The 72,089-nt window shown below is 46.3% G+C and overlaps 2 long non-coding RNA genes across 2 annotated transcripts; one reads left to right on the forward strand and one right to left on the reverse strand.

Moving 5' to 3' along the window:
• Positions 1-7,900: 7,900 nt before the first annotated feature.
• On the forward strand, positions 7,901-20,605 carry LOC146042924 (uncharacterized). Its single transcript, XR_014464062.1, has 3 exons — positions 7,901-8,466; positions 14,580-14,763; positions 18,512-20,605. It is a non-coding gene; the product is annotated as an uncharacterized LOC146042924 (long non-coding RNA).
• Positions 20,606-21,607: 1,002 nt separating this feature from the next.
• Positions 21,608-36,039, reverse strand: LOC146042923 (uncharacterized). The gene is made up of 3 exons (XR_014464061.1): positions 35,905-36,039; positions 34,051-34,258; positions 21,608-22,378 (listed from the first exon to the last, which is right to left on the reverse strand). It is a non-coding gene; the product is annotated as an uncharacterized LOC146042923 (long non-coding RNA).
• Positions 36,040-72,089: the final 36,050 nt, after the last annotated feature.

A 72,089-nucleotide genomic window follows, 5' to 3' on the forward strand; every position in this document is an offset into this window, starting at 1 on the left:
CCGATTTTACATAGGAACCAATGTTAAATTGCCCCCCATACCCGAATTTTGATTGTATACCCACCCTGATGGGTAATTTGTATGTCAAATGCCCCCCCCCCCATTGTTAACACCACCCCACGATGAACGCCAACCCGAATCCTCCGACCTTTTCATACCCCCACTATCCACGTCGGCGTGGAGTTGATTTTATAAAGTGTGGCGAGCCCGAAGCGTGGTGAGCGGACGCGTAATACCTGTGAATTACACTATATAAAATCAACTCCACGCCGACGTGGATAGTGGGGGTATGAAAAGGTCGGAGGACGCGTACCGCTGCCCCTCGCAGGGTTGGCTGCGCTCGCCACGCTTTGGGTTGGCTTTCATCGTGGGGTGGCGTTAACAATGGGGGGCATTTCACATATAATTAACCATTAGGGTGGGTATACAATTAAAATCTGGGTCTGGGGGGCATTTAACATTGGGTCCAATGTAAAATTGGGTCTCAGGGACCATTTAACATTGGATCCAATGTAAAAATCGAGTCGGTCGCGTCGCAACGCATGCGATTTGGTCGCATGTGATGCGATCGACCCGATTTTTCCGTCCCGATGGCATACAATTAAGGTCGGTGGCGCCATGCTAGGAAACAAGTACCGCTGATATTATCCTTAGACGCAGAAAAGGCCTTTGACAGGATCCACTGGCACTATATACATGAGGTTCTTGTCAAGTTCTGATTTTCAGGCATCTTTTTACAAAACATACTTCGACTATACTCTAACCCCACAGCCGGTGTTTTCAGTAATGGATTTTTGTCCAACCCTTTATCCATAACTAACGGTACCCGCCAGGGATGTCCCCTGTCTCCCCTTATCTTCGCGTTAGCAATAAAACCACTAGCAGAAAAGATTACACTATCTCCCTCCATGGAGGGCATTCATACTGGTGCCTTACAGCATAAAATCTGTCTCTTTGCTGACTACGTTCTTCTATTTGTAACAAATCCTAATTCCTTACTTCCAGCTGTCCACTCTATTCTTTTAGAATACTCTAATGCATGGGTCTTCAACCTGTGGCCCTCCAGATGTTGTGAAACTACATGTTCCAACATGCATTGCCACATTTTGTCCTGTAAGAGCATGCCAAAACAGTCAGGGCATTATGGGACATGTAGTTCCACAACATCTGGAGGGCCACAGGTTGAAGACCTGTGCTCTAATGTTTCATTTTATAAATTGAACACTACAAAAACAGAGGCACTCCCTTTTGACATAGAAGACTCCCTCCTTCTGTCCCTAAAGTTAAAATATAAATACGCCTGGCAAACCTCATCTCTCCAATACTTTCGGATGCGATCACAATTAATTACCTACCCCTACTAGCCCAATTTCATAGCCTCACTAAACAATGGATGACACATACTATATCCTGGATGGGCCACTTAGCTTCAACTAAAATGATTGATGCTTCTTCCAAAAATTCTACACCTATTCCGGGCAATTACACTCCTAGTCCCCCTCAATGTATTTAACAAGTTTTATTCTGCTATATCTCGCTTTATCTGGAAAGGGAAAAAAACACGAATGGCCAGGGCTAAGTTATATAGATCCAAAAACATGCCTTGAATTATACCAGTCTGCTTCCATACTGGATCAATTGAGGGACTGGCTATCACCAGCACCTATTAAACCATGGGTAGACATAGAGCAATCATTATGTTTGGATTTCCCCCTATCGGACCTCATTTGGACTAACCCCTCCAACAGGCCCCACTCAGCTATATCCACAAATACTATAGTGCATTCCCTCTGTGTCTGGGATAATCTGATTACTACATTGGGCGGTTTCTCTCTTCCCTCCTCTAGACTGTCCCTACTGGCGGTCTCGAAGATAATACCTGACCTGACCATACAGGTCTGACTCAGATCCATACTCCACAATCTATACCACCGCCCCCTCCTCCATATGTCCTTTCTAAATTAAATACTAAAGACCACAAGCATGGTATCACTTATTGGTACTCTACACTCCTCTCCCTACTCTACACTCTCCTCTCCCCTCATGTTGACAATAAGCTCCTAATCTAAACTAGGTGGGAAACTGATTTAGGTATCTCTATGTCAGATGAGGAATACCTTTCTTAACATATTCAAAATGTCTAAATGCATAAACCATTCTGAAATGATGTTTACACTCCTACATGGCCTTTACCTCACCCCGAAAGACTCCACAAGATTTGGCCCGAATCCTCTAAATTTTGTTGGAGGCAGTGTGGATCAGTGGGAACACTAATACACATATTCTGGTCTTGCCCAGTCCTTCAACAACTGTGGACGGAGATCTTTGACTTAATCAAACACATCACTATCACATCACATCAAGTATCTTTACCGAGGTCACCAGAAGTTATATTTTTACATAGATTCCCTCTAGAGCTCCCAAGACATTATACTTATGTTGTGAGACATATTCTCATTGCTGCCCGAGCAGCTATTGCACAATATTGGAAAAGACCTGACAACCCCCCCCAGACTAGTCAAGATCATAACAGCCATACAACATAGCTATGAAATGGAAACCATAGGTTTTAAATATTCCATGTCTCCGAACTCCCCTTTGACCAACTGGCTCCCATGGTCTGATTACTACGATCCTCTGATGAGACAACAATCTCCTTAACTTGACTAGACTATTGAAGGTATCTCTGTTTTTCATATCCCATATGGAACCAGTTACTGGAATGTTATTCTACTAACATGGTATCATGTTTGCCCTGTGACCTTTACTTTATGTTTTGTTCTGCCTTGTCTTTTTTTTTTTCTCCCACCTTTTGTCTGTTCTACATTATTCAAATTGTTGCTACCACTCAAGCTAGTCTCTCATGTATTGTAAGCAGATATATTACATCTGTACAAATATTTCTGCATATACTCAGTACTGTCTGTATGTTCTGTAACCAAAAAAAATTCTCAATAAAAAAAAAGAAATGAAACCAACACTTTGTTGAAAGTTTGCGAAAGGCAGCATCTTCTGGGAAACAAACTTGACGTTCTTCTGTCATCTGGTAAGTACTTACAAACTTATCTGTAAGTGCTTGAATCGACAGAATGAATCGAATTGAAGAATTTGAATACATTTTAAAATCTTTTATGTAGAGACTTCCGCTTCTGGTCTCATGCGGGCAGCAGCTTGATACCTCTGCTCTGCACACGGACCAACTTACCCGCTGTTCGGGCTGCTCCCTAGCCCTCAATCCAGCCGCAAGTCCACGCTGAAGCGCTGCTGACACAAATGGAGAAGTTCTACTCCCACCCGGGAACTCAGAAGCAGCCACAGCAGCACCCTGAGAAGCAGCCGGCAGAATCCAAGATGGCACCAGAAGCTGCCTTGGCTCCTCACAACCCCACACAGAAGCTTGCAGAATCCCAGGTACAGCTGCACCTGCCAAACCCAGATCTTCCTATAATGACATAGTGGCTGCTATAAATGCCACAATGACCCCCTTGCTCTCCAAAGCAGTGACAAATATAACACAACAACTGCAGAACCTCACAGCTAGAGTCACAGATAATGAGAATAAAATAGGAGCTGTATGCCATGACATGCATCTAGCACAGCGTGACATAATCAGACTGCAGAGAGACAACATGCAACTATGGAACAAACTTGACGACATGGAGAACCGCTTGTTACGTAACAATGTCCGGGTGATGGGCCTCCCAGAATCCCTGAAAGGCCCAGAGTTAGCCACTTTTGTCTCTGACACCCTGCCATCCCTGCTAGGCATCTCCACTGAATGTAAAGGTCTTATAATTGAGCGTGTGCCCTGTTTTTGGCCCCCACCCAGACCCAACCACACACGCCCCAGAGCGGTACTCTTCCGCTGTATAAACTATCTACACAAAGTGGCTTTCTGGAAATCTTTCCGAAAAATTCCTAACCTGGTCTGGGAAGGTCACAAACTCAGATTATTCCAAGATTACTCTGTGGAACTTTCCAGACAGAGATAATCCTTCTCCCCAGTCTGTACAGCTCTGGTTGCCGACAAGATGAAGTTCGCCCTTATTTACCTGGCTCGCCCACGCATATTCACAGAGGACACGCATTATGATGTCAGCACTCCAGAAGATGCCCAAGCATTTCTCAGAGATAAACAGAATATGGCACCCTCAGATATCTCTGACCCTCTTACCTGACTTTTCTCTAACACAGTATCCTTACTCTACTAAATGGCCGTATATGTGAAAGAAGACTGTTAAAACTCTGTTTTATTTTCCTGAATGTCTTCCAGTTCTTCATGATGAAGCTTGTGATCTGATTCTAATTCTGTGAAATATATTATAAGTTAAATTTGCATTTCTCTGCTACTACTTATAGTCTAGTACAGTGGTTCTCAAACCGTGGGTCCTGACCCCAAAGTGGGTCCCAACCTTCTCAGCATGGGGTCACGAATCCATGTTGCTGACCATAAGGCTGATGACTTTTCTAAACTCAGTCAATGATTTAAGGAGTCTGAAAATATGTTGAGTTGTCTGTTATTGAGCAGGAAGATTAATCCGCAAAGTCTTTAGTGTGGTTGTCAGAAAAACCCTGTTGATTATATTGCCTTTAAATCAGGTTTTAATATATAGGGAGTTTCTTCCCAGGAATCATTATAATTATGTACACGAAAAAGAGAAAAAGAATTCCTACAAGGGACACTGGGGCAGATGTATTAAGCCTTAACAAGAGATAAATGCAAGGGTGATAAGGAGAGATAAACGTCCAGCCAATCAGCTCCTTACTGACTTTTTTCAAACACAGCCTGTAACATGGCAGTTAGCAAGTGATTGGCTGGATGTTTATCTCTCCTTATCACCCTTGCATTTATCTCTTGTTAAAGCTTAATACATCTGTCCCACTCTGAGCTAACTGGTTGTGGCTTATTCAGCATTCATATCATTTGTAATATTTAATACAGTGTCCCAATAAAATGAATTAAAATGTAACTTTTATTTGATGTATTATTAAGAACTGCAAAATATAAAAAAATATATACTGTATTTGTGAAAAATTGCATTAAAGTGAAAATAAAATGAAAATAGAGCTGTCCATTTTTATGTGTATTTTTTTCTAGTCTAATGACTGATAAACTGTGTGGTAGCACGGCTTGAGGATTGTGTATCTGTGTTTGATGTATCACTTCACTGATATGGGACTTCTCTGAAAAGTGTTACTGTGTCTATGAGACTTCTAAGAAAATTGTTGCTATATTTATTATGTTGCAGTTATTATCTGCAACTGTCTCATTTAGATGTATCGAGATAGTACCCAGTTATTCAGCAATGTCCTATTAAATGGGTTTTGTCCAACAACTGTAATAAAATAATTAGAGTGATTAAGTTGAAGTCACTCAGATGGAATAGAGGGGGTTATCAAATTAATTATGCCCTTTCATATAAAGTGGTTGCTTCATATCTGCTTAATTGCCCAAACATAATAGAGTTTGATAAGTGCTATCTACTATGAATAGCAGTGTAATACCCCTTTCACACCGCACTTGTAAAACGGTATATTGCCGTTTTTTTCACATTTCAAAACTTTTAAGGCTGCAGTGGGAAAGCGCCAGAGTTGATTTATCGGTTAAAGATAACCGGTATTTCAAAACGTTTAAAAAGCAGAGTCCTACACGTTTCAGAGCCGTTTTTTTATGCAGTGAGAATGGCTCTGAAACGGTATTTAGCAAAAAACAACAGATTACAGACCTGTGATAGGCTGGCCCCTGCATTCTGTCTTGAAACGTGTTGAGGGGATTAAAACGGGTTGACTGATGTGAATGGTATTTAAAACTGTAATCTACTTCAATGTGAAGGCTCAGACCCGCTTTAAATACCGTTTTAAAATACCATTTTTTAAAACGTTTAGGCAGTGTGAAAGTGGTATTAGTGCCGTCAGTGTAGCACTAAGAACTAGTCTTTATGACACCATTGATCATGTGTGCAGCTTATTAAGGACAAATGCTGCAGTAGAAAGATAATCAGCATACTAAGTTTCCAACTTGTCAAAAAAGGCTGGCTATGACTTCATGTATCATTAGATGCTATCTATGTGACGTGGTGATCCACTTTGTTTAATAATTAGACACATCAATGTTTTATTAGCGTGTGATCACACATTCAGAGCTGTGCGGGCTGCAATTTTCTGAGTAGTTGTCTGTGCTGTCCTGACGGGCTATGGGGCGCATTTATCAATATAGAGCGATGTCGGCGTGATTACATCGCCGGACATCGCATTGCAGTGTTGAGCTATACCGCTGGGATATATCATTATAAGGGTGCAGGGACAGGGCTCCGAAAGGAGCCTGTCCCTGCGAAGCCCTGACCCGGAAGCCGGGGGGTCTGCACATACGTGGCAATGCACTGACCCCCCCGCGACCCCGCTGACCGCACTGCCGCTCGGGCAGTGCGATGTGTAGCCATAGGCTACAATGGGCTATCGCCATCCCAGAATGGCAATAGCTCAGGGGTGCGAAGCCAGGCTGCCCGATGTTGATACCTATGGGGGATGTGGCCGGCCGTGCTGCAGGGGAGATCGCAGCGTGGATCGGAGATTCCTGCTGCGGTCCCCCTTTAATACATTTGGGGGGTACTTAATATTTGCGGTTAACCCCCAAAAACTGGTGTTTTCGGGGATTTAGCCGCAAATATTACTTGATAAATGTGCCCCTATGTGTTTTACCCGAGGATTTCACACAGTAAGCTTATCTGTTATCAGCGCACCTGACACAGACAGTGTCACATCACATAGTTAGTAGGTTTAAGCTAAATGCTATAACATATTCTCAGCATTCTTTATGACTTCATTAATTGTGTTTATAATTTATCAAAAACAAATGCTACAATAAAGTTATATGAAGATTCTAGCTAATCTCAGGGCTTGTGTGGTTCTATGTCTGTATAATATATAGCATGATAGCCCACTGTGTTAGACAATTAAACACCTTTATGTTTTATCGGCATATGGTGACACAAACCAAAGCTGTACGGGCTGCCGTTTGCTGAATGGCTGATTGTGCTATCCTGACGGGCTGTGTATTTTAACCCTTGGATTTTGCACAGTACAATTCTGTATTATCGTTGCAACCGACAGAATAAGTGCCATATCGCACAGTTAATTAATTTAAGCTAATGCTGTAACACATTCTTAAGACGGACAGTCTCTAACGGGTCGGGCCGGTCACATGAACCATGTGTACCGCGTCCCCCCCATAATGTCCTGACGTATGTTTCGCATTGAGCTTACTCATAGGTCCAACCCGACTGCCGGCTTGGAGGTTTTTTTTTATTATCATGAAGAGCCAATCAACTTGCTTCATGTGGAGTGACATGCTTTCGGTCCAATCAATGGCTAGGCTGATATCCGGGTCTTCTATCTAATGGATTCTCTGTCTAAATGTGATTAATTGACAGGTCACGATCAATAGGAATTTTGTAAATACGTTTATTTTGTCTAATAAGTGGCTATTTTTATTGGTGAATCCTACCATCTACTTAACTGTATCTGAGTTTAATGTGTTGTCTGTTATTTTAGATTCCTCCCATCAGTTTGTGCCTCCACAATGCTGCCATACATGTGCTCTCTGCTGACTAGACATGTGGGGTGAGATTTAATAGGATGAGAGATTCAGAAAGTGAGAGATTTGGTGAGAAATCTCCAGTTTTTTTAAAGCGGCAATCATTTATACCGCAAAACCAGTTTGATTTTGCAGTGTAAATGATTGCCGCTTTAAAAAACCTGGAGATTTCTTACCAAATCTCTCACTTTCTGAATCTCTCATCCTATTAAATCTCACCCGTGATGTGATGACCTTCTGCAGTCACTTGCTGGGGACCTGTAATTATTTTTATTGTCTGATGGGGTCCCAGAGCAAAATAGTTTGAGGACCCCTGGTCTAGTGTATATTGACATATACCAAATCTCGATATATGCTCCCCCTCCCCATCCTCTATTTCTACCATAGCCTCTAGCTCTCTCTTCCCAATCCCTTCATTGAAGGATTACCTATGTGGCTGGATATGACATCTTTAATCCAGGTCCCAGGTGCACCCCGTAATGCACTGTTTTTGTTATGTCTCCTCTTTGCGGCTCTTTTTGAGCCAGCAGAGATTGTTACACCATTTTTTTTCTTGTTATGCGGTTGTTTAATATTGTTCTAAGGACTCAGGTGCGTTGATCGCACTACCAACAATAGTTATTGTATTTTTCATGTCATGTCATGTTTTTGTATGTCACACCCCTCCCCAGTCTTCCCTCTGCCTTTCCTCCCCTAGATGTTACTACAAGACTTTACACCTGAAATCGGTATTTCTTTTGAAGACGACGCCCCCCCCATCCAGACACGCATGACTGAACTCAGATTCGGGCTCGTTCAATGTGGATGGTTTTCACTCTCCAGTCAAGTGATGCAAAGTCATGCTGTATCTCCGTAAAGCTGGTCTGAATGTGGTATGTATCCAGGAAACACACTTACTTCCCCCCGAACTCCAGAAACTGCAATTTTCAAATTGGAATTGCAATTCTAGCCTTAAAAAATATTCCAATAGAAATTATAACATCCCAAATTGATCCAGAGGGAAGATGCTTACTGGTATCCCTGACTACATACAACAAACCATTTGTAATATGTTCCATATACGCCTCAAATAAGTACTCCAAACCTTTCTTTAAACATATTAACACTATGTTAATGCCATACAGAACCACCCCTATGATACTATGTGGCAATTTTAATCTAACAGCCCATCACATATTAGTCAGATCTTCAATTCCCTCACTCAACAGACACAACCCTAAATTCGGTATCCACTTTCTACTCAAATCCTTAGACCTGGTAGACGTGTGGAGAGCTCTCTTCCCAACCCATAGGGAATACACTTGCATATCAGCAGCCCATGGAACATTCTCGAGGATTGATTATCTTTGTGTGTCTGAAGGCCTTTTCCCTCAAGTCATTAATGCTGAAATCCACCCCATCCTCTTATCCGACCATGCTCTCATACATGTTTCCATACAAATATCTAAAGAAATCTCGTCATATAAGACATTGAGATTCCCGGCTCACCTTGCCCACTCCCCTCACTTTACTCGATTATTAGAAGTTGAATGGTCAGAGTTCTACTCACATAACAAGGAAATCCTTTATATACTGGATGGCAGCAAAAGCAGTCCTCAGAGAAACCATTATCAGAAATGAATCCCAACTCAAAAGACAACAGTCTCATAAATATCTCCAACTCCAAGAATCCCTCACTAAGGCCTACTCTACATATATAGCCCTTCCGTCCTCCTCCAATACACTAGCTTACTTACAAGCAAAATCTTTAGTAGAAGACTCGTTACAGTCCGTGACTGTAAAAATACAATTCACTTCAAATTATCGCTTCCACAAGTTTGGGAACAATACCAGTAAATTACTTACCAACATTTTAAATTCTACTAGACCCCCCCCCCATGTTGGTACACCCTCTTAAATTCCCAGATGGCTCCCTGACCACATCTAATGCCCAAATCTCTGAACAAATGTCCACTTTTTATAAGGCAATATACAGTATTCCTCACAGGAATCTTCCACAGCCACACCCCTCCCGTCCTCAGTCCCCCCCCCCCCCCCCTCGCAGCAGCCTGCTCAAACCCTCTGGCCCACCCTTGTCTACCCTCAAATGCCCCCAGAATATATCCCCTCCCTCACAAATCCCATCTCTTTGGAGGAGGTCAACAAGGTTATTAAATCACTGAAACCATCAAAAGCCCCAGGTCCTGACGGATTCTCCGGAGACTTCTATAAGATGTTTTCGGACAAAATTGCACCACTACTGGTCTCCGTCTTTAACTATATACTATGTAACGGATCCCTTCCACCCCATTTCAGTACTGCCATAATAAAAGTGCTGCCTAAACCTGGTAGAGACCTATCTAAACCTGTCTCTTACCGACCCATCTCATTATTGAACTGTGACTATAAGCTTCTCACAAAAATTGTGGCTGATAGGCTGAACCCAATATTACCACATATCATTCACCCGGATCAACCCGGTTTCAGTACAGGCAGACAAAAATGTAAGAAAGGGATTAGCAGCTACCCAATCCCTCTATTCCAGTGGTTCCCAAACTGTGTGCCTAGGCACCCTGAGGTGCCTCAGGACACTTGCAGGGGTGCCTTGGGTTGGTGGACCAAGATCAATTCATATTATTAATGGTCAATGTAACAGGGAAAACTAGTGCTGGTGGCTGCCAATCATAATATATGTGGACAAACAGAAGCAAATCCTGTCCCTCACCAGATAACTGTGATATATAAACACAATGCACTTAATTTAATTTTTTTTTTTCTGAATTTCTCGATAAGAAGCATTTGGCCTAGGGGTGCCTTGAAAATATTTTGATGCTCTAGGGCGCCGTGATTCAAAAAAGTTTGGGAACCACTGCTCTATTCTAAAGAATGCTCCGATAATCCAAGCCTTATCCTATCAGTAGACGCTGAGAAGGCCTTTGACCTTGTCCTATGGCCACATCTCTTTGCCTTAATGTCTAACTTTGGCATTCCTCCCTCCTTTATTGAATTTATAAAGAAAATTTACACTAATTCTTCCTCCCAAATTGCCTGTAATGGTTATCTTTCACACACACCCCCCCCCTTCCCTATGCAGAGAGGTACCCATCAGGGCTGTCCACTATACTCCCTCCTTTTTGCCATTGCAATCGAACCTTTAACATTATTTTGGAAGGTTTGGGTAGCTAGCGCTCACCTCTCTGGTGTATAATTTATGTACTGGCAGTGGGTTACACGTGAGGAGACCTACCTCACAGAGAAATTGCATACAAAAAGGGGGTTTATGTAACCTGTGCTCTTTTCAGGACGTGTCATACAATCATGGTGTGTGTTGCACTTATTGATGGATTGGATTGGTAGATTGCTAGATTGATAGATTGGATTGCCAGTTGTATGAGTAATGAAAATTTACTTTATTCAAGGAATGACAAAAACGGTGGTTAGGTTGCAGGGGTGGGGCAACAGGAGTGGCAAATGCTGGTCTACCTCACAGAGAAATTGCATACAAAAAGGGGTTTATGTAACCTACGCTCTTTTCAGGAAGTGTGATACAATCGTGGTGTGTGTTGCACTTATTGATGGATTGGATTGGTAGATTGAAAGATTGGATTGCCAGATTGTATGAGTAATAAAAATGTTTACTTTATTCAAGGGATGACAAAAAACAGGGGTCAGGTTGCGGGGGTGGTGCAACAGGAGTGGCAATGCTGGGCTATGCTGGGTAGGGTAGGACTGGTAAGTGGGGGTTAAAGGGGTTAAAGTCAGCGGTAATGAAAGGGTACAGTCTTGGTCGGATTATGCAGGTTCAAGTGGCGCGGGAGGCTGGCGTCCCGTCCCACCTGCTGTACACTCTTACCTGACTCCCAGGTCCCTCGCTGTCCTCTCTGTAGATCTTTGCCCTGTATAAGCGGTGTCTTGCTTCCTGGTTCCTACCATGGTGCCTCTGGGCTTCCAACTTCTGCCGGGCACCGTGCGCTTGACTCACCTATTAGGGAGGAGACTTGTTGGATGTGCTGTATCTCCTACGCGTGTCGGCTATCCTTAGCCTACTTCAGGGCTGATTCATTCGAGATTTTGCTGATAGAGCCGAATGTCTTAAAAAACAGTCCCCAGACAAGATTATGTACCAGTGGAAACTGCTTGGCAGGATTTAAGATGAGCTTTGTGTACCAAGCCTGTCTTGCAATCTCCTGATTTTAAGAAACAATTTGTGTTACAGATGGATGCCTCTGGGCCAGGATTAGGAATAGTCCTTTCCCAAGAGGTAGATGGAGAGGAGAAGCCATCCACTATGTTATAGTAAATTATTGCCCAGAGAGCACAAGTACTCAACTGTAGAGCAGGATGCTTGGCCATTAAGTGGGCAGTTGAGTCATTAAGGTATTATTTATTCGGACAAGAGTTTTTGTTGGTCAGAGACTATGCACCCTTACAGTGAATGCATACAAATAAAGAGTTGAATGCTCGTGTGACCCGTTGGTTTTTGGCATTGCAGCCATTTAAGTTTGAGGTAAGGCATCATACGGGGAAAACGCACCTCAATGCCGATACCCTTTCCAGGAGGTTTGTAGGTCCTGATCCTCCAAGCAACCCTATGGTGAAGCTAAGGGAGGAGGAAGAAGGCAAGGTGGGCAACCTCTGGAAAGTGGTGGAGGGCTGTGTACTGGGCAGATGACACAAGTAGGGGTGGACAAGGCCAAGAGCTACTCTGAAAACTGTGTAGCTTCACCAGGGTGGTTGAAGCTAAGGGGGAGTAATGTGGCAGAGTCAGCATTCCCCCACATGAAAGTAATGTGGAGGATCCAGATCAAGTTTATGAAGCAGTAGCAGAATCCCAGCTATAATCAACAGCACCTGGGATTTTCTGATATAAGGGTTTCCAGGGCAGAGTCACCTTGCTCTTAATGGAATAGCTACATAGCTAAATAAACAACAAAGGTCTTCATCTGAGTCCCCGTGTTTGTGATCCTTGTCACAGGATGTTGAACTTTTCATGTGTTGACCTTTTTCACATTGACCTTTTGTTTGTGTCAATGTCAACTTTGTACATGTTGACCGTTTGGTGTTGACCTACTGACTGTTGACCTAGACATTGTCTATCAGTCATCGAGATACCGATTATAAAACACAAGTCCAGCTTTCAGTGTAATTACCATGCCATTATAGGGAACCTTCCATACATCATAGCGCATCAACTTGCTAACAGATGACAGCTATGCATATGGATCCTCAATTATATGATGAACAGTGTAATTAAGTAGTTTTGTTAAACCATGGTTGATTGAATTAAACACGGATCTCTTCAGCTGTATACTGTGATAGAAAATTAACACATTGGGGTATAATCAATGCAGGGGGGAGTGGCTGACGCAAGCTATACGGCAAACAGCGCCATTAGCCAACCATCAGTATTCAATGCCCCCCCTCACTCGCCATTTCCGTGGTGGAAACGGTGAAGCTCGCCGCTATATGCAGCAGACTCCCGGCAAACCTCACCATTCTGGGGAATTCTCACCGTTAGAGGGCGGCGAAGATTTTTCCAGAACATAGAATATGGCGAGCTCGCCAAGGGCATTGAATACTGCCCATTGCCTTATAGTGCCCATACACTAGGACGATATTGCATACAATCATTCGATTTTGACCACATCGGTGGGATAAATCGCATGATTGTATGCACATCGAATGTGTCCCCCGATGCCGTACGCGGCCACGCTGGTCGAATCTCGCATCTGAAGATATTATGTGCTGCACATATTTATCGCATCACATGTGCGATCGTATGTAGTTTTAAACAAATGCAATTTATCGTAATGTGATGGGCGATTTCAGGCCACATGGGGCATGGGATTTACTGTATTGCATAATTGTATGCATATCTAATGAGGGAAAAAGCACTTCAGATGCGATTTATCACACGGGGAGCTTCAAGGGAAATAGAAGTGTGTTATCAAATTGCACTCAATCGCCCTAGTGTATGGGCACCATAAGTATTGCCGAAACTAAGGAAACCTATTATTCTTTTGTTTGATCTTCCTCCTCTCCTCTTACCTTGACAACGACCCACATGTCAAAACGCATTGGCATGTGAGAGTGTTGGTGGAAGTTTGTGGGAATATTATATACAAACTTCATACCCCTGGGGAGTCCATGGTCATGTTCGACATACATGTAGATGGACTGGCACCAACTTCAAATGTTTGCATTTTATGCCCTTTAAAGATAAACACATTGTTTACATACTTGCCTACTTTTGAAAACGGGTTTCAGGGAGATTATAGTTGGTAATAGAATTTTTTCAAAGCGTCCCCATTGAGGGGACGTGTCATGCTCCATCCAAAGGGCGTGTCTAGTTCCATATATGGAGAGATTGTGAAAAGAGATTGTCAAAGAGGCATCTAGAAGCGTGGGTGTGTACTGCTACATCTGAGTGGAATCTTTTAAAATGACTTATATCCAAATGTAGATGAGCCCCAAAGCAGTTAGTAATATATACTATACTTGGTAAAGTGCTGGGAAATGGTGCTGATGATACAGTGTAAATGTATCTGTATCTCATCCTTTTTCCCCCAAAAAATGTAACAGTGTAATGTGGGCTCGGTGACATGAGGGAGATTGCTAGACTAATGAGGGATAGAGGGAGATTGCTGCTATGTCAGGGAGGCTCCTGCAGAATGCAGGAGGGGAGGCAACTATGATGTAACAGTGTAATGTGGGCTAGGTGACATGAGGGAGATTGCTAGACTAATAAGGGAGAGAGGGAGATTGCTGTTATTTCAGGGAGTCTGCTGCAGAATGCAGGAGGGGAGGTAACTATGATGTAACAGTGTAATGTGGGCTAGGTGACATGAGGGAGATTGCTAGACTAATGAGGGAGAGAGGGAGATTGCTGTTATTTCAGGGAGTCTGCTGCAGAATGCAGGAGGGGAGGCAACTTTGATTGTTTATTAAATGAGGTAATGCACAAGGATCAGACTTCCCTTTTGTATTTGATTCCTTTTTATTTTAGATGCTTCAGCTGTAAATTTCAGAACGTTTTCTGCAGTCACTTGGAGCGCCAGCAGGACAGATAACGGTAAAAGAAAGAAGAAGATTGTTCGTATCGAGAGAACTTTTAAGGTCGAGTCAACATCAGTCCTTGTCTAAATTACATCAAAAGCTCATTATGGATGCCTTCAAATTACTGAAAGAATGTAAGTGCAATACATAAAAGATGAAGGTAGATTGTTGGATAATACAAGTATTGCATACTGTACCTTTCAACTGTATTGATTTTCTCAGGACGGTCCCATTTTTTTTAGATGGTCCTGACAAGGCTGCCAGTGTCCCGCGGTGTGTGTGTGTGTGGGGGGGGGGGGGTAGTTGGGAGACCTCCCTGCTACCCACAGCTATACTGAATAGAGCAGGGAGTAATACATGCTGTGAGCATATTCATAGAATCTATTATTTATTTATTACAAGTTATTTATATATCACACTCCGTACAGAGGAATTTTGAACATTCACATCAGTCCCTGCCCCAGTAGAGCTTACAATCTATATTTCCTATTACATGTACACGCACACACAGACATTCTAGGGTTATTTTTGTCTAGCCTACCAGTATATTTCTGTACTGTGGGAGGAAACCGGAGTAACCAGAGGAAGTACGGGGAGAATATACAAACTCTACACAGTTAGGGCCATGGTGGTAATCAAACCCATGACCTCAGTGCTGTGAGGTAGTAATGCTAACCATTACACCATCCATGCTGCCATCTATTCAATGAGACAGAGGGACTGCGGGCATGCCCAGCAGCTCTCAGAGCACTGGCCATGTCCCCTACAGCAGGGGAAATGGGGCGTGGCCTAGTGTGAGTGCTGCAATTGTAGACTGAGCCCCTTCTTTACAAGGCCACACCCTCAATTTTCAGGCACACGCACATATGTCCCTCCTGCGCTGGACCCAAATTTGGGAGATATGTAGTTTCTAAACTCCTTATGTGTTGGTGGGGATTCAGTATTGAATCCCGGCGGACGGGATCCCGGCGTTCAGAATCCCGACGCCGGAATCCCGACAGCCGAAATGCCGACAAGGGGGGGGACGTGGATCGCCCCCCCTTGCGGGCTCACTGCGCTCGCCACGCAGCGGGCCCGGTGCCTCGATACGCTCGGCACACTAATTTATTCTCCATCCATGGGGTGTCGTGGACACCCCAGGAGGGAGAATGTGTCGGCATTTCGGCGGTCGGGATTCCGGCGTCGGGATTCTGAACGCCGGGATCCCGACCGCCGGGATATTAACTGCATCCCATTGGTGGGGTCCCTGTGCTACATGGGGAAGGCGAAATGTGGGCCTTTTATATATGTACCCATAGGGGCTAGAATCATATGACTATGTTATAAATATTTTATCTTTTTAATAGTTAATGGGGCCTTAGGGCTTTATTGGTGTTGAACCATTTATATTTAATTGATGTCCACCATACTGTGAGGGGAAAATTTACTAAGATCGAATGGGTACAAATGCACCCATTCGTACTTATTTGATGTGATATACAGCCGGGACCTGGTGCCCGGCAAATTTCCAAATAGCCGAATTCAGCTTATTTGCCATTCCTACGAACGGCAATTTCAGCTGAATTCGGCTGTAGGAATTAGTTCTATCTAATCGGCTCTTTTACTATCATTCATGCGAATTCAGCAGTAAAATTTAAATATGACAGGAAATTACTCCTCATTTTGCAGGCGTATTTGACTGAAGCCTGCATGGATCATTTAGATCCATGGATCATTTAGATCCATGCAGGCTTTTCTGTGTAAAAATAAGAAAAATAAATAACTAGTAAAAAAACTGTGTAGGGTCTCCCCTCACAAGCATAACTAGCCCCCGGCTCTTTGAGCTGGTCCTGGTTGCAGAAATACGTGGGGGAAATTGTTCGCTCAAATGCAATTGGCAGTGAGTTCAGGAAGCGGGGGTCAGAGGGCGGCTGGCGGTGGAGCAGGGACCAGAGTGCGGGTGGCTGTAGCGATGGTGGTGGAGCGGGGACCGGAGTGGTGAAGAACTGTGAAGGAGCACTGGTGGGGCTCAACGGCGGCAGAATTTGAAAAAACAATTTAAAAGACTGGGCAGCCCTCTGATTGGCTGAGAGCTCTCTCTCAGCCAATCAGAAGACCACCCACTCTTTGAAATTGTTTTTTCAAATTCTGCCGCCACCACTGTGCCCTGCCTCCGCTAGCGCTTCTTCATAGTGCTGCACTTCACCGCTACAGACCCAACTCCACTGCCGCCAGCTCTCCGGTCTCTGCTTCACCACCACCCGCCCTCTTCCAGCACCTGATGTGGCATTGCAGATGGCATAAATGGAATGAAAATCTGCCAATTTATGGGCGCTAATGACAATAAACCAATTGTTCCCATACACTTCAAAATTCATAAAAATGGTCGTTCAGACAAATACCAACTAACTGTAGGCTCTATAAGCTCTGATGATGTATAAGACACAAGGCTATGGGCTTGCCTATGTGCTGGTCACATGTTCGGTATTAGCATATATGTGTTTTGGTGATGCGTTGAACACTGTGGGATCTCTGACTATTGGACAGTCCCTACTGTCCTTTTTTTGGTTCTTTTAATGATTGTACTTTTAAGAATTTTGTTAACTAAGGTGGGAAGAAATGTCTCAACTTTAGGGGGATATTCAATCTCCCGCCGCCATTCCCGATGGGGGAATTAGCAGCGGGGCACTATTCAATGCTGTATTCCCCAATCGCATTGAACAGGGATCTCGGCAGTCTGACACGTTCTGCCGAGAAAGGCCTGGAACTGTAGAGCAACTCGCCACATTCCGACTGCTTCTCGTGGCCACACCCTCTTCTTGGCGCTCAGCAGCAGGGACATTGAATCCCATCTGCAAAATCACTGTCAAGCCGGCCAAGAACGGGACAGGGTCACGGCTGTCGGGCCAGCCCGACAGTCATGACCCTACATTGAATACCCCCTTAGCCTTTGTCAAAGTTCATTATTATGTGTGCACTCGTGTTCATTGATTGGGTTTATGGGATGTGCCACTTTTACAGGGACATCAGCACAACATTTATGGAATGGGTTAGGCAAGTTTGGGAGAGAGGATACCCTGGTTTGTGTTGACCTGCCAATGTATAACTCTATGGGACACATTTATCAATGAGTGATCTTCTTGAAATCACTCATTACGAATGATAAATAGCGCACCAATCAATCATTGACAGGTAGGCTCTGATTGGCTGGAACACTATTTAACATTCTTAATGAGCAATTACAAGAATGTCACACATTGTTATTATTACTAGGTTTTTGCTTTGTTGTTAATTAATAATGAAAAATAGAAATATTTCTAGGGCCAAGATTTCTAAGGACTTATCAGTAAAACCTGGGACTATCCAAAGCTTAACTTCATAGTGGGCGACATGTACTAAGCCTTGAAAAGTGATAAAATGGAGAGTGATAAACCTCCAGCCAATCAGCTCCTACCTAGCATTTTTCAAACAGAGCCTGTGACATGACAGTTAGGAGTGTTTTATCCCTCTCCATTTGATCACTTTTCAAGCTTAGGGATATGATTCAGACATGTTCATTCGTTGTCGATGATCGGGGGTTTGCGCTTGCGCGATTATGCTCATGCGCAACAGAGGAACTCCCAGTGTTTTATGATGTCAGCCCCCAATTCGTCAGATAGCAGGCATCTGAAAAGTAAGTCTACATACACATCCCCTCGCATACTAGTGAGAGGATTTGGTTGCCAACGGGGGGTGTTGTGTTGGGTGGCATTTACCTGCAATTGCACGCAGCCTAGCAAACCCGGCTGAATCAGGCTCTTAGTACATCTGGCGCAGTGTGAGAACTGTAATACTAACATAGTCTAAATTTGCTTTAAGCAAGATGAGATGTAAAACATTCCACCATATGTCTTCTCTTCACAGGTGGCATGGACGAAGAAAGGGCACTATCTATATCAAACTTCCTTAGTGGTGCTGATCAGCCTCAGGATAACGTAACCTACATTATGTACCATGGCACTACATTGGAAGCAGCCAAATGGATCCTCCAGCATGGTTTTAATAGATCATCACCACATACAACTATGTTAGGCGCAGGAGTCTATGTCTCCAGGAATATAAAGAAGGCCGAGGCGTACCCCCTTGCAGATAAAAGAGACCAAGTTATTTTGAAGCTGTTTGTAAATGTCGGCAAAGTCATAAAAATAGATCGCCAAGGTCATCCTATGCAGAAAACGTGGCATGATTCTGGCTATGACACGGCCTGGGTTCCACCACACTGTGGTATGGTCAGCAGTGGACTAGAAGAGTGTTGTGTTTGGGATCCGAACAGGATCAAGGTGCTTGGATTTGAAAAAGATTCATTGTGGCAGGTGATTGCATTTCTTATAAATGGCACGAAGTAAAAAAGGGCTAATAATATACAGTATACATAGAAATCAAATGTGATGCTGTACATTGTCTTCATTATGTCAAGCACCATGTATTACTATCTATCTAGTATTTCACCTACTTCTTCTATATAAAGCATACTTGCCGACTTTTTAAAACTCCTCTCCGGGAGAAGCCCAGAGAGAAGTGAAAGGGGGGCGGGAAGAGGCTACGTTGTGGGGGCGGGGCGAGGCTGATGTCACTAATACCCACCCCCATGACCGGCAGCAGCATCAATTTGCAGGTCCGTGGATGGTGGGCGGGGCTAAAATGATGCAAATCGTGTCATTTTAGCCCCGCCCCCTCCCTGCGGACCAGCGAAATTTGGAGCTTTAAATCGCGGGGAAGAGGGGAGCCGGGGCTGTAGGGAGAATGCGGGAGACTTGCCCACCTTACCAGGGGGCCGGGAGGGGGACCCGATTTCCGGGACCGTCCCGGCCATTCCAGGAGGGTAGGCAAGTCTGATATAAAGTTAATCATAAACTTTAAGTAGTCTAATTGCAAGGACATCTATTTGTGTTTACTTACATAGGAGCATTTAGAGTTAGGAGAAAATATCAAAAAAGCGAAACAAAAGTGGAGCAATTTGCGTACAAACCATGCGGCAATGCAAGGAATGCAAATGTATGTATTTATTTATTGTGGCATGCAGGGACACTGCTGTTGGCCTTTTGCATGTAATACTGGGCATCTTTGTGCTAACACTGCAGCTTATAGTAATGCTAGGAAATTCTTACCTTCCCAACTCCAAATCTCTCTACCCCGGGGCCCATAATGGATAATGTTTTACTCAGGGTTGCCTACTTTTCTATTCTCCTCTCTAGGAGAAGCCACACTTCAGGGGGCAGGGCTTGAGCATGACATCATCAAGCCCTGCCCCCAGGGTGTGAAATAACTCCAGATCTCCATGAAGGGGGCGGGACTAAAATGATTGACATTTTAACCCCACCCCCTCCTCAGAGACCCGCAGGTTGCAGTATTTAAACGCAGTGGTCGAGGGCAGGACACCGCGATGGGGGGGGGGGGGTGGTCCCTCAGTATTTTTGAGAGATTCCCACCTTTCCAGGGGCCCGGGAGGGGGATTATGCGCCTGCAGCAGACTCTCCGAGAACTTTGCATATTTGTGAATGTGCACACACAGTTATGGGCCTTATTCTGATTGACTCAGACAGGTACACATTCGTTCGGATTGCGTATTCCAGCTCAGTGCGCATGCGTTAAATACGCAAACCATACAGCTTAACCCCCTAAGTGGAGCACTAAGTCCCCAAGCCCATTTGGCTACGTATTCATATATCTATAGTAAGTGTTTGACTTGCGTGCATCCACCGTTATTTTGGTAAATAGTTTTTGCTGAATGCTTCCCAATTTATTTACATGGATGCATTACAGAAGAGGTAGTTAACATACAGCGCTCCAGCTACTGTGGAACTACACATTGCAGTTTGCCCTGTCCAGCATTAGCAATCTCTAACAGCAAAACTGTGGCAAAGCATGCTGGAATGTGTAGTGCTACAACAGCATGTTGAATAATGATGCATTACATTGGTTTTATAACTGTTGAATACTCTTATTATATTATATTGACTGAATTGGTCTATCTGCCTTCTGCAAAAAAAAGATTAGCGTGGCGAGCGCAGCGAGCCCCACGCGGGGACGCGTATACCTTCACAGCTATCCGCGTCCCCTGGCGGGCTTCACAGGTGTCAGCGTCCGCTCGCCACGCTTCGGGCTCGGTGCGTGGCGAGCGGACGCTGACACCTGTGAAGCCCGCCAGGAGACGCGGAGAGCTGTGAAGGTATACGCTTCGGGCTCGCCACACTAATCTATTCTCAACTCCACGCCGACGTGGATAGTGGGGGTATGAAAAGGTCGTAGGACGCGTACCGCTGTGCTCGCCACGCTTCGGGTGGGCGTGGATAGTGGGATTTACACGGTCCACAGCTGTGGCGTCCACTAGTGGCACTGAGGGTGGGTTTCAGGCTTCTTAGCGGCTATCTATGTGACTCGAGATTCAGACGCAGTTGCGTCTGAATCTCGCGTACAGTTTAGAAGCCCCGGCATCGCTGTGCCGGGATGTCCACTTTAACATACCCCCGTTGTCAGCGGTGCCCAGGCGCTGCCTATTTCACTGTGGAACTACAAGTGCCACAGTGACATTGACCTGTCAGCGCCTGGGCAGCGCTGCTGCTGCTGCTGGCCGGCCGCGACGCTGTTTACATACAGCTAGAGCGGCACAAGCTCAGTCAGACAGAGCTAGAGCGGCACGCGCACAGTGAAACAGAGCCTCTGGCAAGCTGCCAAGTTTCATAGCTAGAGCGGCACGCGATCCTCTGCACTTCCGGCGCCGTGAAACTACAGAAGTACCAATTTTTTTTATTGAGACTACAATAATTGAAAATCGACAACAAATACATTGAGTGCATATATGTACAAATTGAGATATTCTCTATAAATTGCAAACAGGAAATAGAATAAAGTCATGAATTACGCAAAATAAATTGTCCTGATTATTACTTATTCCTATCATAAAATATCAACAGAAATAATAAAAACTATTAAAATCAACATTTAAATTTGTAACTGTAAAATAAAAAAAAATTAAAAACATCTCTCAATGAGTAATTTATGAGAGTAATACTATGCTGAATATCTATAAGGGGGAAACGTATGGTTAATGATTAGTTTTAGCGAGTCGGTATGATCAGAGAACATATGAAAGCATACTGGGTTTTATTTGGGGATAGTTGTTACTTAAGGCCAGGAAGAGGAGTGTTTTATGGTGGAAATACCATAGGAGCCAAACACAATTAAATATTTTAACCGTGTTGTTCTGTAGGCTAGTAATATATTCCATTTTTGCCACAAACCATACCCTGTTAAGATGTTCTTGGTGACTTGGAGCATTGGGAACTTTCCAAGTGCAGGCAATTTGGTACTTGGCTGAGCAAGATATAAGGAGGAAGAGTTAATTTCCATTGATGTATGGTTTGGAGGGGGACATAGGAGGAGGTTAGTAGGTGTGGGAGACTGAGGGAGAACAATAACTTGCGATATAAGTGAGCACACCATGTCCCAGTGAGGCAAGAGCATTGGGCAAGACCACCAGATATGGTAAAATGTACCTGGCTGACCAGTTTCACCAACATAGGTTGGAAAAGTTAGGGTACATACGATGCAGGCGATCTGGGACCAATTACCATCTGGCGTTATTTTTATAGGAATTTTCTCATATGGCTACGCTTAAGGAACATTTTGAAATCGTAGATCGAATTACAGTATGTCCCATTCCTCGTCATCAAAATGTTGCACAAAATCCTGCTCCCAAGCTTGTGCATGGGATTCAAGGGATGGAGGTCTCTGTATCAAAAGTCAAATACAAACAAGAAAAAGATCAATGTAACAGCGCTGATCACCGGAATTAAATGGTTAATACATTTTAATGTAGGTAAAGCATTGCATAATAAAATTGGATAAAACTGTGCAATCAATAAAAATACAATAATAAATAACGTTTTGTTGAGGTATATTCACCCACTGATTCCACTCAATAGCTGCAGATCGATTGAATGCAAATGTCCATTCTCATTGGGCCCAATGGATTTACTGTACAGTCCAATGCGGGTTCCTCTGTTCCTGGTTTTGCCTCTGGGGGATAGCACACCCCTCTCTGTTCCTTAACAGTCTCAACCAGCGGCGGCTCGCACCTCATTGGGGAAGGGGGGCTGCCTCTGGCCGCAGCGGGGGGTGCCGCGATTCAGGCACCCCCTCCCCCTGTCGCCGCCGCTGCTGCCTCCTCTCCCATCCCGGCGCCTGTGCTGTGATGATTGACAGGCGCCGGGCTGCGCATGCGCAGTACACACGTGTACCGCGCATGCAGCCAACTTCTATGGGCTGCTTGGAAAACAGCCCCTAGATGCAATCTTGGTCCCGGCGCCTGTACAATGTAAGTTACAGGCACCGAGACCAGCGTGTGCGCAGTACATATATATAGGTACTGCGCATGTGCATCTGCCGTTTTTGCACGACAGCCCGCACATAGGCGTCCCGGAGGGAGGGAACACCTCCCAATGGGACTGCCTTTGTGACTGGCAGGTCAGACTTCCAATAGGACGTCACTGCCAGTCACAGTGAAGCCAGTGCAGTCTCACAGACTGCATCTGGCTTCACTACAGTGGCAGATTTTACCTGAGGGGGCTGCAGCCCTGCAGCCCATAGGTAAAAACCGCCACTGGTGACAACGCCTACCTCTGGAAACTTGTATGTGGAGGATTTGTGGCTGTGGACAGGATGGTTCGGAGGTTGAAAATCCGGGAGGGTATAAAAAAGTCCCTTGATTTGTTCGGGACTGGCAAGTTGATGCTGTATGGAGCTTTCATAGAATAAAGCAGCAATGGTGAATCAGGGGTGGGAGCCTTGGAGCATAGCTGCCTGATATATGGTGAAGCCTAGTGATGCCCAAAGATATCCCAGGGGATGCCATCGCGAGGGAAAGGCCTGGTGCGAATGCTGGGTTGTTCAATAAAGGAGTGAGTGGGGATGGATGTGTAGATAATCTGAGTTTTCTGTTAAGAGTTTCCCAAATTCAAAGAGTTAGGTTAATAGTGGGCGATGGGTGGGAAAATTGGGGTAGGGTTTACAAGAAATCCAGGGTAGTTGTGAAACTAGGCTTACGCCAACTAGGTCACCTTCCAGATCTACCCAACGTTTAGTATTGCTTGAGAAATGCCATTTGGCTCAGTCTTGTGGCATGTAAATACCGTTGAAGAATTAGTAGTCTGAGGCCGCCATTTTGGGAGTGTTTGGCTAAAAGGCTTTATCAGAGAAGAGAAGACTGTTAACAATTTTGCGCCAAGGGTGGACATGTATGGCGCGATGCGTGTGCACGCCAGAATGCGCTTGTATCTTTTTTTTTATTCTGTTTTTTTTTTTTATGTTTTAGATTGTAATAACAACAAATACCCACTGAAAACAGGGGATATGGCAGACACATTTGACAGTTACAAAGATATTAAGGCTGGGTTTACAGGATACACATACATAGTATTAAGAGTGTCAAATCTGTATCATCAATTGACCACGGAGCAGGTACCCGAAAGCCCCATCCGGGACCGAGCATCCACCACCAAAAATAGGAGAACAATAATATAATTTACAGGTTGAGTATCCCGTATCCGAATATCCGTTATCCGAATTATTCCGAAAACCATACATTCCAGAAAGTGAAAAAAAATATGTTTTTTTGCTAAAAACTCACTGGGGACATTTGTAACAGCACTACTGAGGACATGATATGTAACTGGCACTATATATGTACAAGAAAATGATTGTTTGGCCTTCAAATTCAATATCTGAGATAGTACACAAATTTTGTTTCATGTTTTGAAACCTTGTTTTTTGAACAAATAAAATATATTTGTGTGCATTTCATGTGGTAATAAAATATATATGTGTGTATTTTATGTGTTTATACAGCATAAATGCAAGATACTTCAAAATACATCATTTAAATATTAAAATATTCCGAAATACGGAATAATCCGCTATCCAAAATTCTCCTGGTCCCGAGCATTTTGGATACGGGATACTCAACCTGTATAGGAATACAGACTATCACTGTGATACCCAATAAAAGTGAATCGTCAAACTAGTCAAAGAAATTCAAGTGTCTGATCAATCAGAGAGATAAAAAATATAAAAAAACCTCCCCAAAAACCCAAATCAACCCACCCAGAAAACCCCCCACTCTGCACTACCCACCCCCAACTTAGGTGTACTTTATTCCCTGTAACCATACCCCCACTAATCCTACACTAACAATAACCACAGAGGGGAAAATGTTAGTTGCCTTTAGCTGAGGAAAGCAGCTACTCTACCCAAAAAGAAAACCTAACTCACCCCTCTCACCCTAACCCCCCCCCCCCCCCCCCCCCCCTCCTACCAACTATCCCACAAAAATAAAGGATGTTAAAAGGAGAACTACCCTGGGCATAAAAAGAACAGGATATATTTGACAGCATGAAGTAGCAGAAATGAGATAAAACATATTTTTTTCCCTAGAAACAGGATGTAATACATACATTAGTGAAAGGGAATGGCAGCAAATAATATAAATAGAAAGGAGAAAAAAAAAAAAAAAGGTGAAAACAAAATCAGACTGCAGATACATAGGCGTATGAAAGGCAGGTCCTTTGTTTTAAAAAGATAACACAGTATATTAATCCAGACAGATGACGCAACCTTTCATTCGCGTACACAGGATAAAAGGAGGCAAATTACTAATGGCCTGAGCTGGGTGGACCCCAACTCCCCCACATCAAGCAAGTATGTAGAGCCATCATGTTAGGATAATGGGTACCCTGCATACACAATTAAGTCGTAACTGATTGGACACGAAGCCCAAAGACTCCCGCCCAGACCACCTTAACCCAATATAACCATATTTGCATAGAATGTAATGGTATAAAAACTCAAATAATATAGGCAGGATATCAAAATAAAATGGAAAACACAATATATAAAAAAAAAACAAATCCGCGGTGACATATCAAACAGCAATAGAATTTAAATCTTGGATCATCAGTCCGGCCATGTCTCAAAGTTCAGGAGTACCACCCAGGTGTTGGCAGTCACATCCCGCATCGTACGGAGATAGCCAGGATCAGGGCCGGATTATAATGGGCGCACAAGGGGTCAGTACCCCTGGGCCCCCTCTAGCTAGGGGCCCCCTGTGGTTGGCATGTATTTAAAAAATAAAAAAATTTTAGCTAAAGGTTTTGTGCATGGGAGTGGGGTAGTGCTGCAGCTTCACATATCTGCCAATGTGACAATGATTAATGGTGCTGAGCATCGGGAGCCAAAGCACACTGACTGCACAAGTGTGCAGTGCATTACTGGGAGTTGACTAAGTCCAATGACACTTTGCACCAGAGGGCAGAGGCTGAAATGTTTGTGCTGAGCTCTGATTGGTGGAGCTCATTACATGCTTCTCAGGCCCATGGAGAACAGCAGCAGCAGCAGCCTAGTCATGGGAGGGTTTTTAATCAGAGGCAGCACTGGGACTGTGAGGTCTCCTACAGAGTAAGGTGCACAAGGACAAACACAGGCTTTTCATGTGGTATGTATGTATGTATGTATGTATTTGTATGTGTGTGTATAGATAGATAGATAGATAGATAGATAGATAGATAGATAGATAAGTAAGTGGTTACTGGCACTCCAAGATACACATGACAACTGCACTCAAATAAATGGTTCTATCCTTGAAAACAGAGTAAAATCCGAAATGTGGGAGCTGATTGCGTCTGCGTAGTCATTTTTGTGAAGTCCAAAGGAGTGCGACTTTCCACACATCTATCTATCTATCTATCTATCTATCTATCTATCTATCTATCTATATCTATATATCCCCTGCAGTTACCCATTGACCAAGTTTACACTCTGTGTTTTGACAGTGTAATATTCTCCCGTACAGTTTGCGGCCAGTAATGACAAGTGCAAGGGGGCCCCCCTGTCTAAAGTGTCTAAAGTGCCCTGAACCCACCGAAGGCTTAATCTGGCACTGGCCAGGATAGCGTCTAGGGTATGCAATCCACTATAGCAGTAGGAGTAAGTCACATATGCAGGGCACATTAGAAGTAGAAGGATAACAAGCATTGTCACCGAGGTAGCCAGGCAAAGAAGTAATACGGGCCCCAGGTGCAAACACAACTGCAGTTGAATATATGTCCATATAGACATCCGTCTTGGGAACTTCAGGAATTGCAGATATAGTAGGGTTAGAGGAGATCGGCATCCACAATCTCGCTGGCACCTAAATCATTTTCCTCAGGGGTAGATGAGGTGGAATTTAATCGCACAGCAGCAGAAGTAAAAGGAGGTAGAGGTTTATAACAGGTATGCAGAGCAGTCATGCCGCCTGCAACACAAGGCACAGCAGGAGAGTAGGGAAGGGAATCCAGGTGCAGATCATCAAATTTATGAAGGAGTCTCTGAGTTGCGGTATGCAGAGCCTGAAGGATTTACCAGAGAGACTTATCCATTATGCAAGGCACTGCAGGACCACTGAACACAGCCCAGTAGAAGCATGGCACCCGACCGATGCAAAGGCAACCAACAACAAAAATGGCAGCGGCTAGCACACCACCAAAACCATAGGAGGGAGCAATCAGGCCGTAAGTACTCTGTAGCAGGAGGATGCCTCTGATGGAAGTTGAAGTTAAATTAATAGCTGACCACCCAGCAGGCCTCACAGGTCCGATCAGTAGTTGCAAGGAAGATGCCCCTGGCGAGCCCACTAAAGCTGCGTGCATCACACAGCAGCCCCCCTTTAATGGCGGCCACGCGACAGCCCCATCCTCTAGGCTCTGCACTGCGCCCCCCCCGGGTCACTCAATGTGTATAGATGCAGTCTCCTCAGCAGGGGATAAGGTCCAGCGTCCAGGTCCGCTCAGCCTGAGTCCAGACACCGTCAGGTAACAGCCGCCGCGGGACCTCCAGCCGCAAGGAGCGTCTCAGACAGAGACACCCAAGATGGCGCCCGCACAGGATTCTCAAGAAGAGGATGCCAGGCCGGGGAGCTGTGGAGAGTGGGTGAGGGGGTCACCTAGGATCTTTTAAGCAGGATATTAGCAGGGGTTGTACGGAGCACCCTCACCCTCCGTCTGTTCACATGCCCGTCCAAGCCACACCCGAATGCGCATGTATCTTAGTCACACCCATGGCCCATTAGGAAAGCATTAGACAGCTGCCTGGCTCAGCTCTGCTCACAGATATTGGCGCACCAAACAGGCACCAGTGGCCACGATGATTCCGCAATGAGCATGGCTATAGATGCAGATTCTTAGTAAACCTAAACTTCTCCACAGTGCAACTTTGCCACTTTTAGATACACAGACATGGAACCCTAAAGGCCCATACAAACTGGCCGACTTTGAGCTGAAAGCCGCTCAAAAAAGTTTGAGCGATTTTCAGCTCAAAGCCACCCAGTGTGTATGGCCCGGCGACGAGTGGTGAGCGCTGCTTAAAAAAGGGGCAGACTGGATGGGTGAAGTGGTTCTTATCTGCCGTCAAAAGTCAAATTCTATGTTTCTATCGCTGGGAAAGCTGCTCATCTGCTGGTATTACCAGCAGATGAACGGCTTTGTGGACGGCTTTGCATAGCGTTGCGCTATGCAAAGCCGTCCTTCCCCCGCTGACTGCACCGGGCAGGGGAAAGCCTCTCAGTGTGTATGCACTGAGCGGCTTTCCCACCAGCGATGACAGCTTTGTCCCTGGGATGCAGTGGCAAACGCAGGATTTTCAGAAGGGGGTTTCCAGAGGGGCGGAGCAAAGCACTGAGATGGACACTTAGGTGACCCAGTATATGTCGGGTCAGTTAAAGTATTATAGATAGACCAAATGTATATAAATAATAATAATTAAAAAAAAAATATATATATATATATATATATATACATACAGGGGCATCAACAGCAGTGTAGACCCCTGGGCATAGCAATGTATTGGGGCACTTACCGATCCTCCAGCGGTAGGGGTGGGGGAAGCTTTGCCCTGGGTGGTAGGGGGTATTATATCAACTGCTCAGCATGTAGGGCCTGGATCAATAATTTCCACTAATTACCCCTTTACTGTACAGATGGGAGATGGGGTGGGAGAAGGGGGCATTGGGCTGAATGAAAGGGCCCTGATACATAACTTCCAGGGTGGTAGAGGATGTTTAATAAACAGAGGAGGGGTGTATAGTGGAGTGGGCTTATTATTCATAATTTTCTGGTGGGAAGACAGCTTGCTTGACTGCAGATATCTCCAGTTCCCAGAAATATATTTATTCGATTTTAATGGAATTAAAAACTAGAGAATCCCACCTACCAAATTTTATTGGGGACTAGGGGATGAGAGTTCAGGAGGCAGAGCAATCTGCCAACGAGTATATAAAACTACATACCAGGTGTGTGGAGCTGGAGCAGTAACCAGCTGCTGGAAGGCTGATATCTCTGATGTTGGGAACAGTAGAGACAAGCTACTAGTGTCCATCAAAGGGGGAGAGTCCCAGCTTTTGGAATATACCCTCAGAAAACCTCTAAGTCAGACAGAACCTGAAATATCTGACTGGGAAGAGCAATTAATAGGCTTGGATGGGGACCACTGCTTTGAAGTCAGATATCTCCGGTTCCCATGGGCCGATTTTTAAAATTCTTATACCCATGGAAAGAGGGGACTCTCAGCTTTCAGACTAGGCCGGAAAAGCATCAGATCTCTAACCCGGAAGTACGGGTACCAATATACAATACTCCGTCCACCAACGGAGTGTAGTAGCGTGGAACGCATAAAGTAATGGCTGCTGACACGCACGCGCACTTCCGGTGACGAGTGCTAGCGCTGCGTGCAGCCCAGTGAGTATATCCACGAACCTCTAGAAAATGCGCTATGTGTTTACATAGCGCTGGTAGGAACCACATAGACTATATATGGTTGGTGGACGGAGTATTGTATATTGGTACCCGTACTTCCGGGTTAGAGATCTGATGCTTTTCCGGTCACATGGGGCGCAAGTTTATCTAAATATTAACACTATGCTCGTTTTTTTATTCTATTAATGTAGATTTGTCAGTACCCATATATAATAGAAGTGTATACCTTGGTTATCTGGTTTTATGAAAAATGACAATTATGGACATACACCCATGTGACATTGAGAGAGGGAGGAACTAAGAGGCATGATGGGTATAAAAACCCTACCATGCCACTAGTGAATATACACCCTGAGGAAGGCTTGTTATCAAGCAGAAACGCGTTGGTGGAATTTCATTGTATGCACAGATGCCGATGGACTGGACTTGCCATTATACCAACTAAGGCTGTTGAGGGAGGAAGTTTTTTCTTGGTGGACACCCGGGATCCTACCTGGAACTCTTCCTTTGACTATCCATTAAGCGATACCAAGAGCCTTGATGATAAGGCCGGACACGGTACTATGCAAATTTTACATGTGAATCATTGTTTCTTTGAATAAATTGTTATACTTTTACACTATGTGCACCATTTAATTTTAACCGAGGTATACAAGCAGAGGAGGAAAGGGAATACTATCCCAAACAAAGTATCAGACAATACTACACGAAAAATCTTGTGGCCTAAGAGAAGGCTCTTTTGCGGTACGGAGAATATTTTTTGACTTGAGATATTTTATTCATGTTTATTTTTTAATACTTACACTATGAAGATGGCGATGTGTTTGTTCTTCTCTTTTTGAGGTACCGCATTCCGACAGGACCGACAGATATTGAAAAGATCCATATCCCAAGTGGGAGCGCCCTATCAAAAAAACCCCTTTTTTGTATATACTTAAGATGGTACTTGTGTATTATCACGGCGCCCACTAGGCTATTTGCTTAGTGGGCTATTCTGCGTAGGAAAATCGCATTGCATCGCATGGGCCATTTTAAGGGCCGTGCGATGCGATGCAATCCGATTTTCCTATGTAATTTATACACTGCTCTCTTAGCCCCAGGGGGATCGCATCGCATCACACCTCACCTCCTGCATCACACCACACCTCCCCCCCCCCCCACTATCCACGCCACCCCGAAGCGTGGCGAGGGCCGGCGGAACGCGTCCTCCGACCATTTCATTACCCCACTATCCACGTCGGCGTGGAGTTGATTTTATATAGTGTTGTGAGCGCAGCAAGCCACCGAGCCCGAAGTGTGGCGAGCGCAACGAGCCTCCATGCCGACGTGGATAGTAGGAGTATGAAAAGGTCGGAGGACGAGTTCCGCCACCCCTGGCGGGACTCGCTGCGCTCGCCATGCTTCAGGGTGGCATGGATAGTAGGGGGGTGCCTAAAACCTCATTGTATGTCATACAATGATATAATTGTATATTTAATGTAATGGCATTGTACACCCTATAAAATCGCATGCGGGAGGTGCGATGCGATTCGATCCCCCGGGGCTAAGAGAGCAGTGAATAAATTACATCTATATAATAAGTTGAAGAGTCTGTGTGCGTGTGTGCGTGTCCGTCGCATTGCGGACACACCGTGGCACTCAGAGACACCAAATTTGGCAACAAGATACCTTTGGACCCGGTGGTGTGCACCTCGAAGCCGTTTTTGGGAAATTTCACTTAGAATTTTAAAAAACACCCAAGTTTTAATTTTCCTTCATTGATGATCTGGGGAAAAGATCGACGATCTGGGAAACCGTGGACGAAGGAACAACTCCACACCTGGGCCCTTATTCTGATTGACGCGGACTTTACCGCGTACTTACGGATCGCGTCTTTACGGCGTCTGCGCATGCGTGGAGAACGCTACGCGCATGTGCCACGCCTTGACTCGGTACCAGTTCGGGCAAATCCCGTCCAAAACTGTTCACCGCTATCAGTCGGGAAATAGGGGCGTATTATGGGCGTCATGCGGAATGACACATGGGCGTAGTTTCAAAGTGGGCAAAACGGGGCGGAAACATGGGCGGACACGGGGGAGTACACTTATGTTGGGGGGCGTACATTCGGAAACCACTCCGAATGCACGCGATCAAAAAGGGCAGAAATGTGCGGTGTCCACAAGTGTACTATTGCTTTGCGGACACCACTCGTTCATGCGGTAGGCGAACGTACGCCTAATGACTACAAGCATTAACACCTGAACCCAATAGAATCTACTCCTTTACTCATTACTCACTAATAGGACGCTTGTCAGTGCTTTAATTGAAACCATTGCACTTGATTTGCTGTAAGGGTTAATGTGTGCAATGCATGTGTTAGGCATGCTTGTAAGGATATATTGGCATCTAATTGATTCCAATTCCAAAGAAGCATTTTTTTATGAGGATAGGTAATTGAATAAGTGGGTCATGTGATGTATTGCAGAATTGACATAATAGTGGGTTGTTTGGCGTAAATACTCCGCTTACGGGCGGTAGCACCGCTTGGCTCCCGTTCGGATGCGGTATTTCCGAGCATACTCTGTAATACTCTGTAATACCGTGCAGAATCGGAGTGTTTCTCCTGCACACGCATGGTTTGTATGTCGTCCGTAAACACGCCCTGTTCTTAAAGAGTGAGTCCGTCCGAATGCGGAGGACACGTGGGCGTTTCTACGGACGATGGCCGCACGCGGCAAAACACCGTGGCGTGCGGACCGCACCGTAAGAATGCGGGAATATCCGCACCAACCAGAATAAGGGCCCTGATTTCATTGCTGTCATTGAGTATGACAGACACATTCTAACATTATGGTGAAGGCTTTAAACAATTAGGAAATAATTGAGGATATACATAGACCACACATAACACACACACGCGTACACATTGTACACGCGCACACACACACACACACAGTACACCACATACGCACACATAGCACACAACACACACATTTATACGTAGAGCACCTCACACACTTAAGCTGTGTACACACGGGGGAGATAGGGGCTGAAATCGCTGGAAACACACCGCATGCAGTACAATACAAATCCATACACACTACAACACACACCCAAAAACAGTACAACAAACACACAACTCCTGGCTTCAATCAATTCAATGGAGACGGACCACGATAAAATGGCCGCCCCATGAAGCAGACAGTTCTCTGAAACTGTTTGCGGTATGGGGGTGGCCATTTTATCGTGGTCCATCTGCATAGAATTATTAATTGAAGCCAGGAGGGGAGCCGGGATGCGCAGACAGGTAAGCCTGCGGCGATGGGGGGGGGGGGGTGGCACCGGCGGCCGGGGTGGGGGAGGGGGGGAGGCGCCCCCCATTAACGGCGGGGATGGGGAGGCCAGCGGGGAGGGGGGGAGGCGCCCCCCCATTAACGGCGGGGGGGGGCGCCCCAAACCAAGCTACGCCACTGAGAACACACACACTTAAACATTGCCAGGATATGCACAGCACACTACACACACACATATATACGTAGCGCACCTCACAAACTTACACATTCGCCAGATATACACACAACACAACACACACACACATAACACACAACTCACAGTACAACATTCACTACAACACACACCCAAAAACAGTACAATACACAGAACACACACTTAAACATTGCACAGATACACACACATAACATACCTCTACAGGGGCGTAACTAGAAATTTTGCTCCCCCCAGCCAAAAAAAATCTGGCGCCCCCCCCCCCCCCCCAGCCAAAAAAAATCTGGCGCCCCCCCCCCCCCCCCCCCCTCCAATTTTTTGGAACCTATAGCATTCCAAAAAGGGTGTGTGGCAATGCTTATTAGACAATATGCCACACATTGTAATGTCTATTACATATTATACCACACAACATAATGACCCTTACACATTATTCTCCTTACCATAAAGCCCATTACACATTATGCCACATATTGTAATGTCCATAACACATTATGCCCATTGCACATTATACCACACACCTTAAAGTCAATTACACATTATGTCACACACCGTAATGTCCATTACAGAATATACCAAACACCGTAATGTCCATTACACATTATGCACACACGGTGAAACCCGATATATATTGAATGAGGTCAGCTTCCAGGCAATCAGGTTGCTGGTGTTCAGTATATCGACACTGGCATCCCAACTGCCATTAGAACACTGAAACACATCGGGTTGCCAACACCGGAACGTCAACAGCCAACAATTTAGGTTAGGGAGAGGCCAAGGTGTATTAGGGATAGGCAGTACTGGGGGTAGGGAGGGGTATGGTTAAATAGCAGCTGGAGCAGGGGCAAGGAGGAGGATAGGGGCAGGCAGTGCAGAGGCTATGGAAGGGGCATAGCAGCTATTAGGTTTAGAAGTGTACATACATTTTGCACTTTAAGTTGGCATATTGAAAGTTATTTCCAGTGTTGCTGCAGGCACCATTGACACCACTTCTATACCCCATGCACGGCCAGCAGCAGGAACCGGGGCAGCCTCTGGGAAGGGAGCACCATCCTGGCACACAAACATATGAGGGTGCCCTAAATAAGCGCCAGTTACCCCATCTCCTGACCCGAAACCAAGCAAAACACATCTTACCAGATGCTAGAACTTTAGCCAGGAGAGGACACTGAAGCGTGGGGACAGCAGGGGGTCACAACCGTTATCTTGAAGGTCATGTCGGGTGCTCTGTGATGGCCGCTCCTCCTGGGCTCTGCACGTGTGATAGCTTGGTTGGTCTCTAGGACAGGAAGGGTGGAGTCTGCACTGCAGCAGCAAGTTCTGCTGCCCTGGAGACACGCTGCTGCTGTGGGAGATGAGAAAGGATGATCATAGGTCAGTGTGCTCTGGTGCTGCTGCCAGCATCTCCGGGCAAACAATTGGGGCGCAGGAGCGTAACTAGAACCTTGTGGGTCCCATTGCAAAGTATATAAAGGGCCCCCCTCCCCCATTGTCTTTTTCCCTCAACCCCTCTCCCTCGTTCTGACACTCACTCTCTCTCTGACACTTTCTTTTTCTTTCCGTCACGATCTCTAATTCTCTCTCTCCACAGCGTTTCTCTGTCTCACTCCGCTCTTTCCTTCATACTCACCGATCGGGGTTCTAGCTGTCAGTATTACGGCGTTGGCATCCTGACTCATTTGAAGTCCAGCCGCCGGTCTTCTAAAGTCATTAGGGATGCTAGCGTCGCTATACTGAACGCAGGCATCCAGGGACCAGGGGCACACAGTGACAAACTAATTATATATATATATATATATATATATATATATATATATATATTAGTGGAGGGTACCAGAGCCAGCACGGAGTGTAAAGGCCCATACACACTGGGCGACTTTGAGCTGATTGCCGCTCAGTTTACTCGTCTGAGCTGCTAGCAGCTCGGAAGCGGCCCAGTGTGTACAAGGCAGCAATGAGCGGTGATGCGCTCCCGCATCATCACTGGCCCAGGCGATCATCTGCTGGTATTACCAGCAGATAAGCGGTGGTGTGGACGGCTTTCCATAGCGTCCCGCTATGAAAGTCATCCACCCCTGGGGAAAAATGCCAAAACAGGCAAAAAACGCTCAGTGTGTATGCATTGAGCATTTCTTTGCCCTGCAATTTTCCCCATCATTGTTACCCATACACTCTGGGCAAAAATGCCCAGCATGTACAGACTTTTAGGGTGAGTGCCAATCCACAAAGAAGATACCCCCCTTCAGAACTGGATTAAGGCCCTGGAGGGCCCGGCGTACTTAAGTGTGTATAACATATACACATTTTATTGTCGAGAGGTCCTGCGTTACTCAGAAATGTTTCTAATAGATACCAGACACAGATGACATACATGCACACATACCATATATACAGACACAAATCACATACACGCACATATACCATACAGACACACATCACATACACGCAAATACCATACATATATACAAACAGGACATACATGCACACATACAGTAATCACACACATGCCATACATACACACAGGATATGCCATACAGACACACAGGACATACACGCGCACATACCATACACACACAGAACATACACGCACACATACCTTAGACACAAAGGACATACATGCACACACACACACACATGTCATACAACCACAGATACCATACAACATGCACACATACATCATATTTATAAACATACACAAGCTATAGACACACATAGCATACACAAAGGACATACACACACACACACACACAGCATACACACAAAGTATACATACATTTACACACATACAGCATACTTACAAACACCAATACTAAAGCAAATAACCCCCACAAGCAATGGAGGGCAACCAGTTTCCATATACCCAGCCCTCCCCCTTCCCACTGCAGCTACCAAGACATAGTGCTCACTGGGCCAGCATACATTAATGGTGCCTACACTTTTCTCCCCCTGCCCATACTCCTGCAGCTGGCACCCACAAAAAGGGACACAAACCTGTAGACACAGCATGTCACCCCTTCCCTTCATAGCTCCGTCTTTCAGGCAGCGCAGCCCCATGTCCTGGAGGCATAGAGACTCGGAGAGGAGCTTCCTGACAGCCGAGGAGCTCAGAGAGCTAGCTAGTGTCTAGTTCCTTCTCTCCAGGCGTACCAACATTACGTCACATCCCACGTGACCATCACGTGATCACCCCATGTGATCACTATACTGCAGCAGCGGGATTTTCAATTCAGACGCCGACGCCGTTCAGTCTGCCCATGCTACACCATACACAGCGCGATACTGCGCGCCGCGGGCTTTGCAGGCGCCAGTCAGTCTGATGCCCGCTAGCTGACCTGTGTGCCGGACACTAGCTGACCCAATGCTGCCCGACTGCGCGGGATTTTCAGGCGCCAGTCAGTCTGATGCCCGCTGACCCTCCACACCATGTCACCAGCAAGTGACCGACCACTATATACTTAAGCTTGTCACCCGCCAGCCACTCACTCTCTACCCGTCGCCGAATGCTGCTACATGCTCTGCCATTCTGCCACTGACTTCCCGTGCCAGCGACACTAAGGTAATAAACCTGGGACCAGGCTGCAAAGTGGGGACATGTGGAGGACACTGCAGCGGGGAGCATATGGGGCGCAGACTGCACAAGGGGGAGTATATGGGGCGCAGGGCAGGCTGGAGGGGCAAGCATATGGGGAGTAGGCTGCACAAGGGGGAGCATATGGGGAGTAGGCTGCACAAGGGGGACCATATGGGAAGCAGGCTGCACAGGGGGGAGCATATGGGGTGCAGGCTGGGGGGCCATATGGGGTGCAGGCTGGGGGGGGGGCATATGGGGAACAGGCTGCACAAGGGGGAGTAGGCTGGGGGGGGCATATGGGGAGCAGGCTGCACAGGGGGGAGCATATGGGGAGCAGGCTGCAATGGGGGGGCATATGGGGAGCAGGCTGCAATGGGGGGGGGGGCATATGGGGAGCAGGCTGCACAGGGGGGAGCATATGGGGATCAGGCTGCACAGGGGGGAGCATATGGGGAACAGGCTGCACAAGGGGGAGCAGGCTGGGGGGGGCATATGGGGAGCAGGCTGCACAGGGGGGAGCATATGGGGAGCAGGCTGGAGGGGGGAGCATATGGGGCGCTGGCTGCAGGGGAAAGAATATGGGGAGCAGGCTGCAGCGGGGGGCAAATGGGGAGCAGGCAGCACAGGGGGGAGCATATGGGGAGCAGGCTTCACAGGGGGGGAACATATGGGGAGTATGCTGCACAGGGGGGAGCATATGGGGCGCTGGCTGCAGGGGTAAGCATATGGTGAACAGGCTGCACAAGGGGGGCCATATGGGGCGCAGGCTGGAGGGGCAAGAATATGGGGAGCAGGCTGCACAAAAGGGACCATATGGGGCGCAGGCTGGAGGGGCAAGCATATGGGGAGCAGGCTGCAGCGGGGGGCAAATGGGGAGCAGGCAGCACAGTGGGGAGCAGGCTTCACAGGGGGGGAACATATGGGGAGCAGGCTGCACAGGGGGGAGCATATGGGGCGCTGGCTGGAGGGGCAAGCATATGGGGCGCTTATGGGGAGCAGGCTGCACAGGGGGTAGCATATGGGGAGCAGGCTGCACAAGGGGGACCATATGGGGCGCAGGCTGGAGGGGCAAGCATATGGGTATCAGGCTGGGGGGGGGGGCATATGGGGAGCAGGCTGCACAGGGGGGACCATATGGGGCGCTGGCTGCAGGGGAAAGAATATGGGGTGCAGGCTGGAGGGGCAAGCATATGGGGAGCAGGCTGCAGCGGGGGGCAAATGGGGAGCAGGCAGCACAGGGGGGAGCATATGGGGAGCAGGCTTCACAGGGGGGGAACATATGGGGAGCAGGCTGCACAGGGGGGAGCATATGGGGCGCTGGCTGGAGGGGCAAGCATATGGGTATCAGGCTGGGGGGGGGGGCATATGGGGAGCAGGCTGCACAGGGGGGACCATATGGGGCGCAGGCTGGAGGGGCAAGCATATGGGGAGCAGGCTGCAGCGGGGGGCAAATGGGGAGCAGGCAGCACAGGGGGGAGCATATGGGGAGCAGGCTTCACAGGGGGGGAACATATGGGGAGCAGGCTGCACAGGGGGGAGCATATGGGGTGCTGGCTGGAGGGGCAAGCATATGGGGTGCTTATGGGGAGCAGGCTGCACAGGGGGTAGCATATGGGGAGCAGGCTGCACAAGGGGGACCATATGGGGCGCAGGCTGGAGGGGCAAGCATATGGGTATCAGGCTGGGGGGGGCATATGGGGAGCAGGCTGCACAGGGGGGACCATATGGGGCGCTGGCTGCAGGGGAAAGAATATGGGGTGCAGGCTGGAGGGGCAAGCATATGGGGAGCAGGCTGCAGCGGGGGGCAAATGGGGAGCAGGCAGCACATGGGGGAGCATATGGGGAGCAGGCTGCACAGGGGGGAGCATATGGGGCGCTGGCTGGAGGGGCAAGCATATGGGGAGCAGGCTGGGGGGGGGGGGCATATGGGGAGCAGGCTGCACAGGGGGGACCATATGGGGCGCAGGCTGGAGGGGCAAGCATATGGGGAGCAGAGTGCAGCGGGGGGCAAATGGGGAGCAGGCAGCACAGGGGGGAGCATATGGGGAGCAGGCTTCACAGGGGGGGAACATATGGGGAGCAGGCTGCACAGGGGGGAGCATATGGGGCGCTGGCTGGAGGGGCAAGCATATGGGGCGCTTATGGGGAGCAGGCTGCACAGGGGGTAGCATATGGGGAGCAGGCTGCACAAGGGGGACCATATGGGGCGCAGGCTGGAGGGGCAAGCATATGGGTATCAGGCTGGGGGGGGGGGCATATGGGGAGCAGGCTGCACAGGGGGGACCATATGGGGCGCTGGCTGCAGGGGAAAGAATATGGGGTGCAGGCTGGAGGGGCAAGCATATGGGGAGCAGGCTGCAGCGGGGGGGCAAATGGGGAGCAGGCAGCACAGGGGGGAGCATATGGGGAGCAGGCTTCACAGGGGGGGAACATATGGGGAGTATGCTGCAGGGGTAAGCATATGGTGAACAGGCTGCACAAGGGGGGCCATATGGGGCGCAGGCTGGAGGGGCAAGCATATGGGGAGCAGACTGGAGGGGCAAGCATATGGGGAGCAGGTTGCAGCGGGGGGGCATATGGGGCGCAGACTGGAGGGGCAAGCATATGGGGAGCAGGCTGCAGCGGGGGGGGCATATGGGGCGCAGGCTGGAGGGTCAAGCATATGGGGAGCAGGCTGCAGCGGGGGGGCAAATGGGGAGCAGGCAGCACAGGGGGGAGCATATGGGGAGCAGGCTTCACAGGGGGGGAACATATGGGGAGTATGCTGCAGGGGTAAGCATATGGTGAACAGGCTGCACAAGGGGGGCCATATGGGGCGCAGGCTGGAGGGGCAAGCATATGGGGAGCAGACTGGAGGGGCAAGCATATGGGGAGCAGGTTGCAGCGGGGGGGCATATGGGGCGCAGACTGGAGGGGCAAGCATATGGGGAGCAGGCTGCAGCGGGGGGGGGCATATGGGGCGCAGGCTGGAGGGTCAAGCATATGGGGAGCAGGCTGCAGCGGGGGGCATATGGGGCGCGGGCTGGAGGGGCAAGCATATGGGGAGCAGGCTGCAGCGGGGGGGGGCATATGGGGAGCAGGCTGCAGCGGGGGGCATATGGGGCGCGGGCTGGAGGGGCAAGCATATGGGGAGCAGGCTGCAGCGGGGGGGGCATATGGGGAGCAGGCTGCAGCGGGGGGGCATATGGGGAGCAGGCTGCACAGGGGGGAGCATATGGGGAGCAGGCTGCACAGGGGGGAGCATATGGGGAGCAGGCTGCACAGGGGGGAGCATATGGGGAGCAGGCTGCACAGGGGGGAACATATGGGGAGCAGGCTGCACAGGGGGGAGCACATGGGGGGCAGGCTGCACAGGGGGGAGCACATGGGGGGCAGGCTGCACAGGGGGGAGCACATGGGGAGCAGTAGTGATGGCCATCGGTGCAGTCGATGCTTGCCATCAATGGTCATAAACTATTAACTAAGAAATTGGATTTATTTTACTGATGAAACAATATATGCTGTAACATCAAATGTTTGTGTTTATTGATTGAAATAATCATTGGTGACATTTGTAGCGCACCTCTATTCTGTTTCTATAAACTATGTAATGGATAACCATCGATTGCTAAAAGAAATCGATAGTTATACATCACCTTTGAGTGGCTGTAGGACCATTCAAAATCCGTTCTGGGGTTGGGGGCGTGGCTATGCTCAGTGTCCCGGCACCTTGACGAAAAGAAAAAAAAAGCATTGTTTCTGCTATGCCATCGATGTAGGAAAACCATCAGTCATCAACGGCCATAAACAATCAATTATTTTGAGTCATCTATGGCTTATGGCCATTGTTAAATACTTTTGCCATTGATGCCAGATGGTTTTCCTACATCGATGGCATAGTAGAAACAATGTTTCTCTTTTTTTCTTCTCTTCAAGATGCCGGGACACTGAGCATAGCTCCGCCCCCAACACCATGAAGCCCTACCCCCACATTTTGATTGGTCCTCCAGCCATTCAGTCAATGGTGATGGATAACCATTGATAGCTAAAACCATCGATGGTTATCCATCACATAGTTTATGACTATAGATTTCTGGGTGTAGACTCGCCATAGATGGCGACTGCACAGATGACCATCCCTACTGCTCCCCATGTGCTTCCCTATGTGCCCCTACTTTGCAGCCTGGTCCCATGTGCCCCTACTGTGCAGCCTGCTTCGAAGCAGGCTGCGCAGTGGGGGCACATATGGGGAGCATGTTGCACAGTGGGGGCACATGGGGGGGGAAGAGGGTGAAGGTGAGTGAGCACAGCTATGGACTATATATGGATTGGGGGTTACAGGTGGTGGGGACAGTAATGCAAAATAGGGGAAGCAGGTTGCATAGGGGTTAGAGCAGGTCAGGATGCATGGGGGGGTAGGGTCATTCAAACACTGAGGGCAATTGGTCACAGTGACGGTGCATATTGACAGCAGGTGTGCGGGACAAGTGTGCACACAAAGCGAGTGCATGGTGAAGCAGGGTAAGGCATTCCATGGAGATGTTGCGCAAATGTGGGGAATGTATTGTGAAGAAAGCTGCAGTGGCAAGTCATGGGTATAATTTTTTTTAACATACGCCATTTAACACGTTATTCCTGTGTAATCTATATTTCTCTTTCGTCCAGTCCGGTGACACAGCTAACCTTGGGATGTAGAGGGGTCCGCCAGGAGCCAGGCACCTATGCTTCAAACTTTGGGAGCAGGCTCCTCCCTTCTGCATCCCATCATGCCTCAGTTTCGTTTAGGTGCCCACAGGAGTGGGTGCAATGCTGAGTGGCTGCGCGCAGCCACACTTTTATTCTTTGGTTTTTTAGTTAGGTTTTTATTATTTTCTTAACTTATAGTGCAGGTTTTGCCAGCATAGGACTTCTGTGGAAGTCATTACATGCTGAGAGCGCAGCAGGACACAGACAGAAGCGCGTCCTGTGTGCAGAGAGGTACATTCAGGGAGAATGTGCGCTCTGCACAGCGCTGAGCTCCGCTCAGACGGAGACTGGTCCTGGGCCACGGGGGACCCCATCCAGCGCCTTGCTAGAAGGGGATCTTGGGGAAGGGTCCTCCAGCGATGGCAGACGCCATCTTTAACGGTTTGGGAGCTGAAATCCCCCAGGGGAGTTGAAGCTCCTTACAGGACGCCCAGCGTTTCTGGGCAACTCCAAGTGATCCCTAGAGGGGGAGTCACTGGAGATGAGAGAGAGACACGGTGGGTGCGCCTGAAGGGGATTTGGCGCCAAAAGCGCGACTTCCCTCACTATTAGGAAGATTGGACTCTTCCACTCGTTTCTGGCGCCATTACTCTGTGCTTGCTGCGGAGCTGAGAAAGACAGAGCCTGCTCAGAAGTTTCTCTGGAGAACGCTTCCTCCACTGTATCGCTAGCAACAGGAACACAGATAAGTACACTTGGTGCATTACTCTGTGACTTTGCCTGAACGTTGTGCAGTGTTTAATTCTTTGATATTATCATGGCAGACGAGTGCAGTTCTGTTGCTGGGGAGGGAGCGCTTGAGATGTTTTATCATTGCAAAAAATGTAATGTAAATATGTCGGTTGAACAGTTGGACCAGGGGGAATTGTGCCCTTCCTGTGAAGCTGTCCCCTGTGGAACTCGCACCACAAGTCCCAGGGAGGCTGAGCCGGCCTGGGCTGTGGCTTTGGGACAGTCTGTAAAAGCTTTGGCAGAGGCTTTAAACAGGCAGAGGGGATCGTTAGTAGGATCACCAGGTCCTATTCCCTCATCTCAGGGATCTCTTCCCCTTTCACAGGGAGACCCCATATTGCTGCAGACTATGCAGGATACTGCTCAGGGGGTGCATAAAATGTCTTCCCTTTTGGAGCAATTCACAAAGGTTTCTGATGAATTTATGCTACGGCAGGGGTCCCCAGTGGTTCCTCCAGTATATGCTGATGATGATGATGTGGAGGAAGAGGATTTAACTTGGTCACAGGGGGAGGAAGCAGATTTCTCAGCCTCTGGCATTGAGGACCTCATTTGGGCCGTCAAACAGGCATTGGATTTACCTGTAGAGGAAAAGTCCTCTACACAGTGTGTGTTTAAGCGGAGTAAAAAGGAACCAGTTTCTTTCCCATCAGATGAGGGCATGGTGGCTCTGCTGGGTGAGGCTGGCAAGGCCCCGGACAAGAGGCTATTGATGGCAAAAAAATATGCAAACATGTATCCCATGCCGGAGAATCATGTTAAGGTGTGGGAGAAAGTTCCGTTGGTGGACTCCTCCGTGGCCAGATTGTCAAAAGCCACGGCACTTCCAGTGCAGGGTGGCGCGGCTTTTAAAGATCCGGTAGACAAAAAGGTAGAAGGCTGTTTAAAGGCAGTTTTTGAGGGAGTGGGTTTCACTATGAGGCCCATCATTGCCTCGGCTTGGGTGGCTAAGGCCATGATCAAGTGGACTGAGTCATTGGAGAGTCATCTGCAGCATGATGCTGAAGCTTTGGCCATGGTTGAAAAGTTAAAGTGTGCCGCGGAGTACATTGGTGAGGCCAGTGAGGAGGGCGCCAAGATGGCGTCAAAAGTCTCGGTCACGTCTGTCACGGCCAGAAGGGCTCTCTGGTTAAAAGCTTGGGACGCAGATAGTGAGTCCAAGAAATCCTTAGAGAATATTCCCTTTAAAGGGGAGTTGTTGTTTGGTTCTGAATTGGATGAGATAATCAAACAGGCAACGGGTGGTAAGAGCACCTTTCTTCCTACTACTTCAAAGTCTACTGGGTCGAAGTTTGGAGTGTTTAAGCAGTCCTTTCGGCCCTCCTTTAGGGGGGGAGCATCTGGCAGAGGTCAGTCAGGCCGGGGAAGATTTCAAGCCGGCAGAGGTAGGGCTTCCAAGTCCAGGTTTGGCGCCTTTAATAAGAAGCACGTTGCCAAGGGGGAGGACAAACCCTCGGCATGACGGGGCGGAGACTCCCTGTTCTGGAATCAGGGTAGGGGGTCGGCTCCTGCAGTTTCAGGACAGTTGGAAGGTAGTCACGGACGATCCGTGGGTGCTTTCCATTGTTTCAGAAGGATATCGGATAAAACTGAGAGGCCCGCCCCCTCACAGATTCCTTCCAACGCCCTTACCAAGGACAGCCTCCCTCAGAGCTTCTCTTTTGGCAGCAGCCATATCTCTAGAGGAGAAGGGGGTAGTTATTCCAGTGCCCCTAGGGGAGAGAAGAAAAGGGTTTTATTCAATACTCTTTTTGGTTCCCAAGCCAGACGGGTCTTTCAGGCCCATTCTAAACTTAAAATCTTTGAATGCTCATCTCTGGGTGGATCACTTTCGCATGGAATCTCTACGGTCAGTGCTGCTGAGTATAGAACCAGGGTTGGGGTCAGTCGTTGGGGTCTCCCAGACATAGACCTTATGGCAACGAGATCGAACCGTCAGGTTCAGACGTTTTGCTCCCGAGTAAGGGATCCGACTGCTTGGGCGGTGGACGCCATGACAGTTCCGTGGGAGTTCCAGATGGTGTACATCTTTCCACCTTTGCCCATGTTGCAGAGAGTCTTGAGGAAGATAAGGGACCAAAAGGTACGAGCAATTCTGATTGCTCCAAACTGGCCCAGGAGGTCTTGGTACTCCACTGTACTGAGGTTGTCGAAGGAGTCCTGGAAACTACCTCTAAGGCAGGACCTGTTGTTGCAAGGCCCGTTCCTTCACGAGGACCCAGCTCGTCTAAGTTTGACGGCGTGGCTTTTGAAACCTCCTTATTGAAGAAAAAGGGGTTTTCTGATGAGGTTATACAGACCATGTTGAGGGCCCGCAAGCCAGTGTCTGCGGCTAACTACCATAGGGTATGGAAAATCTACATTAGATGGTGTGAGAGACAGAAGCTGCACACCTCCAGATTCAATTTGTCTAGACTTTTGAATTTCTTGCAGGATGGTTTTTCTTCAGGCCTTAGTCTGCAATCGTTAAAAGTACAGCTATCGGCCTTATCCATATTTTTTCAAAAAAGGGTAGCTTTGTTGCCGGAGGTTCAGACATTCTTACAAGGAGTTGCTAGACTCAAACCATCTTATAAGCAGCCGGTGGCACCTTGGGATCTGTCTTTGGTTCTATCCATGCTACAGAATCCTCCTTTTGAACCGCTTAGATCTGCGGAATTGAAGTACGTAACATGGAAACTTACTTTTTTATTGGCTATTGCATCAGCCAGACGTGTGTCAGAGTTGGGTGCTTTGTCATGTAAGTCACCGTTTTTGATTTTTCATGATGACAGGGCTGTGTTACGCACAGTTCCAAAATTCCTACCTAAGGTAGTGACGTCTTTTCATTTGAACCAGGATATTGTACTTCCAGTTTTTGTTCCCCCAGAAGGGGTTAAAAATAGGGACAAAATGAAGAGATTGGATGTTGTCCGCGCCTTGTGGATATACATTGAGAGGGTAAAGGACTTTCGCAAATCGGATTTGCTCTTGGTGCTATATGATGTGCATAAGATTGGGTGGCCTGCATCCAAGCAGACCATCGCACGTTGGTTACGATCTACCATTGCCTTTGCCTACTGTAAAGCGGGTAGACCTGTTCCATCTCGTATTAATGCACACACTACCAGGTCGGTTGCTTCTTCCTGGGCGGTGCGCCATGGGGCTACGGCGGAGCAGTTGTGTAGGGCTGCCACCTGGTCCTCTGTTCATACCTTTACCAAATTTTACAGGTTCCATGAGTTCGCGTCGGAGGACGCTTCATTCGGACGGGCAGTGATGAGAACTGCTGGTCTGAGCGTACCCTCCCAAAGGACCGGCGCGTGAACGTCCCAAGGTTAGCTGTGTCACCGGACTGGACGAAAGAGAAAAGGGGATTTTTGTAAGAACTTACCGTTCGAACCCCTTTCTCTGAGTCGAGTCCGGTGACACAGCGATCCCTCCCTTACGCTCAGTTAAGTGTACCGTTCATGTGTTGCCATGTTATGGTTAATGTTATGTTGCCTTAAAAAAAAAAAAAAAAATATATATATATATATATATATAAAGATGTTCAGGCATTGTTCTGAGTTATGTATCCTAGTGTGCTTTTGAAGTCGAACTGAGGCATGATGGGATGCAGAAGGGAGGAGCCTGCTCCCAAAGTTTGAAGCATAGGTGCCTGGCTCCTGGCGGACCCCTCTACATCCCAAGGTAAGCTGTGTCACCGGACTGGACTCAGAGAAAGGGGTTCGAACGGTAAGTTCTTACAAAAATCCCCTTTTACAATGTACCTGTGACCCAAAAAAAGGTTGAGCTCTAGAAATGGATCAGTTGGGTGCTAATATTAAACAGTATATTAGTATAAAACATGCATATGCATGGGTATAAAAAAAATAGACAGTTTAAAAATTATTTAAACAAACATCTATAGTACTCAATATAAAAATGGGGCAATCAAATGTTGTATACTTATAAGTTGGAATTGCGTTTGTGTCCCTGCAAGGTTAATGGATTTGTACTCTAATCACACAATGGACCCATCCTGGGTAAACTGAACATTTATAACCAACTTTGCAAAGGGACACAACGCGATTCCAACCTATATGTGTCCAAGCTTTGATTGCCCCATTTTTATTTTTACATTGAATACTATATATGTTTATGTTTTAATAATTTAAAAACTGTCTATTTTTTTATACACATGAATTAAGTAGTGTTCATTCTAGCACCCGCCATATTTGAAAACCTATGCAGTTCCTCTTCCCCGCCTAGGGTGTCGCTGTCTGCTGAATTGCTTCTAGCACAGTGTGGTCTGTATATCAGCACTGATATGCAAACCTGACATGTGCTAGAAACACCACAGCAGACGGGGAAGATTAACTGCATAGATTTCAAATATGGTGGATGCTAGAATGAACATTGATTAATTATATGTTTTATACTAATAAATACTGTTCACTAAACTGATCCATTTCTAGCACGCCACCTTTTTGATTTACGTGTACCCTCTTAGGGGTTTTGACATTCTCCCCCCCCCCCCCCCCCCCCCCAGTAGGAGCAGCTTGACACACCACCCCAGTAGGCGCCCGTTTTTTCCTTTAGCCCCAAGGCTAAAATACTCTATTTTTCAAAGTACCTCTGACTACTAGTGACCTGGTCTTCCTTCTCTGCACTTTTAGAGGATGTCCTCTTTAAGCGCTCATCCCTTTTTTTTTTCCTAGTACCTCAAAGAGGAACAATTTGCCCTTTTGCGGGCTTGCTTAACTCGCCACAGGTTATTTTTCTCCTCTATGTCCATGTTGATTTGGAGGAGTGAGGTTGGATAGTAACTTCTGTTTTGTTACAAAAACGCAAGTTGAGCTAGCCACAACCTCTCCATTCAGCTCCTGTTGGCTTCCATGTTTGAAGCCCCAGCAATTTCACCTCTGGTTGATCCTTTTGCACGCATTTCCCATTGGGATAAGTGATGCATATTGGCCATTCGCAGAACAAAGGTGTTTCAGTTTTACCAGTCTCTGCGTCTGATTCGATCCCCTTTGCACCCATCGTTTACAATGTTACCAGCATAAAGGTTTCTCACAATGGTAACGTCCTGACAGTTTGCCAGGTGAAGAAATCTTCCTCCTATGCAGACCCTGGCTTGTTCACTCACAGAAAATGTAATTGACTAGCCTCCATTCCAGGATTGCAGGATGGCACTGCCCCATCCTCAAAACAGCAACATCCTTTCATATATGCCACAGCTTTTGGTCACTACGTGCAGTCATTCCGATTTTTCTCATGCTAAATCACTATGTAAAATGTAGTTTAACTTGCGTTTGTGCTTTTATTAATCATTCCCTCTGTGCAATGTGGGTTTTATGCACATGGACCATGTTGCATACAATATACAAAATAGCATACACAGAAAAAAAAAGTATTCCCAAAACATAATTCATGTGAGTGTGAAAAATAGATAAAAAAAATTGATAAAAATTAAGACCATTTAAAAAGAAAAACAATCACCTTTTACACATAGCCGGTCCAAAGTTGCCTCTATAATGTGAGCATGGAATCTTCCTGTCTGCAATACCAAGTTATACCAGATACCACTGGGAGAATTGCAGTTGATCTTGAATTGCAAGATCTTGCTGTGAGAGGTAATATGGCGCGTCTCCATGCTTTTCCAGCACTGTATTCTCAGTTTTGTGTACACTGTGGTCAGTGATCCTGTGGACTCATCTTAGGTGCGCATGTTATGTTATTTAGGAAATTCTGGTATGTACACCAATAAATGCCTGTGTTGTTACTGGGTGGTAATATATTGCTTAGCTCTCTTTAGAGAGTAAGGGAAACTGCCTTGAATGCTTTTAGGTAGCACTTACGATCAGCCTGGTAGGATCAGCAGACTCCTGAACCAGTTCACTCCCTTGTGATACTTGTGAAAAATTGTTCTGGACCACTTTATCAGTTAATTGCCTGCATTGGATTTATTGTGATTTCCAGGATGTCAAATGATCCTGTTCAACATGTGATTCCCTTATAATCTGCATTCAGCTTTTTGTTCACAAAAGATTGTGTCCATGCTGCAGCAATCCTCAAGATTTCGCTTGAGCTACTATTCATTTTCTTTTCAGCAATAGTAAATTAAGAAACTACAGCGACTTCCACGATTTGTTTTGGAAATTAGCATATTGCAGGGGACGGACACCCTCTGTTGTCCTTTCAACTATGTTGTGCAGGCAGCATTAAAGTCACAGATATTACTATCTCATTACATCCCAACTTGACTCATGCAGACTTTCCTTCTCTTCCCAGATTTCTACGGCTCTCAGAATTGAAAACCTTATCTGCTGGACGTAACGCAGAAAGTCATTGACAGAATGTCTGTACACTAACTGAAAATGAAAAACTCAACTATTGTGGCGTCTTTTTTTTTTATCAATTTTCAAGCTGACAATCATGCCGTACACACAATGATATTTTAACTACTAGTTTAGCCTGTATGGTTCAAATCGTACAATGTTGGTAAGCGCTCCAAATGTGTCCGTATTGCAAGCAAAATTTTACTATATTGCACACCCAGCCAATATTTAAAACGATATATTGTAGTATAGTCAAAATCGTCCGTATTTAAAACCGGCCATGTCTACAGGTTTAGGAAAATCACATGGCACAAATCTGGCCTACTCTAAATCTCACCGTGTCTATGCCCCTTTAGTATACCAAAATGAGCTACATTTCTTCCACTTTCAAACTGCATGTTATTACATCAGACATGAATGCCTCACCTGTACAGTAAAAGTAGTGTTCATTCTAGCACCCTGCACCTTTAAAAATTTGTGCAGTTTCTCTTCCCTGGCTGGGGTGTCACTCTGTACTGCTGATACTCAGCACACTCTGGTTTGTATATAAGCACCAAGATACAGACAAGAGTGTGCTGAGAATCACCAGAAGAGTGACACCCCAGGCAGGGAAGAGGAACTGCACACATTTTTAAAGGTGCAGGGTTCTAAAAAGATCGCTAAAAAGTAAACTTTATTTTGTCATTATTTAAATCCATAATCATAAAGTGCTCTTAATAAACATTATCTGATAAGAGTTGTTTTCGTTTTGAACACACCTGGAAAAAGTCGGTCACGCTTCACACATTCCATTTTAAAACCTATATAATCAAAAATGATTCCATAATTATATTAATATACAGTATTAAGTTAAACTTAAGCCTGTGCTTTTGTATTTCATGTCTGCTGTTTTTATCTTGCCAATCATTAAATGTTTACTTTGTGTAAACAAATGTGATCTATCACTGTACTCAGGCCCACAAATGGTTCCTATTTTACATGCCTCCTCACCTTGTAAAATGTTCCAGTGAACAATGAATACACCTGTGCATCTGCTGTTTGACCTGTAGAAAGTTTACTTGTTATCTTTATATTTAGATAACCAATGTTTTAGAGCAGTAGTTCTAAAACTTTTGTGAATACTGTAGCCTAATGGCCCCCATACACTATACGATTTGGGCACGATTTCACCCGATTCGGATGAATCGGGCCATGAAATCGGCCCAAATCGCATGGTTTGACAGCCCCCCCGATGCGCGGTCCCGTGCGCATCGGATCGGAGTCGGGCAGTCGGACCGGCTGCACATAAGATTTCCTAAATCTTATGTGCAGCCTCCGGGCGGGGGACGCCAGAGCCAGGCAGGGGGAGAGCGGGCAGCGTCAGCGGTGACAGACGCTGGGGAGGGCGATGCTGGAGAGCCGGGCTGGGGACACAGGCAGCAGCGGGCGGGGGTGGACGCCGGTGAACAGAGCTGGCCGGGCGCAGCATGACCGGGGACGGGGAGAACGCTGCAAGAAAAAAAACCCATTACAAATGAATTGGAAGCCAGTGATTGGCTGAGAGAGCTCTCTCAGCCAATCAGCAATTGGCTGAGAGAGCTCTCAGCCAATCACTGGCTTCCAATTCATTTGTAATGTTTTTTTTTTTTTTCTTGCAGCGTTCTCCCCGTCCCCGGTCATGCTGCGCCCGGCCAGCTCGTTCACCGGCGTCCACCCCCGCCCGCTGCTGCCTGTGTCCCCAGCCCGGCTCTCCAGCGCCCCCCCACCGCCCGCTGCCTATTTGACAGCTACAATGCCCGGCTCCCCCCCTGTTGCTCCCCAGTGTCCCTCACCCCGCTCTCCCCCTGCAGCTCCCCGGGAGTTTTATATGATAAATCGCATGGCGATTTATCATATGCACAACTTGGCACATCAAGTGCCTTATCATGATGGAAATCTCCCGGGGAGCTGCCGGGGAAATCGGGTCCGACTTGTCCCTAGGACAAGTCGGGCTAATGTATGGGGGGCTTTACAGTATCTGAAGTTTTTTAGTGGCACTTCTAGCCCAAAAGTTGGTTGGTTGAGAAATTGCGAAAAATATATTCAATGTGTTTTTATGTCAACCTTAGGTACATTTACATGGTGAGGGACAGGATTTGCTTTTGTTTGTCCACGTGTTTTATGATCACCATCCACCAGCACTGGATTTGCCTATTCCATTGAATCAAAATAATTAGAATTGGTCCTTGACCACAACCTGAGTTATCCCTGCAAGTTTCCCACTGCACCTCTGTGTGCCATGTCACGCAGTTTGAGAACCACTGGTTTAGACTGGAAATTTATACATATTTTGTTCTATTATATCCATTAGAAAGGTTCAGTACCTATTATTTCAAGGTTGCATATATGTCATTTCAAATTCACTTATTTTCTTCTACAGTTAATCAATAATACCATCTATAATCATGTACTGTATAGAGCAAGCATTTCTAACCATGGTCCTCATGGCACACCAACAGTGCATGTTTTCGTGATATACATGCTTCACAGGCTAAATAAAAATACCTGAGGCACTAATAGTCATCTGTGCTGATGCCTGGATATCACTAAAACATGCACTGTTCGTGTGCCATGGTTGGTAATGCCTGATATAGGGCCAACCTAGTGTCTAAAAGTCACCACACAGACTTTTTTTTCTGAAAAATTTAGCATTTTCCAGTGCATCTAAACGACAAATCGTTCATAAATGTGCAAATCGTTTGTTGTCCATACACTGTAATGGGCCCCACATACAGCACGATATTCAGGCATTTTCTGAGCGATTCTAACAAATCGCTCAGAAAATGCATGTAAATTGCTGTGTATATAGCCCACACAGCGATTTACATGCGCGCACCCGCCGTTCTGAATCTGTCATAGATTCAGAACGGACGGGCTGTTCAATTCAGAGCAGTCGCTCAGAAAGCTCCTGCTCATCTCCCGCATGTGTGGCTGCGGGCAGATGAGCAGGGCGAGCGACTGCAGAACCCGCCGCCGCCACCCCTGACCCCCCTCCCCCACCACCAGTAGCACCCATCCCCATCGCCACCCCCACCTCTCCTCTCGGCGGCAGCGCGGCGGCGTCGGGATGAAAATGTAAAAAAAAATTCAAATTTCAAAATGGCCGCGGCCAGCCAATCACGGCTCGCCGTGTCATTGCCCCGCCCGCTCGAGCTGGCTATATTAGCCAGCTCGAGACAGGGTAGGGGCAGTCAGTCCGACGGCGGAGGAGAGAAGAGCTCCCGAAGTCCTGGGAGGCGCGGCCAATGCAAAAGAGCTTAAAAGGCCGCCGCCCCCAGGTGAAGAACACAGATGAAGAGGCAGAAGCCCTGGGAGGCAGCGGCCATGCAAAAGAGCTTAGGGAGCCGCTGCCCCCCAGGTGAAGACACCGCAGAAGCCCGGGGGGGGGGCAGGAGCCCCCCTGGGTGAAGACCAGATGCAGTTAATAAAATACTAAAACATCTGTGTTTGTGTTTTATTTTAATATTTCCTTTACAGGGGGGCTATAGGTACCGACTGGCCTTTAATGCCCCACATGCTGGTACCTGTGGTTCTCCCAAGTGCCAGCATGTGGGGCAGGCTTGCTGGGACCTGTAGTCCTACTGTAAAAGACAATATTATTGTTAAGCTATCAACCCTGCACCTACCGCCCAGGGGTGCAGGGGATAGCCCCGGGCTGCAGCCCAGGCCTGGGGTGCCCTGGAGAGGGGGGACCCCCTTATTTGGGGGGTCCCCACCTCCCCAAAAACTCCCGGCCTGGGCTGACTAGTTAGGGTGGGTAATGCTTTGGCCACGGGACACCATCAAGCGTGTCCCCTGGCTATGGCATTACACCCCCTGCTAGTGGAGCCTGGTGCTGGTCTCCAAAATATGGGGGACCCCTATTCATTTTGTCCCCCGTATTTTGGAAACCAGGGCCAGCTCAAGAGCCTGGTGCTGGTCCCCAAGATCCGGGGGACCCCACACACTTTGTCCTCTGGATTTTGGGAACCAGGACCACTCAAAAAGCCCGGGGCTGGTCATGCCTGGGGGGGGGGACCCCATGCCATTTTTTATTTTACAAAATTATTGTCTATGACAGGACGAGACGCTGGACCCCGGACTTGGTAAGTATTTTTTTTATGTCCGTTCCCACTGTACCACCAACGTTTCTTCACTTTCTGTGACAGATTAGAAATCTCCCGTGCTGAATCTCCCATTATGAATCTCTGACACAAATCTCTCTGTATGTGGCTCATTGTCTGAAATGAGCCACAAGAGTGAAATCTCTTGTGCTGAATCTCCCGTTATGTATCTCTGGCACACATCTCTGCATATGTAGGGCCCTTAACTGTCATGCGCATTTCTGCAGATCATTCCTTTAATCCTGTGATCTTACCTGCTGCTTGTAATATTGGGGCAGATTTATTAAGCTTGGAGAAGAGATAAACTGGAGATAAAGCGGAGAAAAGGTAAAAGGAGATAAAGCACCAGCCAATCAGCTGTGTTTGAAAAAGACAGTTGGGAGTTGATTGGCTGGTGCTTTATCTCCTTTTACCTTTTCTCTGCTTTATCTCCAGTTTATCCATTCTCCAAGCTTAATAAATCTGCCCCATTTACAGGCTCCGGTGGTATCTTAAGTCATGTATAAACTTACCACATTGTTTGTCCATGAGCTATCGGGAAGCTACCAGTGAGTTGATGGGAAATCTAATAATCTGTCCTCTGGATCGTTCTTTGTGTGGACCTTAAGGCAATAAACATTGCCTTTTTTATCATTCTAATTTTATTTATCAGTGCATGGGGCAGGGTTATTAGATATTTTTAACATGCCGAAAAATCAACACCCATCGTTTACATTTTTCCCCAATTATTCATGCTCAACAATTTTGTGAACATCTGCTTTCTCTCCTCCCTACCCTGTATTATTAATTTACATTTTTTGTCCTATGCTAAATGTTTTGTTAAAGATTGTATGTTTGTACATTGTTCCATTTGTATGAACGATAGTAGTTTCAGTGAAATGGTTAACAAGGTATGAAGATATATATATATATATATATATATATATAAAATTTTGTTTTTATGTTAAAGGTAGCACAAAACTGTGAATGTTTACCACTTGTCTTTAACCCCTTCCCGCCGCAGCCTGTTTTTGCCTTCCTGACAGAGCCCTTTTTTTCAAATCTGACATGTATCACTTAAGTGGGGATAACTTTTTTTTGCTTTTACTTATCCCAGTGATTTTGAGATTGTTTTCTCGTGACACATTGTACTTCAAGTTAGTGGTAAATTTGGGTCGATACAGTCTGTGTTTTGTTTGTGAAAAATACCAAAATGTCGTAAAAAAATGGAAAATTTAGCAATTTTAAAAATGTTACATTTTCTGCTTGTGAGACAAATAATCATACCACTCAAAATAGTTAATAACTAACATAGACCATATGTCTACTTTATGTTTCCATCATTATTTCAACCTCCTTTTAATTTTTTTGGACACTAGGAGGCTTAAAATATGAATAGCAAATTCTCAAATTTTCAAGAAAATTTCAAACACTGATTTTTTTTAGGGACCAGTTCAGTTTTGATGTGACTTTGAGGGACTTGTATGTGAGACACCCCCATAAATGATGCCATTTCAAAAACTGCACCCCTCACAGTATTCAAAACAGCATTTTGGAAGTTTGTTAACCCTTTAGGTGTTTCACAAGAATTAAAACAAAGTGTAGGTGAAATTTCAAAATTTCATTTTTTTTGCAGATTTTTTCTAAGGAACACAGTAGATTTTACTAAAGAAATGTGACTAAAAATTGATTCTCCCAATTCTTTTATTTTCATAAATATCCTATATGTGGCCCTAGTGTGCACGTTGACCAAACCACAGGCTTCATAATAGAAGGAGCACCTACTTGATTTTGGAGCCTCCTTTTTATGAGATTATTTTTTAGGCACCATGTAGGTTTCTAGGCACCATAAGATGCTAAAAGTTAGGAACCCCCCCACAAGTGACCCCATTTTGCAAACTACACCCCTCAGGGAATTCATCTAGGGGTATAGTGTACATTTCAAACCCCCAGAGGTTTCACCAATTGTGGTACAACTGGGCAGTGAAAATGAAAAATTTAATTTTTTACACAAAAATGCAGTTCTGGCTCAAAATTTTTCATTTTCACAAGGAATGAAGGAGACAAAGCACCCCAAAATCTGTGCCCCAATTTCTCCCGAGTACGGCAATGCCTCATGTGTGACCAAAAAATGGCAGGACTCAGAAGGGAGTGATATTTGGATTTTGCAGCACAGATTCTGGTGGAATGTTGGTGGGTGCTATGTCGCATTAGCAAGACCCCCAAAGCACCAATACAGTGGAACCCCCCACAAGTGACCCCATTTTGCAAACTACACCTCTCAGGGAATTCATCTAGGGCTATAGTGTACATTTCAAACCCCCAGGGGTTTCACCAATTTTGATACAACTGGGCTGTGCAAATGAAAAATTACATTGTTTTACACAAAAATGCAGTTCTGGCTCAAAATTTTTCATTTTCATAAGGTATGAAGGAGAAAAAGCACCCCAAAATCTGTGCCCCGATTTCTCCCGAGTATGGCAATGCCTCATATGTGACCAAAAAATACCAGTTGGGTGCATGGCAGGACTCAGAAGGGAAGGAGTGATTTTGCAGCTCAGATTCTGGTGGAATGAATGGTGGGTGCTATGTAGCATTAGCAAGACCCCCGAAGCACGGTGAAATGATGAACCTAATAATCCATAGATGTGTGGTATATTTTAAAACACTCCTTTATACATAGGCCGGGTTTGTCGGGGCAAGTTTCACAGTGGAAAATAGTATCCTTTCTTATTCCCTTTTTATAGCAAACTTTGCACCTTTTTTGTGTCCTGCCCTTTTTTGCAGTGGAGGGGATTTTGTTAGGAAAATGCTGCCCTGGTACAATACGGGGGCCAGTACTAGAAGTACTGGGGCCCTCTGCCTGCTGGTTCCCAAATATTAGGCCCTTTATGACTTCCTCTTGAAAGTGCATAAATGTCCCCCTCTGGCTGGTAGAACGGAATAGCACGTAAGCGTTATACAGTGCCATCTGGATGATATACACGGCCAGCTTCTTGTACCAGATTTTTGTTTTCCGCAAGGGACTGTACGGCTTCAGTACCTGATCTGAAAGATCCACTCCGCCCATGTACTTATTGTAATCTAGGATACAATTAGGTTTTGAGGTGTGGGTACTGGTACCTCGTACAGGGACGGAGGTGGTACTGTCTCCGTGAATTGTTGTCAGTATAAGGACATCCCTCTTGTCCTTATATTTGACCAACAACATATTTTCGGTGGATTGTGCCCTGCTTTCACCCCTTCTCAGTACTTGGGCAATGTGCGTTTTTGGGAGGCCTCTTTGGTTCTTGCGCACAGTACCGCAAGCTGCTGTACCTCTTGAACCAAGGGCCTTAAACAGGGGGATGCTAGTGTAAAAGTTATCCACATAGAGGTGATAACCTTTATCCAGGAAGGGGTGCACTAATTTCCAGACAATTTTTCCACTAACACCTACGAGGGAGGGGGGGGCATTCTGGCAGTTCAATTCTTGAATCCTTCCCTTCATATACCCTAAACCTGTGGGTGTACCCTGAGGTGCTTTCACACAGTTTATACATTTTTATGCTATACCTTGCCCTCTTACTGGGAAGGTACTGGCGGAATTTAACCCTTCCTTTAAAATGTATAAGGGACTCGTCGATACAAATAAATTTTTCAGGGATGTACATCTCTGCAAATTTGGCACTGAAATGATCAATGACCGGCCTGACTTTGAATAGCCGGTCAAAGGTGGGATCATCTCTGGGTGGGCACTGTGCATTATCGGTGTAATGTAGAAATTTAAGGATTGTCTCAAAACGAGTCCGAGTCATGGCCATACGGTAAAATGGGGTGCTGTACAGAACATCTGTACTCCAATATTGCCTAATTTCTGGCTTTTTTACTATGCCCATATGTAACACCAGACCCCAAAACGTCATCATCTCTACTGCATCTACAGGGGTCCACCTAGCAAATGATGACGTGGGGTTTTGAGCAATAAACTGCTGGGCATATAAATTACTTTGGTCCACCATTAAATTTATAAAATCATCAGAGAAAAATAATTTGAAAAAGTCAATTTCTCTGAGACCTGTTGAATCAAATTGGATTCCTGGGATGGCCAAAAACTCAGGAACCTGGGGCTCAAAATTGTCTGGTGGTGGGGTCCATACGGGATCAATCATTTGGGGGGGGGGGTCTCAGCTGCTCTACGGGGGCGTCTTTGAGGGGGTCCCTCATCACTAGAGGAGGAAGATGAGGTTAAGACGAATCCTTCAAATTCCCCGCTTGCATCACTGGCTGTGTCAGAGTCAGAGGCAAGCATGGCATATGCCTCCTCCGCTGAATACATTCTTCTGGATGACTGGGATGACATTTGGGATGCCATTTTTATTTTTGTGTTTCTGTAAGTGTAATGTTTCAACACGTGTATAGTGTAGGGGGGGTACAAACTTTATTTCAACACGGGGGTATGTAGTGTGTATGTAGTGCAGAAAAAAAAAATACTTTATACAGGAATTTGATCCCAATAAAAAAAAAAAAAATTAGATCAACCCTGTGGCAAAAATGCTGATCTGTGATGTACGTCACTCAGCAACTTCAAGGCAGCTTTTGGTACAACCTTGAAGGGGTTAAAAAAAAAAAAAGGTCCTGCGCCAAAAATTGAGCACAGATGTTGGTCAGTAACGTCCGTCACTGAACAGCGCTCAAAGGCAACAGGAATTTGATCCCAAAAAAAAAAAATAGATCAACCCTGTGCCGAAAATGCTGATCAGTGATGTACGTTACTGATCAGCGCTCAGCGGCCACAGGACACCCACAAAAGCAAAGTGGGTGTAAAAACAATTTAAAAAAAAATAAACCACAGCACTCTCCAAAAAAAATCAATTTAAAAAAACTGTAGAAAAAAAATTATATCAACCCTGTGCCAAAAATGCTGTTCAGTGATGTACGTCACTGATCAGCGCTCAGCGGCCACAGGACACCCACAAAAGCAACGTGGGTGTAAAAACAATTTACCTACAAACATCTAAGGACTCGCTTCACCTGCTTACTTTATCTGATCGTCTTTTCTCTCATCATCTCTGGAAGTCTCTTGCCATCAAAAAATTGGATACCTGTCACTCGCAGCAGTGAGGACTCCCGATTGGGCTAATTTCCAACTGTGCCATCGGTTGAGTCCACTTTCTAAAATCTACAGGATACCATCATTGGCTAATACGGACTCCCCAAAAACCCCCTATACCAAGATCAGAGCAGGACTTACCTTTCTCCAAAAATTGGTGACTATTCAAACTTGGGTCCATTTAAATTATTTTAATATATGTTTATATGTTCATGTGATTATTTTTATTGTGTCATACTTCCATTAAATTTTATGCACATTTAATTCTACCAGCGCTGCTTTCTTTTTTAACTTTTAGAAAGTAAACACAGACCTAACCTGCTAATTAAGTCAGTGCATGCAGTCAAATTATCATCTGCAAAGACAGGAAATCTCTCTGTGTGTACAGAATGAGAGATAATGATCACCCTATCCCATTCCAAACTACTACCCGGCCTTTTTTTGTTTATTAAGCTAAATTGCTTAGCACAAATCTCTGCATGTGTATGATCTGGATCTGGACACCAGGAAATTGCCTACCCTTAATAGCTTAGCAAAATTACTTAGCAAACATCTCTACGTGTGTATGCCCTTTTACCTAGTTAAGCCTGTACACTTCCATACCCACAGGAGATAAATCTTGTATACTGTATATATGCATTAATAAAACATGTAGGTCAGGAGGTACAAAAGGAGGTTTTGTAAAAAAGCAATCTCTCTTAATTTATGTTTTGTGTCTAGGCAGTGCTACTGTGCATGATGGTTATGCTTAATATTCTGAATGAATATCCCTTTAACACAGAAAAACACATTTTCAAGTGAACAATTTCTACCATGCAATTTAAAGCTTATTTGCCATACATGATTTCAGCTGTTTGGTTTCCTTTTGGGAAGCACATGAAGGGGCTTCTCTGGCACAGCTGTGTGCCAAGCTGCTACCAGGTCTTTGATGCATACAGTACTTTTGTCAACTTTTACAATTTATACACTTTTGCCTCCAATTAACCTAATTTTGGGTGTTGTGTACTCCATGCACCCTGAGAGTACTCACATGATTGTCCTTGTACTTGAAAAATGTATTTATGAATGCAAGGTAAAAAATGGATGCCTTTAGTGCAGTTTTCAAAATCTATAAATGTTCATGGTACATTATTTGAAGAGGAATTATTGTTTTTTCTTTAGATGAGCTAAATCCACTTCTAATTTTGTTCACGACCTATAGGGGGCATATGCTTCACATGCAGGTAATGTTCTTAGTACTAGATTTGAAGAGGAACTAGCGTTGTTTAAAAAATGAGCTAAATCCACTTCTAATTTTGTTCACGACCTATAGGGGGCATATGCTTCACATGCAGGTAATGTTCTTAGTACTAGATTTGAAGAGGAACTAGCGTTGTTTTATAAAATGAGCTAAATCCACTTCTAATTTTGTTCACGACCTATAGGGGGCATATGCTTCACATGCAGGTAATGTTCTTAGTACTAGATTTGAAGAGGAACTAGCGTTGTTTAAAAAATGAGCTAAATCCACTTCTAATTTTGTTCACGACCTATAGGGGGCATATGCTTCACATGCAGGTTATGTTCTTAGTACTAGATTTGAAGAGGAACTAGCGTTGTTTTATAAAATGAGCTAAATCCTCTTCTAATTTTGTTCACGACCTATAGGGGGCATACTGTATGCTTCACATGCAGGTAATGTTTCATAGGGGCGCACATAAAATGCTGGGCATTCTCATGCCAAAGACCGGTGTCCACCCCCGCCACCCTCCACTACTCGTACGAATACATTGGCAACTGTGCTAGTCACCGAAGGCATTCAAACTGAGAAACTACACATGCACATATATGCACAGAGCCACACCATCGGTCCCCAGCACGAATACACTGGTAATGCTAGTGAATCACCCTCTTTATACAAATTCAGAAGTGGTTCTAGACACATTATAATAAATTGGCTAAATCCACATCAGTTTTAGTATCTGACAGCAAGGGGGTCATAATAAATTACATAAACAGAAGTGGATGAAGGCACAACATAATAAATGGGCTACATCCACTTCAATTCATGTACTAGGTACAATAACAGAAGTGGATGTAGACACAAATAATAAAGTAGGCTAAATACACTTCTGATTCCGTTCATGACCTCCAGGGGGGAAATATTTACACTAGCAGAAGAGGAACTAGCTGGCATAATAAAAAAATGCTAGTTCCCATGCAGTAACTGTAACTGATTTACTGAAGAGGAACTAGCTGAGATAATAAAAAAGTGCTAGTTCCTAAGGCAGTTACTGTAACTGAAGGGGATCTAGTCTCTACCAGCCCCATGTCCTGGAGGCATAGAGACTCGGAGAGGAGCTTCCTGACAGCCGAGGAGCTCAGAGAGCTAGCTGTGTGCTGCAGCACCACCTACAGGCGGCTCAACAGTATAATACCCAGCTTCCTCCCAGCACGTCGCACGAGCAGAGCAGAGCTTGCACGGCTTTAAAAGAGTGCCGTGACCCTGCTGCGCCCCATTGGCGCCGGCTCCTCCCCGCGACGGCGGGGGTTGCCTAACCATAGTTACGCCACTGTACCTCTAACAGCACAACACACACCCACATTCACCACACACACCCAAAAAACAGTACAACACACACAAAACACACATTTAAACTTTGCACAGATACACAAAGACACAACACACACATACTGTATATACATAGCACACCTCACACACTTACGCATTGGACAGATACATACAATATAACACACAAAACCACATACATTACAACACACACACACAAAAACAGTACGACACACACAAACACACAGAACACATAAAAAATAATTTTATTTAACAGTCTGTACCGGCAAATAAAAACTGTACCTAATGTACCATTTCTACTTTGTTCCCCATATCCGTCTCTCCAGTCCTCCAGTTGCACTGAGAAATCTTTGTCCTGGCCAATGCACCCATTGATCAATACAAAGTGGGTACACTGCACTCACCCTGTTAGTCAGTTGGATATCAGGCACTGCTCTGCCTTAAGGGTTTCCCAGACTCTTTTGGTTCATAGATAATGTTTGGTCGATGGGCATGAGCGCTGCATGCATTTGTTTGAATGTTATGAGTGTAAGAAGTTGAAGAATAAGACTGAGATGAAGATTTAACATGTTATAGTGTACAATTTACTCAATAAATCGTGAAAAAAGTATGTGTACATAGAAGTACAATCAAGAAATGAAAGTAGGATTAAAAAATAAATTCTGATTCAAACTGATAATTGTTTGGATGGCGGTGGGTTGCGAAACAAATCTATAGGGGGAGGGGGTATGGATATTGGGGGCATAATTGGTGTTTGGTACACCTACAGGGGGTACCCAGATGATGAGAAATTTTCACTACAGTGTCACCGTAGGGGGATTTCCAATTGGGGTTCAGGTGGTCTTTTAGGGACCCCTTTACAATTCCGTTGGTCTCTTCTCCTGGAGCCTATGGTCTCCCTCAGTGATTGACTATCATTAAGGGAGACCGTAAGCTCAAGGAGAAGAGACCTACAGGATTGTAAAGGGTCCCTAAAAGATCACCTGGACCTCAATTTGGAATCCCCCTATGGTGACAATGTGACCGTGACACTGTAGTGAAAATCCCATCAATTGAGGGCCCCATGTAGGTGTAACAAACACCAATTATGCCCACAATATCCATACCCCCACCTATAGATTTGTTTCACAACCCACCCCATCCAAACAATTATCAGTTTGAATCAGAACTTATTTTAAAATCCTACTTTCATTTCTTGATTGTACTTCTATGTACACTTACATTTTTTTCACGATTTATTGAGTAAATTGTACACTTTGTAACATGGTAATTCTTTATCTCAGTCTTATTCTTCAACTTTTTACACTCAAACCTTATCAATGCACCCATTGATGATTGTGATGGCTGGATCAGTGGATTGGCTCGGCGGGTGTAGGGAAGAATTTGGCACATTGCACCCATTCCCAGTGGGGCATTACAGTGGTGCGGGTAGCGTGCGTCGCGTCATGACATCATGTGGCCAGGCCCGTGGACCTGCTCCCACACTCAGGGGCTGCCCCACTGTTTGGTAGAGATGCCCGGTGCATGTGCTTTACAGATCCCCAGACCTCAGAGACTGCTGCAGGTTCGGTGAGGGGAGTGGCAGTGGCAGGGAGCAGTGAATTTTTAATTAATTATGGTGCGGTAAGTAACACCCACCCCGGATCCCACGCACTCAGCGCCTGTAATTACACACCCTAGAAACTGTACCATTGAAAGTATAGAAATGGAGGTGTGGCCACGTCCCTTTCTGATTTTGTACCGATTTCTGACCCTCAGATGTTGGAGGATATGTCATACAGTAGGTGCTAAATCTCAGGAGTGGATGTGGAATTCATCAACACATACAAGTTATCAACTCAGGAGCGTTGTGTTTCAAACAACAACACCACACCTGATTTCATTGCCGTCATTGAGTATCAATGCAAACACATTCTAACATTATGGTGGAATCTATAATAAATTACAATCTTAGGTCTTTGTCACAGCATACTGTAAGATGACATTTTTCAGCAATTTTGGAAATAAAGAAACCCCAAGGGTTTCCCGGGCAACGCCGGGCGGGTCAGCTAGTCTATAATAAATTACAATCTTAGGTCTTTGTCACAGCATATTGTAAGATGACATTTTTCAGCAATTTTGGAAATAAAGAAACCCCAAGGGTTTCCCGGGCAACGCCGGGCGGGTCAGCTAGTAGGAAAATCAGATCGCATCACGTCGCATCGCACGGCACTTAAAATGGCCCATGCGATGCGGTGCCGTACGTAAGAAACTTGGGCGCCGTGATAATACACAAGTACCCTTAAGATATATTTGTTCTGCATAGGCCTGAAAGGGTAGTGCAAATATAGATGGGATTTTCCTAAAAGTGCAAAGTCTACGTAACATAATCTGTTCTGCATAGATATGAAAGGGAAGTCGAAACACAGGGGATTTCCATAAACACGCACATTTTACTTACAGTATTGGTATTTTTAATTTTTACACTTCCCAGTAGGAGACATAATCCTAGGTTTAGTAAATTCCCAGCATATGGGTGTTGCCAGAGATTTATATAGCGCACACATGTTTCGCAGCATCCAACAGAGAATATCTGAACATTCACATCAGTCCCTGCCCCAGATCCACCAATCTGCCCTCTAACTCTGTTGCCTCTGAACCGTGATCCATGGGTCTGTGCTGAAAATTCCTGTGTCCCACCCAGGGCCGGCGGTGTCCCGCAGCAGAGGGGGGGTGCAGTTGGGAGTCCCCCCTGTCACCCGTGAATAGATGCTGTGTGCATGCGCACAGTATCTATTCCTGCACCCAGAGGGGCTGGAGACATAGCCAGCAGCTCACGGAGCTGCTGAGCATGCCCCCACAGCAGTGAACATGGGGGTGCAGCCTCGCATTAGCGCCACGAGTGCAGGCCATGCCCCCTTCCCGATAGGCCACATTCCCAAAACTTTGACGCACGCCCTCGGCGCGCTCACTGTCCCTCCTCACGGGAATGAATTGTTGGGAGGTATGCCCAACCACATATACATACACACACATTCATTGTAGGGTTACTTTTTGGAGCAAATTACTTACCAGTATGTTTTTGGATTGTGGGAGTTAACTGGAGGAAATCCATGCAAACAAACTATACAAACTCCGCAAAGTTAGAGCCATGATGGGAATTGAACCCATGACCTTAGTGCTGTGAGGCAGTAATGCTGACCATTACACCGTCCGTGCTGCCCATTACTTTGCCCGTGCTGGTATGAGTAAGGTTATCCTGTAGATTACATCATTTTGTATATCAGAGAAGATCAATGATATTCAAGTTGGCTTTTTGCGGGACAGTCCCGTTGTTTCGGGACTTTTCAGAGTCCTACTCAAGGCTGGCTGTGTCCCGCTGGGTGAGGTACAGTTGGGAGCGCCCCCTGCCTGCCGCTGCTCTATTCAGACAAACAGAGGTGCTGGAGGCATGGTCAGCAGCTTACACAGCGCTGGCCATGCTCCTGTAGTGATGGAAAATGGGGCATGGGCTGCGGCAGAGGCACCCCCCCCCCCCCTGTGAGACCATGCCCCTTTTGGCATAGGCCACACCTCTTTTGGACACGCGCAGCCAGTGTTCTGTGAGCTGCAGGCCATGCCTCCAGCCCGTCTGTATCGGATACACGCTGTGTGAATGTGTGTCTCCATGAATAATAAGGGTAATGATAAGGGGACTTCCAACTCCTCCCCCATGGGGGTGGGATGCGGGACTGTCGTAAAAAATCGTGGCTGTCTTGTGAATATCCGGACAGTTGGGAGGTATGGAGCATTGGAGGACTTTTAGGAATGTCCTGGTAAGTTATCTCCATAGACATGCGCAGTCCATTTTATTAGTGGGTGCACAAATGGAGGGGTGTGTCTATCACCACCTACTGGGTGTGTCTACCACATACTGGACATCAATGCAAACTAAACTATATTAGAGTGTACAGTGTTGGCTGGCACTCACGCAGATAAATTAATTGTATAAAACCTTGGCCCTCTCTCCCAGACTGAGTTTCTGCTGCACCAGCTCCTGCCACCACAGTAGCTCAGTTATTTATTACATTTATTTACTTTACTATTTTTTTCTCTTGCTCACCGATCGACTCCAGCCTAGTATTCAGCCCACAGCACCACACACTAAAAACAGGGATAGTGCCAAAAGTTACACTGTAATATCTACTACACATTATGGACCTTATTCTGGTTGCGGCGGCCAAACGTACGTACGTTCCGTATCAGCGTACGTTTCCCGTACGCGGACGTTGAGCGAAAGTCCACCCACAAAACATCCGCATACGGGCGGTCACAAACACCGACAAAGGGGAGTGGCGTACACGAGCGTACGCCACCGTACACGGACGGATCACGATTAGACTCCGACAACTGGCGTACAACAGAGCGTATGCCAACGTTTATGGACGTCTCTCGTCCGTTTTCCCACCGACATCTTGCGGCTATCTGAGCGTACGCCACCGTGCACGGACGGGTCTCGCCTGTTTTCAATGGAAAACTCAGCGTATGTCACCGATCGTGAGAGTGAGCGTACGTCCGTGCACGCTGGCATACCCTTCACATATATGGACCTGCTAATCTAGCCTTTCAACTATGATTAAAGCAGCCCATACATGCTGCTTTGTGGGCGTGCTGAACTAGCACGGATCACATTGCATTGCATTGCATGTGCATCCGTTGTGTATGTAATGCGATGCAATGTGATGAAACCTAAGTACAAAAAGTATGTGCTTGCACATACTTTTTGTACTTAGGTTTCATCACATTGCATCGCATTGCATGCACAACGGATGCACATGCAATGCAATGCAATGTGATCCGTGCTAGTACAGCACGAAAAGCACGCCCACAAAGCAACGTGTATGGGCTGCTTAAGGCAATTAAATGAATTATTCTAATTGTTCACCAATTATTGTTTTCTATTACCTCAATTGTCTACCTTAATGAACACCCTAATAAAAATACATTTTACCTAAATAGTGGCCATGGCCTTAGAACATTGCTGAAACATCCTTGTAGGTCTTAGATGTGGTTTATGTATTTTTCGCAAAATGGACAAAAATATGTTTGTATTAGAGTGATAACGTTGACACATGTCGACTTGTGTAGATTGAGTGTGCTGCTGTTTAAAGTATATGAAAACACTTACTGAATGTGTATAAATATTTTAAAAATACCTACCTTAGCATATATAAGCAGGTATTAAAATGATTCTTACCTTAAATGAAACCAACCTTTACACGTAGAGAAGTGTAGAAAGATATGCTTCCAATGTGTTTGAGGGCTGTGTGTGGCTTGCAGGTAGTGAAATAATGGTTTGAACTTAATAGGCTGCAGCATTGCTTATTACATTCAGGTGTATGTGTTTGAGTAGTAATCAGCGTTAATTAGCAGACCCAGGCGTCCGCTCTCATGCGGTATCTGTAGGGGTGGTCTGGAGGTGGCGGTGGCGGACGCCTGTTTTGTGTCCGAAATGCACGTTGCTTTTGCCGATCGAGCGGTTGTAGCAGCGTACATTTTTTGTGCACACCCCCGTGTACGCCCATGTTTACGCCCAGTTTTACTCATTATTTCGGCCACTCCCCTCAACACGCCCCTATGCCGCCCACAATGACCGTACTCTTGCGGACAGGTTTTTCGCACGGAAACAACCGTCCGTGAGCGTTGTGGAGTTGTTGCGCCTGCGCATTACGGAAGGTACGCATGCGCAGATAAAAAAAAACCCGGAACGTACGCTTACGGCCCAGCCGCCTAAACCAGAATAAACCCCTATGTCACACACCGTAATGTTCATACCATAATGCCCATTACACATTATACCACACACCGTAATGTTCATACCATAATGCCCATTACACATTATACCACACACCGTAATGTTCATACCATAACAGGGCCGGCCTTAGGCATAGGCCAACTAGGCAATTGCCTAGGGCATTTGGAATGCCTAGGGGCATCAGCAACTTCTGCTGATTAAAATGATATGCAGCATGCTTATATTCTGTGTGTGAGTGAGGCCATTCCCCTTCCCAGCAAGAACACACCCCTGTTTGGGCTGTGCACAGAATGTGTGCACTGTTTCTATTTAAAATATTGCGGGTAGAAGCACCAAAATGATGACTGCTATGATGAGGGTTGATGGTGCTGGGAAAGGGGAGCAGGGTCAGAGGCGGAACTAGTGGCGGTGCTAGGGGGCACCAGCCAAAATCTTGCCTAGGGCGTCATTTAGGCTAGGGCCGGCTCTGTACCATAATGCCCATTACACATTATACCACACACCGTAATGTCCAGTATACATTGTACCACACACCGTAATGTCCATTACACACTATACCACACACCGTAATGTCCATTACACATTATACCACCCTCTGTAATGCCCATTACACAATATGCTAAAAAACTACTGTCAACGTGTGTGTATGTGTGTGTTTACTGCAGAAATAAATGTATGTAATTATGGATATGGATCATTGGGTAGACAGCAGGATGGTTGACAAGCATTAGGTCAACATGCATTATGGTCGACATGCAGGAAGGTCGACATGACTGTAGGTTGACATGGGTTAGGTCGACAGGGTCATTAGGAAGGTCAACAGTCAAAAGGTCGACGTGGGGTTTTTCACATTTGTTTTGACCTGAATGTCTAAACAGTCGACATGGACACTGAAACGTAGGGCTGTGTCCCTTTGTATGTCTCACTACGCTGGGCACACTATTTTATTCTCCCACCACACCCCTAGTGGATGGTAGGGTGTGAAATACCGCCTGTCGGAACATGTCGGCTCAAAAAAAAAGTGAAAAACTCCATGTCAACCTTTTGACTGTATGTCCGCCCAAAAAAATCAGTCTGCCACCGCCTATCGGAGGGAGGTATTAAAAGTCTGAGCAGTGATAGCCGGGGAATTGATATTCATCCGCAGGTGCGGGCCGGCTCTTTCTTTCCCTCAGTGCATGCACAGTAGCTCATCTAAGACGCTGAAATCAGCACCTGTAGCGCCATTTTAGCTGGCAGGGCACCCTCAACGCTGCTGGAGCTTGCAACAGCCTGTTGCATGTATTTTTTGAGCTCCTGCAGCAGGCTCCTCCTATCCTGCTGGCAGTTCTTCTGACACGCCGCCCTGAGCGCTCTACTCCGGTGCTCCTGGCCTGAGGCTGCCATTCCTGGCCCTGAGGCCTCCTCTTCTGCTCCTGCCTGCTAAGGCTGAGGAGCCCTCTGGTTAGTCCTGCACTGAGCCTTCTGACCTCCACTACTGCGGCTGCCCTGCTGCTGAGGAGCTCTCTGGCCCTTCTTCTACCCTGAGGCTGATCCTGAGCAGACCTCCGAGTCCTGCTCCTAGCCTCATGTCCTCTTCTTGTTCCCTTTTTTGCACTCCTGGCTCCTCCTAACATGGTCTGGCTGGCTGGCTGCTCATAGTGGAACTAAAGCTGCAGCTGCTGCACACAGCACAAGTCAAGCAGGATAGGAACTGTGGTTACGTCTCCTATGCTGTAGTGAGGTGGGCATTGCATCTATTCATTTGTCTTCAATATCCTGTGCTACCATTATTATACTGATTAACATGACTGTGTGGTCTAATAAATTTACCAATATATGGGATATGGTCACTAGGTCCTAGGTCTCCTCCTCCCCCAGCAGGTGTCACAGACGGAAGGACATCCGGCTGCAGGGGGAGGAGGAGACGCCGGGGACACTGACAGCCGCCGGGATGTGATGGAGACCCCCGCACACCACATTACAGGTATCGCGGGGGTCTCCGTCACCGTATCCCGATGCTAGCCGCATATGTTAGTATTGTCCAACAGTTATAAAACCAATGTAATGCATCATCCCAGCATGCCCGGCCACAGTTTTGCTGTTAGAGATTGCTAATGCTGGACAGGGCACACTGGACTGTGTAGTTCCACAGTAGCTGGAGCGCTGTATGTTAACTACCTCTTCTGTAATGCATCCATGTAAATAAACTGGGCAGCATTCAGCAAAAAATATTTACAAAAATAACGGTGGATGCACGCAAGCCAAACACTTACTATAGATATGAATACGTAGCCAAATGGGCTTGTGGACTTAGGGCGGGATGTTCTAACATCTGCTGCCCATTATCGCCCCCCTTCGCCGGCCACCATATTCTTAATAACGGCATATGCTTGAATATATGCGATAAGAGCTGTCCCTTGCGATGCGGCGCCGGCACTGGACTTCCGGGTCTGTGACCTGGGAGTCCATCTGCACATGTGCAGACCCCGGCGCCGACCGCAGGGCACGCTGGGAGGGATCCGTGATGGATCCCTCACAGTAGTGCTGCGGTAAGAAGCCCATAGGCTTCTGCAGGGAATCGCCAGCTTTTGCTGGCGATTCCCTCCGCAGCGCTGCCACTGCGGATGGGCCATACAGAATACAGAAATGCGGTAAAAACCCTGATAACGATGCTAATGATGATAACGAAGCTGCTGATCATTTCTGCTTTAGAGAATCTCCCCCTTAGTGCTCCACTTAGGGGGTTGAGCTGTAACAAGACCTGTGGGTATTACCCGGTACCCATAACTTGAGGTATATCAATAGGAGGGGAGTTCTTGCTTGCTGACTGACATGAGCGTCCAAATGTAAACCAGTGAGGCGAGTATTGCTGGAATAACACATTTATTACAAAAATGACGATGCTCCTATTAAACATATGTCAATTGTTTATGAGGGAAATAAAACAAATTTTGCATATATAGAGAATTATAAACCTTTTGTACATAGGAAATGATGTAGACGTAGCCAAATTCTGACAAACATTTTGAGAAACCGTGGGGATGCCCAGAAGTCTGAGGGCGGGACTGATGTCTGCTGTGGTGCATCATGGGAGATTGGAGCTGCACCTGGTGGGCATTTCAATAGGCAACTCATTGGCTGCAGCATTAGCAGAAAGTCAGGAGTCAGGACTTGCAGCTGATAGCTGGACGTAACTGTGTGTGCACATTCACAAATATGAAAAGTTCTCAGAAAGTGTGCTGTGGGTGCATAGTCCCCCTCACTGTGCCCCAGAAAGGTGGGCAACCCCCCTGGCCGAGGCGTTTAAATACTGCAATCAGCGGGTCTCCGTGGAGGGAGTGGGGCTAAATATGACATAATTGCATAATTTTAGCCCCGCCTCCTCCATGGAGATCTGAAAATCGGGTTATTTGCTGCCCTGGGGGCAGGGCTTGATAAATGTCATGCTCAAGTCCCGCCCCCGAAGTGCTGCTGTAAGTCTCCTCTCCGGGATTCTCCGGGAGACTAGAAAAGTAGGCAACCCTGAGTTACCTACCCCATTATCCATTATGGGCCTGGGGTAGAGAGATTTGGAGTTGGGAAGGGAAAAATGTCCCAGCATTACTATAAGCTGCAGTGTTAGCACAAAGATGCCCAGTATTACATGTAAAGGCAAACAGCAGTGTCCCTGCATGCCACAATAAATACATGCATTTGCACTACTATGTGAGTAACACAAATAGATGTCCTTGCAAGGTGAAATACTAGATAGATAGTAATACATGGTGCTTGACATAATGAAGACAATGTACAGCATTACATTTGATTTCTATGTATACTGTATATTATTAGCCCTTTTTACTTGGTGCCATTTATAAGAAATGCAATCAACCTACTCATTAAACCTTTTTCAAATCCAATCACCTTGATCCTGTTCGGATCCCAAACACAAAACTCTTCTAGTCCACTGTTGACCATACCACAGTGTGGTGGAACCCAGGCCGTGTCATAGCCAGAATCATGCCACGTTTTCTGCATAGGATGACCTTGGCGATCTATTTTTATGACTTTGCCGACATTTACACATAGCTTCAAAATAACTTGGTCTCTTTTATCTCCAAGGGGGTAAGCCTCGGCCTTCTTTATATTCCTGGAGACATAGACTCCTGCGCCTAACATAGTTCTATGTGGTGATGATCTATTAAAACCATGCTGGAGGATCCATTTGGCTGCTTCCCATGTAGTGCCATGGTACATAATGTAGGTTGCGTTATCCTGAGGCTGATCAGCACCACTAAGGACGTTTGATATAGATAGTGCCAATTCTTTGTCAATGCCACCTGTGAAGAGAAGACATATTGGGGAATGTTTTACATCTCATCTTGCTTAAGGCAAATTTAGACTATGTTAGTATTACAGTTCTCACACTGCGCCAGATGTACTAAGAGCCTGATTCAGACCGGTTCACTTGGCTGTGTGTAATTGCAGGCAAGCGCCACCCAGAAACCCCCCCCCCCCCCACATTGGCACTAGAATCCTCTCGCTAGTATGCAAGGGGATGTGTACGCAGACTTACTTTTCAGATGCCTGCTATCTGACGAATTGGGGGCTGACATCATAGCACCCTACTCTCCCCCCCCCCCCCCACCCGGAATGAACGGAGGTTTGCAAATAAGCATAATCGCGCATGTGCAAACCGCGAACATTGGGGAAGGGGATGAATTTGGCCCTGAACGAGCATGTCTGAATCATACCCCATAGTTCGAAAAGTGATCAAATGGAGAGTGATAAAACACTCCTAACTGTCATGTCACAGGCTCTGTTTGAAAAATGATAGGTAGGAGCTGATTGGCTGGAGGTTTATCACTCTCCATTTTATCACTTTTCAAGGCTTAGTCCATCTCGCCCACTATGAAGTTTAGCTTTGGATAGTCCCAGGTTTTACTGATAAGTCCTTAGAAATCTTGGCCCTAGAAATATTTCTATTTTTCATTATTAATTAACCACAAAGCAAAAACCTAGTAACAAATAACAATGTGTGACATTCTTGGCCGGCTCGACAGTGAATTTGCAGATGGGATTCGGCCAGAATGTGGCAAGCTGCAGCCGGGAGCTCTACAATTCCCGGCCGTTCTCGGCAGAACGTGCCAGACTGCGTGTGAAGTCGGGCACGTTCCTGCGAGATCCCTATTTAATGCGTCGGGGAATACAGCACTGACTAGTGCCCCGCCGCTATTTCCCCAGTCGGGAATGGCGGCGAGAGATTGAATATCCCCCTAAAGTTGAGCCATTTCTTCCCGCCTTAGTTAACAAAATGCTTAAAAGTACAATCATTAAAAGAATCAAAAAAAGGTCAGTAGAGACTGTCCAATAGTCAGAGATCTCACAGTGTTCAACACACCGCCAAAACACATATATGCTAATACCTAACATGTGTCCAGCACATAGGCAAGCCCATAGCCTTGTGTCTTATACATTATCAGAGCTTATAGAGCCTACAGTTAGTTGATATTTGTCTGAACGACCATTTTTATCACTTTTCCAGTGTTGGGGAACAAATGGTTGATTGTCATTAGCGCCCATAAATTAGCTGATTTTCATTTCATTCATGACATCTGCAATGCCACCTCAGGTACTGGAAGAGGACGGGTGATGGTGGAGAGGGGACCGGAGAGCTGGCAGCGGTGGAGCCGGGTCTGTAGCAGTGAAGTGCAGCACTATGAAGGAGCGCTAGCGGTGGCAGGGCTCATCGGCAGAGGCGGCAGAATTTGAAAACTATTTCAAAGAGTTGGTGACCCTCTGATTCGCTGAGAGAGCTCTCTCTCTCAGCCACTCTCAGCCAATCAGAGGGCCGCACTGCATTTCACCTCTCCAGTCTCCGCTCCATCACTGCCATCGCTCCGGTTCCAGCTCTACCTCCACCCGCACCCTGGTCACTGCCCTACCTCCACCCGTGCTCCGGCCCCTGCTTCCCGAACCCGTCGCCAATTGCATTCAAGTGATCGTGTGTGGTTAAAAACCACATGCGATTGCTCATGCAATTCACGAGCATCAATAATGGGTCCCCCCACACGCATCGGGATGCAGTTAATATCCCGGCGGTCGGGATCCCGGCGTTCAGAATCCCGACGCCGGAATCCCGACCGCCGAAATACCGACACATTCTCCCTCCGTGGGTGTCCACGACACCCCTGGAGGGAGAATAAATTAGTGTGCCGAGCGTAGCGAGGCACCGGGCCTGCTGCGTGGCGAGCGCAGCGAGCCCGCAAGGGGGGGCGATCCACGTCCCCCCCTTGTCGGCATTTCGGCTGTCGGGATTCCGGCGTCGGGATTCTGAACGCCGGGATC

This window comes from Crinia signifera, chromosome 19 (assembly GCF_055691185.1).
Source record: "Crinia signifera chromosome 19, ASM5569118v1, whole genome shotgun sequence".
NCBI lineage: Eukaryota > Metazoa > Chordata > Amphibia > Anura > Myobatrachidae > Crinia > Crinia signifera.